The sequence below is a fragment of the Anser brachyrhynchus genome, assembly GCF_964034855.1.
Source record: "Anser brachyrhynchus genome assembly, contig: SCAFFOLD_335, whole genome shotgun sequence".
Taxonomy (NCBI): Eukaryota; Metazoa; Chordata; class Aves; order Anseriformes; family Anatidae; genus Anser; species Anser brachyrhynchus.
The window spans coordinates 9,156-75,904 of NW_027663629.1; the positions used below are offsets into that span (position 1 = coordinate 9,156).

The 66,749-nt window shown below is 61.2% G+C and overlaps 7 protein-coding genes and 1 long non-coding RNA gene across 14 annotated transcripts; 6 read left to right on the forward strand and 2 right to left on the reverse strand.

Moving 5' to 3' along the window:
- Window positions 1-2,359: 2,359 nt before the first annotated feature.
- On the forward strand, window positions 2,360-20,400 carry SYT3 (synaptotagmin 3). 3 transcript variants are annotated; one of them, XM_080609283.1, is made up of 10 exons: window positions 2,360-2,771; window positions 3,591-3,724; window positions 5,450-5,613; window positions 6,820-7,174; window positions 7,900-8,446; window positions 12,329-12,449; window positions 13,916-14,087; window positions 14,794-14,923; window positions 15,610-15,685; window positions 19,990-20,400. In XM_080609283.1, exons 3-9 carry the CDS (start codon window positions 5,460-5,462, stop codon window positions 15,679-15,681), a joined length of 1,551 nt encoding a protein of 516 aa, XP_080465409.1. In that variant the 5' UTR covers window positions 2,360-2,771; window positions 3,591-3,724; window positions 5,450-5,459; the 3' UTR covers window positions 15,682-15,685; window positions 19,990-20,400. The 3 variants fall into 3 exon arrangements, with proteins under 3 accessions (XP_080465409.1, XP_080465407.1, XP_080465408.1); XM_080609281.1 differs by lacking the exon at window positions 19,990-20,400 and adding an exon at window positions 16,359-17,022; XM_080609282.1 differs by lacking the exon at window positions 19,990-20,400 and adding an exon at window positions 16,359-17,022 and having other exon boundaries at window positions 2,360-2,762.
- Window positions 20,401-26,588: 6,188 nt separating this feature from the next.
- On the forward strand, window positions 26,589-31,702 carry LRRC4B (leucine rich repeat containing 4B). The gene is given in 3 exon segments (XM_080609280.1): window positions 26,589-26,685; window positions 29,585-31,379; window positions 31,381-31,702. Coding segments are annotated over 2 exon segments (1,944 nt in total). The 5' UTR covers window positions 26,589-26,685; window positions 29,585-29,624; the 3' UTR covers window positions 31,570-31,702.
- Window positions 31,703-34,286: 2,584 nt separating this feature from the next.
- Window positions 34,287-35,288, reverse strand: LOC308187129. Of its 2 annotated transcripts, none has more exons than XR_013944472.1 (3): window positions 34,640-35,288; window positions 34,538-34,554; window positions 34,287-34,304 (listed from the first exon to the last, which is right to left on the reverse strand). It is a non-coding gene; the product is annotated as an uncharacterized lncRNA (long non-coding RNA). The 2 variants fall into 2 exon arrangements; XR_013944473.1 differs by having other exon boundaries at window positions 34,538-34,571.
- A 1,308-nt stretch (window positions 35,289-36,596) lies between these two features.
- Window positions 36,597-45,524, forward strand: ASPDH (aspartate dehydrogenase domain containing). The gene is made up of 8 exons (XM_080609285.1): window positions 36,597-36,647; window positions 37,322-37,388; window positions 38,681-38,822; window positions 39,765-39,849; window positions 41,437-41,586; window positions 42,888-43,120; window positions 43,670-43,821; window positions 45,429-45,524. Exons 2-8 carry the CDS (start codon window positions 37,325-37,327, stop codon window positions 45,464-45,466), a joined length of 864 nt encoding a protein of 287 aa, XP_080465411.1. The 5' UTR covers window positions 36,597-36,647; window positions 37,322-37,324; the 3' UTR covers window positions 45,467-45,524.
- A 62-nt stretch (window positions 45,525-45,586) lies between these two features.
- Window positions 45,587-50,123, forward strand: JOSD2 (Josephin domain containing 2). The gene is made up of 5 exons (XM_080609286.1): window positions 45,587-45,732; window positions 46,693-46,902; window positions 46,988-47,113; window positions 48,952-49,146; window positions 49,224-50,123. Exons 2-5 carry the CDS (start codon window positions 46,757-46,759, stop codon window positions 49,321-49,323), a joined length of 567 nt encoding a protein of 188 aa, XP_080465412.1. The 5' UTR covers window positions 45,587-45,732; window positions 46,693-46,756; the 3' UTR covers window positions 49,324-50,123.
- Window positions 50,124-56,471: 6,348 nt separating this feature from the next.
- LOC308187117 (histone H2B 5) lies at window positions 56,472-58,014 on the forward strand. The gene has a single exon (XM_080609269.1). The coding sequence runs from the start codon at window positions 56,530-56,532 to the stop codon at window positions 56,908-56,910; it is 381 nt and encodes a 126-aa protein (XP_080465395.1). The 5' UTR covers window positions 56,472-56,529; the 3' UTR covers window positions 56,911-58,014.
- A 946-nt stretch (window positions 58,015-58,960) lies between these two features.
- Window positions 58,961-59,617, reverse strand: LOC308187116 (histone H2A type 2-C-like). Its single transcript, XM_080609268.1, has one exon. It carries the CDS (start codon window positions 59,577-59,579, stop codon window positions 59,190-59,192), a length of 390 nt encoding a protein of 129 aa, XP_080465394.1. The 5' UTR covers window positions 59,580-59,617; the 3' UTR covers window positions 58,961-59,189.
- Window positions 59,618-59,753: 136 nt separating this feature from the next.
- LOC308187115 (uncharacterized protein) lies at window positions 59,754-63,966 on the forward strand. 4 transcript variants are annotated; one of them, XM_080609266.1, is made up of 7 exons: window positions 59,754-61,641; window positions 61,745-61,780; window positions 61,871-62,149; window positions 62,249-62,560; window positions 62,727-62,849; window positions 63,271-63,308; window positions 63,783-63,966. In XM_080609266.1, exons 1-7 carry the CDS (start codon window positions 60,984-60,986, stop codon window positions 63,930-63,932), a joined length of 1,596 nt encoding a protein of 531 aa, XP_080465392.1. In that variant the 5' UTR covers window positions 59,754-60,983; the 3' UTR covers window positions 63,933-63,966. The 4 variants fall into 4 exon arrangements, with proteins under 4 accessions (XP_080465392.1, XP_080465390.1, XP_080465391.1 ...); XM_080609264.1 differs by having other exon boundaries at window positions 61,871-62,560; XM_080609265.1 differs by lacking the exon at window positions 61,745-61,780 and having other exon boundaries at window positions 61,871-62,560.
- Window positions 63,967-66,749: the final 2,783 nt, after the last annotated feature.

Consider the following 66,749-nt stretch of genomic DNA (forward strand, 5'->3'; position numbering starts at 1 on the left):
ACGGTTGTGCAAACGCTCGTGCAAAGGGCTCGGGGGGGGGTTGCAAAGGGGCGTGCAAGCCGGTGCACGAGAGCGTGCAAGGGCCCGCGGGGTGCGAAGGGGGGCGTGCAAGGCACACGAGGACAAGCCCCGCCCCTTCCATAAGGGACCCTCAGTGGCCCTATAGGAGCCCTTCGTGCCGCAGACACCGCCCCCACCCCTATAGGGACCCTTCTATAGGGGCTCCCCCCCCCATAGGCGCCCCCCCCATAGGGGTCGCCCCCCGCCCTATAGGGGCCTCCCCTACAGGGGTGCCCCCTACAGAGACCCCCCATATAGGGGACCCACCCCGTAGGGACCACAAGTGCCCCCCATAGGTGTCCCTTATAGAAGTGCCCCCCCCCCCCCACCGGTGTCCCCTATAGAGCTGCCCCCCCGCTCCAGAATGGCCTCCTATAGGGTCAACCCCTGCCCTATAGGGCTCCCTATATGGGTGACCCCCCCCAGAAACCACCTATAGGGCTGCTGCCCCCCCATAGGGACCCCCTATAGGGGTGTCCCCCTCCCTATAAGCGTCCCCCTATATGGATGTGCCTCATCCCATAGGTGCCCCCTATAGAGGTGCCCCCCCCCCCCCCCAGGTGTTCCCTATAGAAGTGCCCCCCGCTCCAGGTTGGCCTCCTATAGGGTCACCCCCCACCCTATAGGGCTCCCCTATATGGGTGACCCCACCCCAGGAACCCCTCTATAGGGGTGCCCCCCTCCCCATAGGCATCCCCCTATACGGGTGTGCCTCATCCCATAGGGACCCGCCCCCCCCCATAGAGGCGCCCCCCCCAATGGGGTCTCCCTATAGTTTGTTCCACCCCCTATATGTGCATCCCATAGGTGCCCCCCCCATAGGGTCTCCCTATAGTTTTTTCCACCCCCTATATGTGCATCCCATAGGTGCCCCCCCCATAGGGTCTCCCTATAGGCCCAGCCCCCTCCATACCTGCTTCCATATGGAGTGTCCCCATAGGGGTGCCCCCCCCCTCTTTCCATAGGTGACTCCCCTACTCTATAGGGACCCCAATAGACATGTTCCCCTCCCACCATAGATGTCCCCCCCGTTATAGGGGCATTCCCCCTCCCCAGAGTTGCCCACTATAGGTGCCCACTAAACATCCCCCCCAACCCTATAGATTCCACCTCATAGAGGTGCCCTACATCAAGGCCCCCTCCATAGGCATGCCTATAGGTTCCCCCCACCTATAGGCTCCCCTGCATAGACATGCCCCCCCTATAGCTGCCCCCCCCGGAGCTGTCTACCACAGATATCCCCTGTAGGTTCCCCTACACCCTATAGATTACCCTCCATAAAGGTACACCCATATGTGCCCCCTATATGTCCCCCCCGCACCCTATATGTTCCCCTCAATGCTACAGGTCCCCCTATAGGTGCTCCCTATAGGTGCCCTCCCACCTTATACGTTCCTCTGCATCCCATAGCTGCTTCCCCCATAGGTCCCCCCCCCATCGTGCCCACCCGTATAGGTCCCACCACCACCCTATAGGTCCCCTCCTATAGAATTCCCCCCCATAGGGTCCTCTCCTATAGAATATATACGGTGCCCCTATATATAGGGGTACCACCCCTATAGATGCCCCCATATGCCCCCCCCCAATATGATCCCCTCGACCCTATTTAGGTTCCCCCCCACAGGTGACCCCTATAACGTCCCCCCTACCCTATAGGTCCCCCCATACGTATCCCCTGTAGGTATCCTCCCTCCTTATATGTTCCTCTGCATCCCATAGCTGCTTCCCCCATATAGGTCCCACCACCACCCTATAGGTCCCCACCTATAGAATATATAGGGTGCCCTATATGGTAGGAGCACCACCCCCTATAGGTGCCCCCTATATGTCCCCACCACCCCATATGATCCCCTCGACCCCTATATAGCTTTCCCCCCTATAGAGGTGCCCCCTATACATCCCCCCCACCCTATACGTCCCCCGAACCCTATAGATCCCCCCCATACATATCCCCTATAGGTGTCCTCCCACCTTATACGTTCCTCTGCATCCCATAGCTGCTTCCCCCATAGGTTCCCCCCCAGCCTGCCCCCAATATAGGTCCCACCACCACCCTATAGGTCCCCTCCTATAGAATTCCCCCCATAGGGCACTCTCCTATAGAATATATAGGGTGCCCCTATATATAGGGGCACCACCCCATAGGTGCCCCCTATACGTCCCCCCCCCCCATGATCCCCTATATACCCTATATAGGCTCCCCCTCCATAGAGGTGCCCCCTCCCTTGGGGGGGTGTTAATCCTATAGGCCCTATAGGCCCCGCCCCCTCCCCTATAGCCCCGCCCCCCCCATAGGGGTGTCCCTCCCCAGGCAGCCGCTCGGCTCCGCTCGGGCTAGTTCGGGCCGGTTCGGAACCGTTCGGGACCGTTCGGGAGGGTTCGGGGCCGCCACGAGCGGGTTCGGCTCCGATCGGGCGGGTTCGGCTCTGTTCGGAACCATTCGGGAAGGTTCGGGACCTCCAAGGGGCGGGTTCGGCTCCGTTCGGAACCGTTCGGAACCATTCGGGAGGGTTCGGGACCGCCAAGGGGCGGGTTCGGCTCTGTTCGGAGCCGTTCGGAACCGTTCGGAAGGGTTCGGCTCCGTTCGGGCGGGTTCGGCTCCCTCCAGCCGGGTTCGGTTCCCTTCGGCTCCGTTCGGGAGGGTTCGGCTCCTTTCGGCTCCTTTCGGCCGGGTTCGGCTCCGCTCGGCCCGGTTCGGCTCGGTACGGCAGGTGAGCGCGGGCCCGGCCGGGGCTGGGGGGAGCCGGGGGGCGCTGCTGGGGGGGGGGGGGGGGGCAAATTTGGGGGAGGGGGGAGAATTTGGGGGGGGGGTCTCTGTGCATGGCGGGGGGGGAGGCGGGGGGGTAAAGGCGGGGGGGATCCCCTGGGGGGGTCGGGAATTGGGGGGGGGGGGCTGCAGTGGGGAGGGGGGGGGGGCAGGGAAACGGGAGGGGGGGATTTGGGGGGGGGGGGAATAGAAATGGGGGGGCTGCAGGTATGGGGGGGAGGGGGAATTTTGGGGGGTGAGGGGGGATTATCGGGGGGTGGGGGGGAATATGGGGGGGTAAGAGGGGATATGGGGGGCAGGGGGGATTTGGGGGGGGCTGCAACGCTGGGGGGGGGCTGCCTGTGCTGGGTGTAGGGGGGGGCAGATTTGGGGGGGCAGTGGTCAGGCTTTGGGGGGCCAGGGGAGGGTCTGGGGGGGGGCAATAGAGGAGCAAGAGGGGCAGGTGTGGGTTGGGGGGGGCAGGTGTGGGGTTGGGGGGGCAGGTGTGGGGCTGGGGGGGCAATAAGGGAGCAAAGGAGGGGGGCAGTTGTGGGGCTGGGGGGGCAATTGTGGGGCTGGGGGGGGCAGTAGAGGAGAAAGGGGGGGCAATTGTGGGTTTGGGGGGGCAATTAGGGGCCGGGCGGGGGCAATTAGGGGTACACCCCCCCCCAATGATGGCAGTCCAATGCGCAGGAGGGGGAAGGCCCCCCCCCCCTTGCACATAAGGGGGGGGGGGTCCCGATGCCCCCCCCCCCCCCAAATCCCATCTCTCCCCCCCCTGCAGGAGGCCGGTGCGCGGGGGCCCCTCGTGCGACCCCCCCCCCAGACGCTGCATGGCCCGGCCCCGGCCCCGCCAGGCCCCCGCGCCCCCCCCCCGCACCCCGCTGACCCCCCCGGCCCCCCGGAGCCGCCCAGCAGGTGATGGCGTCGCACGGGAGCTTGCACGAGGGGCGGAGGGTGCACGGGGGGGGCGTGCAAGGGGTGTGGGGGGGGTGTAACGGGGTGCAGTCGTGAGCACAGCCCCGTGCACGCGTGCAAGCACAGCCCCGTGCACAAGTGTGCACAGTTGTGAGCGCAGCTGCGTGCACGAGCAGAGCCCCGTGCACACTTGCAAGCACAACCACGTGCACAATCGTTAGCACATCCCCGTGCACACGTGCAAGCACAGCCCCATGCACAAATGCAGCAGTGTGCACCGTCATGAGTGCCGCCGCGTGCACGAGCACAGCCCTGTGTGCACATTTGCAAGCACTACTGCATGCACAATCATTCGCACAACCCCACGCGCACTGGCATGCACAGCCCCATGTGCAAATGTGACTGCGTACGGGATCGTGAGCACCACTGCATGCACGAGCACTCCCCATGCACAAGCATGCCCTGTGCACGCTTGCAAGCACTGACACATGCACAAAGCCATGCACAATCGCAAGCACGGCCCTATGCATGAATGCAATGGCACGTGCAGTTGTGAGCTCCGCTGCATGCACGAGAACAGCCCTGTGCACACTTGCAAGTCCAGCCACGTGCACGTCCCCATGCACACGTGCAAGAACAGCCCCATGCATGAATGTAACGGCATGCACAATCGTGAATGCCACCGTATGCACAAGCACAGCCCCATGCACACTTGCAAGCACTGTCACAAGCACAATTGTTAGCACCTCCCCATGCATGCTTGCAAGCACAGCCCCGTGCACGAGTGCAACTGCATGCACGATCGTGAGCTCCACCGTATGCACAAGCACAGCCCCATGCATGAATGCAATGGCATGCGTGATTGTGAGCACCACGTGCACAAGCACAGCTCCGTGAACACTTACAGGCACTGCCATGTGCACAATCATCAGCACGTCCCCATGCACACTTGCAAGCACAGCCCCATGCACGAATGCAATGGCGTGCACAATCATGAGCACCATCATATGCATGAGCACAGCCCTGTGCACACTTGCAAGCACAACAATGTGCACAGTTATTAGCACGTCCCCTTGCACACGTGCAAGCACAGCCCCCTGCACAAGTACAACCGTATGCATGCACAATCACGAGCTCCACCGCATGCATGAGCACGGTCCCATGCATGAGTGCAACAGCATGCACAATCATGAGTACCACAGCATGCACAAGCACAGCCCTGTGCACACTTGCAAGCACTATCACATGCAAGCATAGCCCTATGCACGAGTGCGACAGCATGCACAATTGTGAGCATGCTCACAAGCACAGCCCCATGCACATTTGCAAGCACTGCTACGTGCACAAACATTAGCACAAACCCATGCACGCTTGCAAGCACAGCCCCCTGCACAAATGCAACAGCACGCATGCTTGCAAGCGCCGCCGCATGCATGAGCACAGCCCTGTGCACACTTGCAAGCACTACCACATGCACAAATGCAATGGCGTGTGTGATTGTGAGCACCACGGCATGGACAAGCACAGCCTTCTGCACACTTGCATGCACAACCACCCACACGAGTGCAGCACCATGCATTGCACAGCCCCACACCCCCTCGCACGCACCCCCTTGCGCACCTCGGGCCCAATCCCGAGGGGTTGGGGATGGGGAGGGGGTGTTGGGGGCGTGCAAAAGCACTGCCCCCCCCCACCCCCACCCCCACGTCCCGGTGCCCCCCGCAGGCGGGCGGCCATGTCGGGGGACTACGAGGAGGACGTGTGCCGCAGCGCCCTGCGCCTGGTGCAGGAGCTCTGCTTCGCCCCCCGTGCCCGTGCCCAGCACCAGCAGTGCCTGGAGTTCACCGACCTCCTGCGGCACCGCGGGCACCCCCGGCCTGCCGACGCTGGTGAGGGGGGGGGCCCTGAGGGGAGGGGCAGGCTCAAGAGGGTGGGGGGGGTCCCAAGGAGGGTGGTGGGAACCCAAAGAGGGTCGGGGGGGTCCTCAAGAGGTTGGTGGGATCTCAGGGAGGGTGGTGGGAACCCAGAGAGGTGGTGGGGTCATCAAGAGGGTGGTGGGACCCTAAGGAGGGTGGTGGGGGTCATCAAGAGGGTGGTGGGACCCTAAGGAGGGTGGTGGGGTCATCAAGAGGGTGGTGGGACCCTAAGGAGGGTGGTGGGGTCATCAAGAGGGTGGTGGGACCCTAAGGAGGGTGGTGGGGTCATTGAGAGGGTGGTGGGACCCCAAGAGGATGATGAGACCCTAAGGAGGGTGGTGGGGTCCTCAAGAAGGTGATGGGACCCCAAAGAAGGTGGTGGGAACCCATTAGGGTGATAGGATCCCAAGAGGGTGATGGGGAGCCCAGGAGAGTGATGGGACCCCAAGAGGGTGGTGGGACCCTAAGGGGATGATGAGACCCCCAAGGAGGGTGGTGGGGTCTTCAAGAGGTTGGTGGGACCCTGAGAGGATGGTGAGACCCTAAGGAGGGTGGCGGGAACCCAAGAGGGTGATGGGATCCCAAGAGGGTGATGGGGAGCCCAGGAGAGGGATGGGATCCCAAGAGGGTGGTGGGACCCTAAGGAGGGTGGTGGGATCCCAAAGAGGGTGGTGGGACCCCAAGAGGGTGGTGGGGTCCTCGAGAGGGTGGTGGGACTCCAAGAGGATGATGAGACCCTAAGGAGGGTGGTGGAGTTCTCAAGAGCGTGGTGGGACCCTAAGGAGGGTGGTGGGAACCCAATAGGGTGATAGGATCCCAAGAGGGTGATGGGGAGCCCAAGAGGGTGGTGAGACCCTAAGGAGGGTGGTGGGATTCTCAAGAGGATGGTGGGGTCCTCAAGAGGTTGGTGGGACCCGAAGGAGGGTTGTGGGCACCCAAGAGGGTGGTGAGACCCTTGGGAGGGTAGTGAGACCCCGTAGAGGGTGGTGGGGTCCTCAAGAGGGTGGTGGGAACCCAAGAGGGTGGTGGGAACCCATTAGGGTGATAGGATCCCAAGAGGGTGATGAGGACCCCAAGAGGGTTTTGAGGACCCCTGGAGGGTGTCAGGGACCCCCAGAGGGTGACGAGGACCCCCGGAGGGTGACGGGGACCCCCCCGGGGCATCCCCCCCACCCCCAGACATCTCGGTGAGCCTGCTGTCGGTGATCGTCACCTTCTGCGGCATTGTGCTGCTGGGCGTCTCGCTCTTCGTCTCCTGGAAGCTCTGCTGGGTGCCCTGGCGCGACAAGGGGGGTGCGGGGGCCGCCCCCCGCAAGGAGCCCCCCCACCCGGCGCCCTTCGGGGAGCCCGAGCGGGGGGAAGCGGGCGCCGAAGCCCCCGAGCGCTCCTACCTGGACATGGGGTCCTGCCCCGAGGCCGCCCTAAAGCTGAGCCAGACGTCGCCCGAGCTGCCCCTGGAGCGCGACGGGGCCGGGGGTGCCCTGCCCAGCGCCACCTCCCAGCAGCAGGTGGCGGCGCTGGGACACGGGGGCAGGTGGGGACGGGGACGGGGGGGCGGGAGGATGGGGGGTGGGGGGCTGGGGTGGGAGGGGATGGGGTGGGGAGGGAGGTGGGGATGGAGTTGGGTTGGATGGGGATGGGGCTGGGATGGGGATGGGGATGGGATGGGATGGGATGGGATGGGATTGGGATTGGGATTGGGATTAGGATGGGGAGTGAGATGGGGATGGGGTTGGGTTGGGTTGGGTTGGGTTGGGTTGGGTTGGGTTGGGTTGGGAGGGGGATGGGATGGGAATTGGGAAGGGATGGGATGGGATGGGGATGGGAATTGGGATGGGATGGGGATGGGGATGGGGATTAGGAAGGGATGGGAATTGGGATGGGTTGGGATTGGGATGACGATGAGCATTGGGATGGGATGGGGATGGGGATGGGAATTGGGATGGGATGGGATTGGGAGGACGATGAGGATTGGGATGGGATGGGATAGGGATGGGATGGGATGGGGATGGGATGTGATGGAATGAGGACTGGGATGGGATGGGGTGGGATGGGGATTGGGGATTGGGGATTGGGGATGGGGAGGGGATGGGAATAGGGTGGGGACTGGGATGGGGACGGGGTGGACATGGAGACGGATGGGGGCTGCATGACATGGGGACAGGGCTGGCACAGGGGTGGGATCCACAAGGACACATAGGGGTGGCTGGGGACCCCACCCCAGCTCCACCACCGGGACCACCCGTTTTCCCCCCCCAGACACCCCCCGGCCCCCCGCCCATCCAGCCCGGACCCCCCGAACCTCTTCGAGGAGAAACCCGAGCAAAGCACCAGCATCGGCCAGATCCAGCCCGAGCTCTACCAGCCCGGCGAGGGCGACGCTCGGCGCGGGGGCGCCGGGGGAGCCGGGGGGGGGACGCCCTGCGGGCGGCTGAGCGTCGCCCTGCGCTACGCCTACGGCACCGAGCAGCTGGTGGTGCGGGTGCTGCGCGCCCGCGACCTCCCCGCCAAGGACGCCAACGGTTTCTCCGACCCCTACGTCAAGATGTACCTGCTGCCCGACCGCAAGAAGAAATTCCAGACCAAGGTGCACCGGCGGACGCTCAACCCCGTCTTCGACGAGACCTTCAGCTTCGGGGTGCCCTTCGCCGAGCTGCCCGCCCGCCGCCTGCACTTCAGCGTCTACGACTTCGACCGCTTCTCGCGGCACGACCTGATCGGGCAGGTGGTGCTGGATAACCTGCTGGAGGCGGCCGAGCGCGACGGCGAGACGCCCATCTGGAGGGACATCCTGGAGGCCACCGCGGTGAGGCGGCCGCCGGGGGGGGGGGGGGAGACGGGGGGACGCTGGCGGGCTCCGGCGCGGGTGTGTTTGCAGCCGCAGGTGCCCGCATGTTTGCGGATGTGTTCACGGGATGCGTTTGCGGCCTCGGTTGAAGATGCATTTGCACCTTTGGTCTCACGTGCATTTGTAGGATGCATTTGCAGATGCGTTTGCAGCCTTGGTTGCAGATGCATTTGCACCTCTGTTCTCACATGCATTTGCAAATGCATTTGCAGAATGTTTGCAGGTGCATTTGCACCTCTATTCTCACATACGTTTGTAGATGCATTTGCAGATGCATTTTCAGGATGTGTTTGCAGCCTCAGTTGCAGGCACATTTGCACTGCTGGTCTCACATGCATCTATAAATGCATTTGTAGGATGCATTTGCAGATGCGTTTCCAGCTTTGATTGCAGATGCGTTTGTACCTCTTGTCTCAAATGCATTTGCAGATACATTTGCAGATGCGTTTTCAGATGTGTTTGCGAGAGATGTTTGCAAGACACCATTTGTAGATGCATTTGCAGATGCATTTGTGGGATGCGTTTGCGGCCTCAGTTGCAGACACATTTATACCTGTGGTCTCACATGCATTTGTAGTGCATTCACTTGCAGGTGCATTTGCAGGATGCCTGTGTAACCTTGGTTGCAGATGCACTTGTACCTTGTCTCACATGCATTTGCAGATATATTTGCAGATGCATTTGCAAGACACGTTTGCAAGACACCAATTGTACATACATTTGCAAATGTGTTTCTAGATGTGTTTGCAGGATGCGTTTGCAGCCTCGATTGCAGATTAATTTTCACCTCTGGTTTCATGTGTATTTGCAGGATGCATTTGCAGATGAATTTGCAAGACATGTTTGCGAGACACCATTTGCAGATGCATTTGCAAATGCATTCATGGGATGCATTTGCAGCCTTGGTTGCAGATGCATTTGTACCTCTTGTCTTGTGTTCATTTGCAAATGCATTTGCAGATGCGTTTGCAAGACATGCTTGCAAGACACCAATTGTACATACATTTGCAGATGTATTTGTAGGATGTTTGCAGGATGTGTTTGCAGATGCGTTTGCAGGATGCATTCGCAAATGCATTCATGGGATGCATTCGCAGCCTCAGTTGCAGATGCATTTGCACCTCTGGTCTCACATGGATTTGTAGGATGCATTTGCAGATGAATTAGCGAGACGTTTGCAAGACACCATTTGCAGATGCATCTGCAGATGCTTTTGCCAAATGCATTTGCATCCTTGATTGCAGGCAGACTCATTTGCACCTTTGGTCTCACTTTCATTTGTAGATGCATTTGCAGGATGTGTTTGAGTGTTCATAGGATGTGTTTGCAGATGCGTTTGCAGCCTTGGTTGCAGGTGCATTTGCACCTCTGGTCTCATGGATCTGTAGATGCCTTTGTGAGATTTGTAGATGCATTTGCAGATGCGTTTGCAGGATGCATTTTCAGAATGTGTTTGGAGCCTCGGTTGGAGATGCATGTGTACCTCTGGTCTCACATGCATTTGGAGATGCTTTTGCAGATGCATTTGAAAAATGCATTTGCAGATGTGTTTGCGGGATGCATTTGCAGATGCATTTGCAGCCTCATTTGCAGATGCATTTGTATCTCTTGTCTCAATTGCATTTTAAGATGCATCTGCAGTATGTGTTTGCAGCCTTGATTGCAGATGCATTTGCACCTCTGGCCTTACATGCATTTCCAGATGTTTTTGCAGATGCAGATCCGTTTGCAAGACATGTTTGCAAGGCATTATTTTTAGATGCATTTGCAGGATGCATTTGCAGGATGCACTTGCAGCCTTGGTTGCAGATGCGTGTGTACCTCTGATCTCACACGCATTTGCAGGTGCATTTGCAGATAAGTTTGTAAGACACCATTTATAGATGCATTTATACCTCTGGTCTCACAAGTATTTGCATACATTTGCAGGATGCGTTTGCAGCCTCAAATACAGATGCATTTGCACTCTGGTCTACCTTTATTTGCAGATGCACTTGCAGGTGCATTTGCAGATGTTTGCAAGACATGTTTGCAAGACACCATTTGTAGACGCATTTGCAGCTCTGGTCTCACATGCATTTGAGGATGCATTTGCAGAATGTGTTTGCAGTCTTGGTTGCAGATGCATTTGCTCCTCTGGTCTCACATGCAGGTGCATTTGGAGATGTGTTTGTGATAAATGTTTGCAAGACATCATTTGTAGGTGCATTTGTAGCTCAGGTTTCATTAGCATTTGTAGATGTATTTGTAGATGCATTTGCAGGTGAATTTGCAAGACATGTTTGCAAGACATCATTTTGTAGATAACATTTGCAGCTCTGGTATTACATGCATTTGAGGATGCATTTACAGAATGTGTTTGCAGGCTCGGTTGCAGATGCTTTTGTACCTCTGGTTTCACATGTGCATTTGCACGATGCATTTGCAGATGTGTTTGCAAGACATGTTTGCAAAACATCATTTATAGATGCATTTTTATCTCTGCTCTCACATGTATTTGCGGACACCCTTGTAGATGCATTTGCAGGATGCATTTGCAGGATGCATTTGCAGCTTCAAATGCAGATGCATTTGTACCTCTGGTCATCCATACATTTGCAGATGTATTTGCAGGATGCGTTTGTAAGATGGGGTTGCAGGATACAATTGCAGCCTCATTTGTAGATGCATTTGCAGCTCTGGTCAGTCTTGCATTTGCAGCTGTGTTTGCAGATGCATTTGCAGGATCTGTTTACAACCTCAGTTGCAGATGCATTTGTCCCTCTGGTCTCACATGCATTTGCAGATGCATTGCAGGATGCATTTGCAAGATACATTTGCCACCTCATTTGCAGATGTATTTGTAGCTCCATTCACACATGCATTTGATGCTCCAGTCACATGTGCATTTGCAGATGCATTTGGGGATGCATTTGCAGATGCGTTTGCAGCTCCAGTCATACATGTATTTGCATATACATTTGCATGCATTTCTTGTCATGGATACATTTGAAAATGTATTTGGAATACACATTTGCAGTCTCACTTGCAGATGCATTTGCAGTCTGCTTTGCAGGTGAATTTGCAGCCGCAGTTGAAGGCGCGTTGGCAGATTCACTGGCAGTCTCATTTGCATTTGCAGTTCCACTTGTAGATGCATTTGCAGAGGTGTTTGCAGCCTCATCTTAGATGCACTTGCTGCTCCAGTTGTGGGTGCATTTGCAGATGCATCACGGCCTCGTTTGCAGATGCATTTGCAGCTCCAGTTGCAGGTGCATTTGCAGCTCCAGCCCTACATGCACTTGCAGATGCCTTTGCAGCTGTGCTCATGGATGCATTTCCGGGTGCATCGGCAGATGCATCGCCAGCCTTATTTGCAGATACATTTTTCCTTCAGCTACAGGTGCGTTCATAGATGCATTTGCAGCGCCACTCGCAGGTGCATTTGCAGATGCGCTTGCAAATGTATCATCAGTCTTGCCCGATGCGTTTGCACCTCTGGCTGCGCTTGCAGCCTGGGTTACAGACGTGCGTGCGCGTTCGCACGTGCATTGGCAGCCTCATTTGGAGGTGTGTGTGCAGTTCCAGTCCCGGAGCGGGAGCTGAACCCCAACCGGAAGCATCCCCTATCTGTGACCTCTGACCCCCCTGTGACCCCTGACCCCATCGACCTCTGACCCCACTGTGACCCCTGATCCCTTTGCTTCCTGTCCCCAAACCTGGTGCCACCCCCAACCTCCCCCGTGCCCTTTGCCCCTTGACCCGTCCCCAAACCCGATGCCCTTTGACCCCACTGATCTTTGACCCCATGACCTTTGACTCCACTGACCTTTGACCCCTGCTGACCTTTGCCCCTGGCAGGAGAAGGCAGACCTGGGGGAGGTGAACTTCTCGCTGTGCTACCTGCCCACGGCCGGGCGCCTCACGGTCACCGTCATCCGCGCCTCCAACCTGCGCGCCATGGACCTGACCGGCTTCTCGGGTGAGAGGGGACACGGGGACCCGTGGGGACACGGCGGGACACGGGGACGCGGAGGGACGTGGGGACAGGTGGGGACATGGGGACAGGTGGGGACACGGGGATGTGGAGGGTTATGGGGATGTGGAAGGACGTGGGGACATGGAGGGATATGGGGACACTGAGGGACATGGGGACCGGTGGGGACATGGGGACTGGTGGGGACATGGGGACACGGTGGGACATGGGGACAGGTAGGGACACAGCGGGACACGAGGACATGGTGGGACACAGGGATGTGGAGGGACACGGGGACAGGTAGGGACGTAGGAACCGGTGGGGACACGGTGGGACATGGGAACATGGCAGGACATGGGGACATGGTGGGACATGGGGACGTGGTGGGACACGGGGACACCAACCTGCCCCTTGGACCTCTGACCAACTTCTTGGGTGACTGGGGACATGGGGACACCTCCTGCCCCAAGGATGTCACCAGCTTCTCCACCAAACGGGGAACAGGAGGACATGGGGGGGGCATCAGGAGGACATGGGGACACGGGGGACATAAGGACGCTGGGGGACATAGGGTCTCCAATTTGCCCCCATGAGATGACCATGGGGTGGCTGCAGGGCACCACGGGATGGCCACGGGGCTCTGTAGGACACTATGGGATGGCCATGGGGCTCTGTAGGACACCATGGGATGGATGTGGGGCTCTGTAGGACACCATGAGATGACTGTAGGGCACAATGGGATGGCCATGGGGCTCTGTAGGACGCTATGGGATGGCCATGGAGCTCTGTAGGACACCATGGGGTGGCCGTGGGGCTCTGTAGGACACCATGAGATGACTGTAGGGCACAATGGGATGGCCATGGGGCTCTGTAGGATGCTATGGGATGGCCATGGAGCTCTGTAGGACACCATGGGGTGGCCGTGGGGCTCTGTAGGACACTATGGGATGGCCATGGGGCTCTGTAGGACACCATGGGATGGCTGTGGGGCTCTGTAGGACACCATGAGATGACTGTAGGGCACAATGGGATGGCCATGGAGCTCTGTAGGACACCACGGGATGACCATGGGACACTATGGGATGACCATGGGGCTCTGTAGGACACCATGGGATGACTGTAGGGCACAATGGGATGGCCATGGAGCTCTGTAGGACACCATGGGATGGCTGTGGGGCACCATGGGATGACTGGGACACCACGGGATGGCCATGGGGCTCTGTAGGACACCATGGGATGGCTGTGGGGCACCATGGGATGACTGGGACACCACGGGATGGCCATGGGGCTCTGTAGGACACCATGGGATGGCTGTGGGGCACCATGGGATGACTGGGACACCATGGGATGGCCGTGGGGCACCATGGGATGGTCGTGGAGCTCTGGGGTGCCATCGAGCGGCCGTGGGGCTCTGCGGGGCACCGTGGGGCGGCCGTGGGGCTTGAGGGGGTGCCGTGGGGCTGCCCCCCCAGACCCCTACGTGAAGGCCTCGCTGATGGCGGAGGGCCGGCGGCTGAAGAAGCGCAAGACGTCCATCAAGAAGAACACCCTGAACCCCAGCTACAACGAGGCGCTGGTGTTCGACGTCCCGCACGAGAGCGTGCACCACGTCAGCCTCACCATCGCCGTGGTCGACTACGACTGGTGAGGGGGTCGGGGCCCTCGCGCGAGGGGTCTTGCCCCATATCGGGGTGATCCCAATCACGTCGGGGTCCCCTTGGTGGGCACGGGGAGTGTTTGGGGTCCCCGGACACTTGGGTCCTCATATTGGGGTGACCCCTTGACATCTTGGTTCCACTGGGGGGCATGGGGAGCTTTTAGGGTCCCCAGGCACCTGGGTCCCTGTACTGGGGTGACCCCTTGATATCTTGGTTCCACTGGGGGGCATGGGGAGCTTTTAGGATCCCCAGGAACCTGGGTCCCCATACTGGGGTGACCTCTAGACATCTGGATCCCCTTGGTGGGCAGAGGGAGTATTTGGGGTCCCTGGGCACTTGGGTCCCCATATTGGGGTGACCCCTGGACATCTGTGTCCCCTTGGTGGGCATGGGGAGAAATTGGGGTCCCTGGGCACAGGGGTCCCCATATTGGGCTGATCCCAATCACATCTGGGTCCCCTTGTTGGGCACAGGGAGCATTTGGGGTTCCTGGGCACTTGGGTCCCCATATTGGGGTGACCCCCGGACATCTGGGTCCCATTGGTGGGCACAGGGAGCTTTTGGGGTCCCAAGGCGCACACGTCCCCACTTTGGGGTTTCCCCTGGACACTTGGGTCCCACCGATGGTCACGGGGGGCTTTTGGGGTCCCGGGGTGTCCCCGGTCCCCTGGGTGCCACCGTGGCTCCCGCAGCATCGGGCACAACGAGGTGATCGGGATGTGCCGGGTGGGCAGCGACGCCGAGGGGCCGGGCCGCGAGCACTGGGCCGAGATGCTGGCCAACCCCCGCAAACCCATCGAGCACTGGCACACCCTGGTTGAGGTGAGACCCCCCCCCGGCACCCATGGGACCCCCCCAGCACCCATAGGACCCCCCTGGCACCCATGGGAACCCCCAGCACCCGTAGGACACTCCCAGTACCCATAGGATAGCCCCAATGTCTATAGGATCGCCTGGCTCCCATGGGACCCCTTAGCACCCATGGGACGCCCCAGCACCCATGGGACTCCCCTGCATCCATAGGACCCCCCTGGCACCCATAGGAACCCTCACCACCCATAGGACCCCGCTCAGTACCCATAGGATATCCCCAATGTCTATAGGATTGCCTGGCTTCCCTGTGACCCCTTGGCACCCACAAGACCCCTCAGCACCCACGGGACCCCCTGGCACCCATAGGACCCCCCAGCACCCATGGGACCCCCTGGTACCCATAGGACCCCCCTGGCACCCATAGGAACCCCCAGCACCCATAGGACACCCCCAGCACCTATAGGATATCCCCAATGCCCATAGGATAGCCTAGCTCCCATGAGACCCCCCCAGCACCCATGGGATCCCCCAGCACCCATGGGACACCCATAAAGTGTCCCCGTCTCTGTGTGAGTGTCCCCTTGGGAGGGTCCCCGTCCCCAGGCAAGGGTCCCTGTCCCTACGCGAGTGTCCCCATCCCGATGTGGGTGTCCCCATGTGAGTGTCCCCGTGCGAGTGTCCCCGTCCCCGTGCAGGAGAAGGCGCTGGGGCTGGCGGCCAAGGGGGCGGCGCGGGACAAACCCAGCATCGTGGTGGAGCCCGACTGAGCCGGTACTGGGAGCACTGGGAGCACTGGGAGCGGCACCGAGGGCACTGGGAGGGAGTGGGGAGGCACCGGGCCATACTGGAGAGCACGGGGCAAACTGGGAGAGGGCACTGGGAGTGCTCTGTACCATACTGGGAGGTTACTGGGGCATGCTTGGGGCCACTGGGCCATACTGGGAGAGCACTGAGCCATACTGGGAAGGTTCTGGGTCATGCTGGGAGGGTACTGGGCCATACTGGGGTGGCACTGGGCCATGCTGGAGGGCACTGGGCCATACTGGAGGGGACACTACTATATGGGGCCATAATGGGAGGGCACTGAAGTGTAAGTGTGGGTCACTGGGCCATACTGGGAGGGCGCTGGAGAGCATGTGGACATACTGGAAGAGAACTGGGCCATACTGGGAGGCTGCTGGGTCATACAGGAAGGGCATTTTACCATACTGGGAAGCACTGGGCCATACTGGGAGGGCCACTGGACTGTACCAGGGGCCGCTGGGCCATACTGAGGGTCATTGGGCCATACTGGAGGGCACTGGGCTATACTGGGGGGCTCTGGGCTGTACCGAGTGGGCACTGGGCCATACTGGGAGGGTGCTTTACCATACTGGGAGGGCACTTTACCATACTGGGGGGCACTGGGCCATACTGGGCAGGTGCTGACCCCTCTCTCCCGCAGGCGGCGGGGCCGGCCCGGCCGGGGGGGCCCCACACCGAAGCCATAGGGGCCCCCCCGGGCCCCCGGCCCCTGCCCTGCACGACAAGGGGGGGCCCGGCCCCCCCCCCACTGTGAACCCCGGCGCCTGGGGGGGGCCTGGAGGGACCCAGGAGCCCCCCCCCCGTGTGTGAATGTGGGGGGGGGGGGCACCCCCCATGTGTTTCTATGCCCCCCCCCCCGAAAAAAACCCATGTGTTTGTATGGGGGGGGCCCTCAAAATCCTCGTGTGTTTTTAGGGGGCCCCCCCCCCGTGTTTGTAGGGGGGGGGGAGGTGTCTGGGAGCCCCCCCCGAGCCCTCCTAATGTCTGTGTATGGGGCCCCCCCTAAATGTCTGTGTATGGGGGTGCCCCAACCCCCCCCACACACCCCAGTGTCTGGGGGGGGCTCCCAGTATCCGTGTATGGGGGTGCCCCCCCGCCCCCCCCCCCCCAGTGTCTCTGTATGCCCCCCCCCCAATGTCTGTGTATGGGGGGGGTCCCCCAATGTCTATGTATGGCCCCCCCAAAACCCCCCTGTCTGTGTATGGCCCCCCCGATGTCTGTGTATGGGGGAGCCCCCCCCGATGTACCCGGGGCCCCCCCAAAGCCCCCCTGTGTCCCCCCCCTCACCCCCCCCCCCCACCGTCTGTGTCTGCGTGCGGGGCCGGGGGGGCCCCAGAAGCCATAGCCCCCCAATAAACCCCAGGAGCCGCCTGCGCCTGCCTGCGCCGGGGACGGGGACACGGGGACACGGGGACACGGGGATATGGGGTTATGGGGACACGGGGATATAGGGATATGGGGATATGGGGACATGGGGATATGGGGTTATGGGGACACTGGGATATAGGGACACGGGGATATGGGGTTATGGGGACACGGGGATATGGGGACACGGGGATATGGGGACACGGGGATATGGGGACACGGGGATATGGGGACATGGGGACACAGGGATATAGGGACGTGGGGACAGGGGGTTATGGGGACACAGGGGTATGGGGACATGGGGACATGGGGATATGGGGACATGGGGATATGGGGACACAAGGATATGGGGACACGAGGATGTGGGGGCATGGGGACATTGGGGCATGGGGACACAGGGATATGGGGACACGGAGACGGGGGCACGGGGTTATGGGGGCATGGGGATATGAGGACATGGGGACACCGGGTCACAGGGATATGGAGTCACGGGGATATGGGGGCACAGGGAGATGGGGACCTGGGGACACGGGGATATGGGGGCACAGGGACACGGGCACGGGGATATGGGGACATGGGGGCACAAGGGCATGGGGCCACAGCGATATGGGGGCACGGGGATATGGGGGCTCATGGACATGGGGATATGGGGACACAGGGACACAGGGACATGGGGGCACAGGGACACGGGGACATGGGGGCACGGGGACACGGGGACATGGGGGCACAGGGATATGGGGACACGGGGACACGGGGACACGGGCACAGGGACATGGGGTCACGGGGATATGGGGACATGGGGATGGCAAGGAAATGGGGACAGAGTGTCATGGGGTTATAGGGGCATGGGGATACATGGACAGAAGGACATCGGGACACGGGGACACGGGAGCGTGGGGATATGGGGACACCGGGATGTGGGGACACTGGGACATGGGGATGTGGGGGCATGGACACGGGGACTCAGGGACAGGGATATGGGGACACGGGGACACAAAGATGGGGGCATGGCAGCATGGGGACACCGGGACAGAGGGACACAGGGTTATGGGGACACGGGAACGTGGGGGGACAAAGGGACATGGGACACGGGGATATAGGGGCACGGGGACATGGGGGTGTCACAGGGACATGGGACACGGGGATATAGGGGCACAGGGACATGGGGGTGTCACAGGGACATGGGCACACGGGTGTGGGGACGAAACACAGGGATTTGGGGACACAACACGATGACACGGGGTCACAACACGGGTGTGGGGACACGGGGCAAGGGGACGTGGGGTAGGGACGGGGACATGGGGACACCGATCTGGGGACACTGCGGGGCACAGGGGTGGGGACACACGTTTATGGGGACGTGGGGGCACGGGGACAAGGGGACAAAGCACTGTGGGGATGGGGGGACGTGGTGACAAGGGGGTGGCAAACGGGGCATGAGGTGGGGACACGGGGCTGCAGGGGTGGGGGGACATCGGGGTGGGGGGAGGTGGGGGACACGGGGACATGGGGGTTTGGGGACATGGGGGGGCACTGAGCTGTGGGGACACGGGGACGTGGGGACACGGGGACGCGTGGTTGTGGGGACACGGGGATATGGGGACATGGGGATATGGGGACGTGGGGATATGGGGACATGGGGATATGGGGACACAGGGATACGGGGACACAGGGATATGGGGACACAGGGATATGGGGACATGGGGATATGGGGACATGGGGACACGGGGATATGGGGTTATGTGGACACGGGGATATGCGGACACGGGGACACGGGGATATGGGGACATGGGATATGGGGACATGGGGATATGGGGACATGGGGACACGGGGATATGGGGTTATGGGGACACGGGGATGTGGGGATATGGGGACGTGGGGACACGGGGATATGGGGACATGGGGATATGGGGACATGGGGACACAGGGATATGGGGATATGGGGACACAGGGATAGGGGGATATGGGGACATGGGGACACATGGTTGTGGGGACATGGGGACATGGGGATATGGGGACACTGGGACATGGGGATATGGGGACATGGGGATATGGGGATATGGGGACACGGGGACATGGGGATATGGGGACATGGGGATATGGGGATATGGGGACACGGGGACACGGGGATATGGGGACACGGGGACATGGGGATATGGGGATATGGGGACACGGGGACATGGGGATATGGGGACATGGGGATATGGGGATATGGGGACACGGGGACACGGGGATATGGGGACACGGGGACATGGGGATATGGGGACATGGGGACACATGGTTATGGGGATATGGGGGCACGGGGGCATGGGGACACAGGGATATGGGGACACAGGGACACATGGCTATGGGGACACGGGGATATGGGGATATGGGGACACTGGGACATGGGGATATGGGGACATGGGGATATGGGGATATGGGGACATGGGGACATGTAGCTATGGGGACACGGGGATATGGGGACACAGAGACACATGGCTATGGGGACACGGGGATATGGGGATATGGGGACATGGGGACGTGGGGACATGGGGACACAGGGACATGGGGGACATGTGGCTATGGGGACACAGGGACACACGGCTATGGGGACATGGGGATATGGGGACACGGGGACACACGGCCGTGGGGACACGGGGATATGGGGACACGGGGACATTGGGACACGGGGCTATGGGGACATGGGGACACCGGGACACGGGGCTATGGGGACACGGGGACACAAGGACACAAGGACACGGGGACACGTGGCTATGGGGACACGGAGATACGGGGACACGGGGGACACCCAACGTGGGGTCGCAGCGCGGGGTCCCACGCTGGGCGTGGCCCCGCCCCCTCCCCGGCCCCGCCCCTTTCCCCCCTCCCCCTCCCCACCTCCCCCCCCCCCCTCCCCGAGGCAGCGCCGCCGCGCTCGGGCTGCTGCTGAGCCCGAGCCGAGCCGAACCCGAGCCGAGCCGAGCCGAAGGCAGCCGAAGGCTCCCGAACCCGGACCCGAAGGCGGCCGAACCCGAACCGAGCCCGAGCGGAGCCGAACCCGAGCCGAACCCGAGCCGAACGGAGCCGAACGGAGCCGAACCCGAGCCGAGCGGAGCCGAACCGAGCCCGAGCGGAGCCGAACCGAGCCCGAGCGGTGCCGAACGGAGCCGAACCCGAGCCGAACCGAGCCGAGCGGCGCCGAAGCCGAGCCCGGACCCCAGCCGGAGCCGGAGCCGAAGCGGAGCCGGAGCGGAACCGGAGCCGAACCGGAGCGGAACCGGAGCGGCCCCGGCGCCCCTGGAGCGCGGCGGGGGCTGAGCGCGATGCTGCGGCCCGGCCCGGTGAGTGCGGCCCCGGGACCCCAGTACAGACCAGTGCCTGCATCCCTCCCAGTATAGACCAGTGCCTGCATCCCCCGCCCAGTACGGACGAGTGCCTGCATCCTCCCAGTACAGACCAGTTTCCCTGCACCCTCCCAGTACAGACCAGTGCTTGCATCTCTCCCAGTATAGACCAGTTTCCCTGCATCCTCCCAGTATAGACCAGTGCCCCTGCATCCCTCCCAGCCCAGCCCAGTGCCCCTCCATCCCTCCCAGTTCCCCTGCAGCCCTCCTGGGAGGGACCAGTTCCCTCCTTTGCGTCCCTCCCAGTACAGACCAGTCCCCCCCGTTGCATCCTCCCTGCCCAGGCCAGTCCCTCATCCACCCTCCCAGTATGTCCCAGTCCCCCCCCGACATCCCCCCAGTATAGACCAGTCCCTGCCCAGCATCCCCCAGTACGGACCACTCCCCATCTTCCTCCCCCCCAGTATAAACCAGTCCCCACCTCCGATTACAGCCCAATCCCCCCAGTACGGCCCAGTCCCCTCCCGGTATAACCCAGTCCCTCCCTCCATCCCCCCCAGTACAAACCAGTTCCCCCCCCCGACCCCTCCCCCGCACTCTGGGGACCCCCCCCTATGAGGGGGGGGGCAATTTGGGGGTCCCCAATTTGGGGGGGGGGGGGGATGTGCAGCGCCATGGCGATGGTTGCCGCGGCGACGGGAGCCCATGGAGATGGGGGGGGGCGACGCGGCAGGGGGATGCGGTGAGGCCTGACCCCCCCCCGAGCCTCTACAGGGGCTTCCCCCCTCCCCCCCCCCCCAGCCCTATAGACGCTATAAGGACCTATAAGGGCCTTGCTGGCGTCTCTGCCAGCCCTATAGGCCCCCCCCCCCCGGTCCTGCTGGCGTCCCCCCCGGCCCTATAGGGGCTGTAGGGCCTCTCCTGCCACCCCTCCCTGGTCCTATAGAAGCTATAGGGGCTGCCGATCCCCTGGCATCCCGCCCATCCTATAGCCCCCCCCCCCCCCCCCAGCTCCATAGGGGCTCTCTGCCCAGCCTCTCTCACCCCATAGGTCCCCCCCCGGCCCTATAGGGGCAGCCCTGGGCCTCCTCTACCCCATAGGGACACCCCCATGTCTGCTACAATCCCCCCTCCCCCCGGCTGTATAGGAGCTATAGGCCCCCTCCCGGGTCCCCCCCCTCCTGCCACAGAGGCTCTAAGGGACCCCCAGCCTCACCTATAGGTGCTGCAGGGCCCCCTCCCCAGCCCTATAGGGACCGTTTGCCCACCCATGGTGGGAACCCCTGACCCTATAGGGACTATAGGCCCCCATCTCGTCAGGTTCCCCACAGGGGCTATAGGGACCCCCCTGTGCCCCCCAGCCCCATAAAAGCTATAGGGGTCCTCCCGTTCATCCCCCCCCCCCCCATAGGGGCTTATAGGGACCCCTGCAGCCTCACCGGGCTATAGCTTCCCCCCGTTCCCCCTGGCCCTATAGGGACTATAGGCCCCCCCACCAGGCCCTCCCCAGCCCTCCCCACCCCATAGGGGCTATAGGCTCCCCCTTGTCCTTATTGCCCCCCCCAACGGCGTGACGGGGCCTCCTCTTGCAGCCCTGGAGGAGCTATAGGGCCTCCTCAACCTATTGCTCCCCCCAGCCCTATAGTAACTATAGCCCCCCCCCCCATGTCCTACCTGCCTTCCCCTACTCCACAGATGGCCCCCACCACCCTATAGGGCTCCCCTGGCTCTACAAAAACCCTATAGGACCCCCCACCCGATAGGGCTCCCCTGGCTCTATAGGACCTCACGCCCTATAGAGCTCCCTTGGGTTTATAGGAGCTATAGGACCCTCCCACACTCTATAGGGCTCCCCTGTATCTATAGTGCCTATAGGGACCCCCCCCACACACACACCCTATAGGGCTCCCCTGGCTGTATAGAGGCTATAGGACCCCCCTCACCCTATAGAGCTCCCCTTGCTGTATAGGGACAATAGGACCCCCCCCCCCGAGGGCTCCCCTGACTCTATAGGGGCTATAGGACCCCCTCACCCTATAGGGCTTCCCTGGCTCTCTAGGGGATATGGGCCCCCCCATCCTACAGGACTCCCCTGTCTCTATAGGCGCTATAGGACCCCCCTCACCCTATAGGGCTCCCCTGGCTGTATAGGGGCTATAGGACACCCCCCCCCCCCCCCCCCCAAAAGGGCTTTCCTGGATTTATAGTGGCTTTAGGACCCCCTCACCCTATAGGGCTTCCCTGGCTCTATAGGGGATATGGGGCCCCCATCCTACAGGACTCCCCTGTCTCTATAGGGGCTATAGGACCCCCCTCACCCTGTAGGGCTCCCCTGGCTGTATAGGGGCTATAGGACACCTCCCCTATAGGGCTCTCCTGGCTTTATAGGGGCTATAGGAACCCCCTAGACCCTATAGGGTTCCCCTGGCTCTATAGGACACCCCCCCCATAGGGCTCCCCTGCCTCTATAGGGGCTACAGGGCCCCCAGCCTCCTTCCAGGGCCATCAAACTGGTCCCAGTTCGCTGGCTCTACTGGGGGTGCCTTGTGGGGGGGTGTGTGTGCACGTGTGTGCGTGTGTGTGCACGTGGGGGGGGGGGGGGTTGCACGTGTGCTTGTGCGTGCATAGGCGTGCAAACGTGAGTGTGCACCCACGTGTGCGCGTGCACGGGCACGGCCCAGCTTTGCACCCTCGTGCCCCCCCCCCCCGTGCACGCCCTCGTGCACGCCCTCGTGCAAAGCCGGCAGCCTCGCACGCCCCTCGTGCACCCCCCGCGGCTGCACCCAGCCTTGCACGCTCCCCGCGCGCGCGCGGCCGGCTCGTTAATTTAACGCTCAATTAACTCATTCCCGGGTGCAGTGCACTGCGCGGGGGGCGGGGGGCGGGGGGGGACACGTGCAGCGCACGGGGGCATTTTGGGGTGCACGGCCCAGCGCTGCTCGGGGGCGCAGTGCACGAGGTGGTGCAAGGTGCAGTGCACGCGGGGCTTGCAGTGCACGAGGGGGGTGCAGTGCACAAGGGGGGTGCAGTGCACGAGGGGGGTGCAGTGCACAAGGGGGTGCAGTGCAATTTTGGGGTGCAGTGCAGCGTGCAGTGCAATTTGGGGATGCAGTGCCATGTGCAATGCCATTTTGGGGTGCAGTGCAGCATGCAGTGAACTTCGGGGGGTGCAGTGCAGTGTGCAATGCGATTTGGGGGCGCAGTGCAGTGTGCAATGCCATTTTGGGGTGCAGTGCAACATGCAGTGAACTTTTTGGGGTGCAGTGCAGTGTGCAATGCGATTTTGGGGATGCAGTGCCACGTGCAATGCCATTTTGGGGTGCAGTGCAACATGCAGTGAACTTCGGGGGGTGCAGTGCAGTGTGCAATGCAATTTTGGGGTGCAGTGCCATGTGCAATGCCATTTTGGGGTGCAGTGCAACATGCAGTGAACTTCGGGGGGTGCAGTGCAGTGTGCAATGCAATTTTGGGGTGCAGTGCCATGTGCAATGCCATTTTGGGGTGCAGTGCAACATGCAATGAACTTCGGGGGGTGCAGTGCAGTGTGCAATGCGATTTGGGGGCGCACTGCAGCGTGCAATGCCATTTTGGGGTGCAGTGCAACATGCAGTGAACTTCAGGGGGTGCAGTGCAGTGTGCAATGCGATTTTGGGGTGCAGTGGCACGTGCAATGCCATTTTGGGGTGCAGTGCAACATGCAGTGAACTTTGGGGGGTGCAGTGCAGTGTGCAATGCAATTTTGGGGTGCAGTGCCACGTGCAATGCCATTTTGGGGTGCAGTGCAGCATGCAGTGAACTTTGGGGGGGTGCAGCGCAGCGTGCAATGCAATTTTGGGGTGCAGCGCAGCGTGCACTGCAATTTGGGGGTGCAGTGCAGTTGGGGGTGCAGTGCACTTTGGGGTGCAGTGCTGTGCAGTGCGTGTGTTGGGGGGGGGTTGGGGGGGGACACGTGCAATGCCAGGGGGCGTGTGCAGTGCCGTGCAGTGCCGGGGGCCTGTGCAGCGCTGGGGGGGGGCCCGTGCAATTCGGGGGGGGGGGCTCTGTGCAGTGCTGGGGGGGTTGTGCAGTGTGTGTGGGGGGTCTGTGCAGTGTGGAGGGGGAGCTGTGCAGCGTGGGGGGGGGCTGTGCAGTGCTGGGGGGGTGTGCAGTGCTGGGGGGGGGGGCATGCAATGCCAGGCGGCGCTGCTTGCAGTGCTGGGGGCTCCGTGCAATGCCCGGGGGCCTTGTGCAATGCCGGGGGGGTCCGTGCAATGCCGGGGGGGGTCCGTGCAATGCCGGGGGGGGTCCATGCAGCGCCGGGGGCCGCGGGCGCTGCTGCTCGGGGCCGCGACAGCCGCGGGGGCCGCTGGGCCGGGGGGGCGGCGGGGGCTGCACCGCCGTGTGCTTGGAAAGACTAATGAGGGGGGGGGCTGGGGGGGGGCAAGGGGGGGAAGTGATGCAAAAACGGGGGGGGTGCAGAAAAGGAGGGGTGCAAGAAGGGGGGGCGAGGAAGAGGCAGAAGATGGGGGCAAGGGGGGGGAGGGGGGGGGCGGGAAATGGGGCGCAAGGAAGTGCAAAGGGGGGTGCAAGGGGGGGGATGCAAGAAAGGGGGGGCAAAAAGGGGTGCAAGAAAGGAGGGTGCAGAGAGAAGGGATGCAACAGAGAGGGGGGTGCAAGTTGGGGTGCAAGCAGGAGGGGTGCAAAAAGCGGTGCAAGAAGGAGCAAAGGAGGAGGAGAGGGTGCAGGAAGACGGGGTGCAAAAAAAGGGGTGCGCAGCGGGTTGCAAGGAGGTGGGGTGCAAGGAGAGAGCATAAAAGCGATGCAAGTCGGGGTGCGAGGCAAAGCAACGCGAGGAGGGGTGCAAGAAGAAGGGGTGCAAGAGAAACGGGTGCAGGGAGGACGAGTGCAGGATGGGGTGCAAGGAAGTGCGATGCAAGGAGAGGGGATGCAAGAAAGGGGTGCAAGAGGGGGGGGGATGCAAAAAGGGGGTGCAAGAAGGAGCGGTGCAAGGGGGATGGCTGCAAGATGGGGTGCACGGAGGGGGGGTGCAAGAGGGGCTCCACGGAAGCGATGCGAGACGGGGTGCAAGAAAAAGCGATTGCAAGAAGGGGTGCGAAGAAGAGGGGTGCAAGAAGGGGGGGTGCAAGAAGGGGGGGTGCAAGGAAGAGCGACGCAAAGAGGGGTGCGAGGAAGAGGGGGGCAAGAAGGGGATGCACGGCCGGGGTGCAGCAAAAAAGGGGGGGGCACGAAAGGGGTGCGAGATGGGGTGCAAGGGAAAGTGATGCGGGAAGGGGTGCGAGAAGGAGGGGTGCAAGAAGGGGTGCAAGGAGGAGGGGTGCAATAAGAAGGGGTGCAAGGAGGAGGGGTGCAAGAAGGAGGGGTGCAAGGAGGGGTGAAAGGAGAAGGGGTGCAAGGAGGAGGGGTGCAAGAAGGGGTGCAAAAAGGAGGGGTGAAAGGAGAAGGGGTGCAAGAAGGGGTGCAAGGAGGAGGGGTGCAAGGAGGGGTGCAAGAAGGAGGAGTGCAAGAAAGAGGGGTACAAGAAGGGGTGCAAGGAGGGGCGCAATAAAAGGGTTCAATAAAAAGGGGTGCAAAAAGGAGGGGTGCAAGAAGGAGGGGTGCAAGAAAGAGGGGTACAAGAAGGGGTGCGAGGAGGGGCGCAAAAAGGGGTGCAATAAAAAGGGGTTCAATAAAAAGGGGTGCAAGGAGGAGGGGTGCAAGGAGGGGTGCAAGAAGGAGGGGTGCAAGGAGGGGTGCAAGAAGGAGGGGTGCAAGGAGGGGTGCAAGAAGGAGGGGTGCAATAAGGAGGGGTGCAAGAAGGGGTCCAGGAAGGGGTGCAAAGAGGGGTGCAAGGAGGAGGAGTGCAAGAAAGAGGGGTGCAAGGAGGAGGGATGCGAGAAAATGATGCAAGCTGCAGGTGCAAGAAGGAGCGGTGCAAGAACGCGATGCGAGCTGGGGGGGCGAGGAGGAGGGGTGCAAGGGGGGGGGTGCAAAAAGGGGTGCAGGAAGGGGGGGAGGGGCAAGAGGGGGGTGCAGGACGGGGGGGTGCAGGGAGCGGGGCCGCAGCGCTGGGCGCAGCCCCCGGTGCAGGCCGGGGCCGCAGCGGCGAAGCCGGGGAGGGGGGGACGCGAAAGGGGGGGGGGGGGCAGGAAGGGGAAGGGGGCGCGGGGGGGGTGGGAGCAGGAAGGGGGGGGGCAGGAAGGGGAAGGGGGGAGGAAGAGGAGGAGGAGGAGGAGGAGGAGGACGAAGGCGGCGCGGCCGAGGGTGCTGGGTGCAGGCGGGGCCCCCCTGGCGGGGACGGTGCGTGCGTGGGCACCCATGGGTGCGGGGAGGGGGGGGGGGGGGCATTGCACACGCGTGTGCATGCACGGGGGGGGGGGGATGCACAAGCACGCGTGCATGGGGAGGGGGAAGGGGGCCGGGCGCGCGCAGGGTGCAGGGATTGGGGGGGGGGGGGGCGCGAGCGTGGGCGTGCACATGGGCGGGGTTTGCACACGCGCGTGCACGCAGGTGGATGTGAGCGTGGAAATCTGGGTTTGGAGGGGCTCGTGTGTGTGCACACACGTGGGTGTGTGCAGGGAGGTGTGTGCACGTGGCTAGGGTGTGAGGAGACGGGGTTGCACGCGCGTGTGCGTGCCTGTGGATGCGTGCACGCGCATGGATGGGTGCAAGGATGCGGCTGCACACGCGTGTGCACGGTGTGGATGTGTGCAGGGGTGGGTTTGCACGTCGATGTGTGAAGGGATGGGGTTGCACACGTGTGTGCTTGCACAGGGGTGCATGCATGCATTTGGGCCGCAGTGAGGTTGCACACTCGTGCATGCACATGAGCACAGGAGTGTGCAAGGATGGGTTTGCACACGTGTGTGGGCATGCACGTGGATCTGTGCGTGGAGGTGTGTGTGCATGGATGAGGTGCACGTGTTTGCGCATGGATGTGTGTGGATATGGTTGCACACGTGTGTTTGCATGCACAGAGGCGTGCATGTTCATTTGTGCAAGGATGGAGTTGCACACGTTTGTGCACAGGGATTTGTGTGGGCATAAGTGTGCAAACACAAGCGTGAGCGTGCAGGGAGGTGTGTGTGCATTTGTTCAGGGGCTGCACAAGTGTGTACGTGCATGTAGATGCATGTGCACGTGGATATATGTAGCAATGGGGTTGCACGTGCGTGTGCACCTGGATGCGTGCAAGGTTTGTGTGTGGCTGTGTGCACACGGATGTGTTCCAGGATGTGAGAGTGTTTGGGGCTGGTGTGGCGTTGCACATGCCTGTGCACATGCACAGATATGTGCAAGGATGAGGAGGAAGTGTACAGGGAGGGGGTTGCACACGTGTGTGCCTGCACATCTGCTTGCACACCCACAGGTATACACCTGGATGCGTGTGCACGTGTGTGCACGCTTGTGCAACGAGTACGGTTGCCCACGTGTGTGCACTTGCACATGGAGGCACATGCACATGTGCTTGTGTCATGACAGGCTGCACACGTATGTGTGTGTGCAACTGCAGGCACTTGGGTCTGTGCAGGGGTGTGCATGCACACACATGTGCAGTGCCGGGAGCCACCCATGGGTGTTCCGTGGTGCTGGGTGCTGCTGGGGGGCACGGGGCTTGCACCAACCGTGCATGCAGGGTGCATTGCACGGCAGCTGAGTGGTCCACATTGCACTGACGTGGCTGTGCAAAGTGCAGTCGCATTGCTTGCACGTGTGTGCGATGCATTGCATGGCCCTTGCACGGTGCATTTTGCACCAAGCTGCTCGTGCATGGTGCATTTCATCGCCTTTGCACAAGCACAATGCAGTGCATGGCCCTTGCACAGCGCATATTGCATCAAGGTGCCTGTGAACATCGCTTTGGATTGTCCATGCCTGTGCACGATGCATTGCATCGCCCGTGCATCGTGCATTTTGCACCAAGCAAATGTGCTTTTTTTGGGGTGTACTTTGCACCAAGGTTCCCATGCATGGCACATTGCATTACGTGTGTATGTGCACAATGTGTTGCATTGCCTGTGTCTGGCGCACTGCTTTTTTGGTGCGCACGTGCTGTGCGTTGCATGGCCTGCACATGGTGCAGATTTGCACTGAGCTACCTGTGCATGATGCATTGCGCTGCTCATGCACATGCATGATGCATTTCGTTGCTTCTTTATGGTGCATATTGCAGCAAGGTGCCCGTGCATGATGCATCGCACTGCCCATGCACGTACAAGACGCATTGAATGGCCTGTGCACAGTGCATCGCATCAGTCGTGCCCATGCACAACACGTTGCATTGCCCTTGCATAATGCACGGGGCTATGCATGCATGATGCATTGCATCGACCATGCCCATGCATGACGTTGCATTGCCTGTGCATGGTGCAAATTGCACCGAGCTGCCTGTGTGTGGTGCACTGCATTGACCATGCCCATGCACAATACATTGCATTGGCCATGCACAATGCATATTGCACTGAGCTGCCCATGCACGGTGCACTGCGTCAATCGTGCCTATGCACAATGCATTGCATTGCCCATGCATTGCATCAACCATGCCCATGCACGACATGTTGCACCACCCATACATGGTGCATATTGCACCAAGCTGCCCGTGCATGGTGCATGGCATCAACCATGCCCATGCACGACATGTTGCATTGCCTGTGTGCAGTGCATATTGCACCGAGCTGCCCATGTATGGTGCGCTGCATCAAGCGTGTCCATGCACAAGACATTGCATTGCTCTTGCATGGTGCATATTGCATGGAACTGCTTATACACGATGCATTGCATCAACTATGCCCATGCACAACGTGTTGCATTGCCTGTGCAAGGTGTATATTGCACTGAGCTGCCCATGCACAGTGCACTGCATCAACCATGCCCATGCACAACACGTTGCATTGCACGCGCACGGTGCGTATTGCATGGAGCTGCCTGTACGTGATGCACTGCACCAACCATGCCCATGCACGACGCGTTGCATCACCCATGCATGGTGTGTATTGCACGGAGCTGCTCATACATGATGCATTGCATCAGCCATGCCCATGCACGACACGTTGCGTCACCCGTGCATGGTGCATATTGCACCGAGCTGCCCACGCATGGCTCGTTGCACCGCTGGAGCACTCCCAATCAGCCCCACGCCTCCCCCTTGGCTCCCCCTCTTGCTGCCCCCCCCGCTAACCCTTCTCCCCTCGCCTTGCAGCACCACCCGGGCCCCTGAAGCCGGAGGATGCCCCTTGGCCATGCCGGCGCCCCTTAGGATGCCGCTGCCGCCGGCGCCGGCGCTGCTGCTGCTGCTGCTGCTGCTGCTGGCCCCGGCGGCGCCGGCGGCCGCCCCCACCTCCTGCCCCGCCGCCTGCTCGTGCAGCAACCAGGCCAGCCGGGTGATCTGCACCCGCCGGGAGCTGCTGGAGGTGCCGGCCAGCATCTCGGTCAACACCCGCTACCTGAACCTGCAGGAGAACCACATCCAGGTGATCCGCACCGACACCTTCAAGCACCTGCGGCACCTGGAGATCCTGCAGCTGAGCCGCAACCTGGTGCGCAAGGTGGAGGTGGGCGCCTTCAACGGCCTGCCCAACCTCAACACGCTGGAGCTCTTCGACAACCGCCTCACCACCGTGCCCACCCAGGCCTTCGAGTACCTCTCCAAGCTGCGGGAGCTGTGGCTGCGCAACAACCCCATCGAGAGCATCCCCTCGTACGCCTTCAACCGCGTCCCCTCCTTGCGCCGCTTGGACCTGGGCGAGCTGAAGCGCTTGGAGTACATCTCGGAGGCGGCGTTCGAGGGCTTGGTCAACCTGCGCTACCTGAACCTGGGCATGTGCAACCTGAAGGAGATCCCCAACCTGACGGCCCTGGTGCGCCTGGAGGAGCTGGAGCTCTCGGGGAACCGCCTGGGCCGCGTCCGGCCGGGCTCCTTCCAGGGGCTGAGCAGCTTGAGGAAGCTGTGGTTGATGCACGCCAGGGTGGCGGCGGTGGAGCGCAACGCCTTCGACGACCTCAAGGCGTTGGAGGAGCTCAACCTGGCGCACAACGAGCTGGCCTCGCTGCCCCACGACCTCTTCGCCCCCTTGCACCGCCTGGAGCGGGTCCACCTGCACCACAACCCCTGGCGCTGCGACTGCGACGTCCTCTGGCTGTCCTGGTGGCTCCGCGAGACCGTCCCCAGCAACACCAGCTGCTGCGCCCGCTGTCACGCCCCGCCGCCCCTGCGGGGACGCTACCTGGGCGAGCTGGAGCCCGGCCACTTCACCTGCTACGCGCCCGTCATCGTGGAGCCGCCCGCCGACCTCAACGTCACCGAGGGGATGGCGGCCGAGCTCAAGTGCCGCACCGGCACCGCCATGACCTCGGTCAACTGGCTGACGCCCAACGGGACGCTGATGACGCACGGCTCCTACCGGGTGCGCATCTCGGTCCTGCACGACGGCACGCTCAACTTCACCAACGTCACCGTGCAGGACACGGGGCAGTACACCTGCATGGTCACCAACGCCGCCGGCAACACCACCGCCTCGGCCACGCTCAACGTCTCGGCCGCCGATGCCGCCGCCGCCGCCGCCGCCGCCGCCGCCGCCACCGGCTACACCTACTTCACCACCGTCACGGTGGAGACCACCGACGCCGGCGGCGAAGAGCCGGCCCCGCAGACGGCCCCGGCGCCCACAGCCGGCTGGGAGGCGGCGGGCGGCTCCACGGCGGCGCCGGCCACCCGCGCCACCGGCAAGCCCTTCACCGTCCCCATCACGGCGGCGGCGGCGGGGGCGGGCGGCGGCTTGCAGGACCTGGACGACGTGCTGAAGACCACCAAGATCATCATCGGCTGCTTCGTGGCCATCACCTTCATGGCGGCCGTCATGCTGGTGGCCTTCTACAAGCTCCGCAAGCAGCACCAGCGCCACAAGCACCGGGGCGGCCCCGCGCGCGCCGTGGAGATCGTCAACGTGGAGGACGAGCTGGCGGGGGCGGCGGGGGGCGCCGGGGGGGGGGCCGGCCGGGGACAGCCGGCTGGCGCTGCCGGCCTTGGAGCGCGACCACCTCGACCGCTACGCCGCCTTCGCCGCCCACTACGGCAACAGCGGGGCGGCGCTGGGCTGCGGCAAGAACCCGCTGCTCAACTCCGTGCACGAACCGCTGCTCTTCAAGAGCCCCTCCAAGGAGAACGTGCAGGAGACGCAGATCTGACCCCCCCCTCCCCCCCCGTACGCACCCCAAAACTCCCCCTCCCGCCCCGTGCCCCCGCCCCGATGCTGCCCCCCCCCCTCTCCCCCCAGGACTGGGGTGGGGGGGCGCGATGGGCGGAGAGGGGGGCGATGGAGGGAGCGGGGGGTGCACGGGGGCGGGCGGTGCATGGGGTCGGGGCCAAGGGCTGCGGTGGGGGTGGGCGACCCGCAGCTTTTTTGCAGCGAAGCGCTTGTGCGGTGCACGGGGGTGGGCGATGCACCGGGGGTCGTAGCGAAGCACTTGTGCGGTGCAGGGGGTTGTGCGATGCACTGACTTTTGCAATGAAGTTCTCATGCAGTGCACGGTGGTGTGCGACGCACAGGCTTTCTGCAGCGAAAAACTTGTGTGATGCACAGCGTTGTGCAATGCACCAGCTTTTGCAGTGAAGGACCTGTGCAATGCATGGCACTGTGCAATGCACTGACTTTTGAAATGAAGTTCTCACGCAGTGCACAGTGTTGTGCAATGCGCCGACTTTTGCAATGAAGTTCTCACGCAGTGCACAGTGTTGTGCAATGCACCGACTTTTGCAGTGAAGCACTTGTGCAATGCATGGTACTGTGCAGTGCGCCGACTTTTGCAATGAAGTACCTGTGCAGTTCACAGTGTTGTGCAATGCACAGGCTTTTCCACTGAAGTACGTGTGCAATGCACAGTGTTGTGCAACGCACTGACATTTTCAATGAGGTATCTGTCCAATGCACAGCACTGTGCAATGCACTGACTTTTGCAACGAAACACTTGTGCAATGCATAGCGTTGTGCAATTGCACAGACTTTTTGCAATGAAATGCTTGGGTGATGCACGGTGTTGTGCAACGTACTGTTTTTTGCAATAAAGCACTTGCGCAATGCACAGTGTTGTGCAATGCACAGGCTTTTGCAAAGAAGCGCTTGTGCAATGCGCAGTGACGTGCAATGCACAGGTTTTTGCAGTGAAGGACCTGTGCGATGAATGGAGTTGTGTGATGTACAACTTTTTGCAATGAAGGAGTTGTGTGATGCATGGCACTGCGCAATACACGGGCTTTTGCAGTGAAGGAGTTGTGCAATGCACATTGTTGTGCAAAGCACAGCCTTCAGTGAAGCCCTTTGTACTGCACAGTGCTGCACGATGTGTAATGCACAGCGTTGCACAATGCACGGGCTTTTGCAGTGAAGTTGTGCAATGTGTTGTGCAAAACACTGGCTTTACAATGAAGGACTTGTGCAATGCACGGGCTTTTCCAATGAAGCACTTGTGCAACTCACAGCATTGTGCAGTGCACAGGCTTTTGCAGTGAAGCAGTTGTGCAATGCACAGCGTTGTGCAAAGCACAGGCTTCTGCAATGAAGGCCTTGTGCAGTGCACAGTGCCATGCAATACACAGTGTTTAGCAATGAAGGAATTGTGCAATGGACATTGTCGTGCAATGCACAGGCTTTTGCAGTGAAGGCCTGGGGCAATGCATGCACTTTTGCAGCGAAAGATTTGTGCCGTGCACAACTGTCGGTAATGAAGGACTTGTGCAATGAACAGTGCCGCACAATGCACAGCCTTCTGCAATGAAAACCGTGTGCAAGGCACAGGTCTTTGCGGTGAAGCAGTCGTGCAATGCACAGCATTGTGCAATGCACGATCTGCAATGAAGTAAGTGCGTAATGCACAGCGTCATGCAGTGCACAGCATTTTGCAGTGAAGACTTCGTGCAACGTGTGGCCTTTTGCAACGAGGGGTTTGTGTGATGCACAGTGCTGTGCAATGCACAATCTTGTGCCAAGAAGGCCTTCTGGGGTGCAGTTTCTTGCAGTGACGGACTTGTGTGATGTGTGGAGTTGCGTGATGCACAGCCTTGTGCCATGAAGCACTCGTGCAGTGCACGGCCTTTTGCAGTGAGATAGCTGTGCAGTGCTCAGCGTTGTGCAATGCACTGTGTTTTGCAATGACTACCTTGTGGAATGCACAGGTTTCTTGCAACGAAGGGCTTGTGCGATGCACAGTGTTATGCAGTGCATGGCCTTTTGCAATGAAAGACTTGTGCAACGCGTGGTGTTGTGCAGCTCATGGCCTTTTGCATCGAAGGACTCGTGCAACGCTCGGGGTTGTGCAGTGCACAGCGTATGGTAATCAAGGACTTGTGCAATGCACAGTGTTCTTCAGTGGTGGCCTCGTGCAATCCACAGGGTTGTGCAATGCGCAGGGTTCAGCAATGGACTGCTTGTGTGGTGCACAACCTTCTGCACTGGAGGTGCAGCGCACAGTGTTGTGCAATGGTAGCCTCGTGCAATGCACGGCCTCGTGCAGTGCACAGCCTCGTGCAATGCACGGCCTCGTGCAATGCGCAGCCTTGTGCAATGCCTTTCGCAATTGACCACTTTCATGATGCACAAAATCGTGCAATGCATGGTGCTGTGCAATGCACGGTGTTCTGCAACAAGGGCATCATGCAGTGCACAACGCTGCGCAGTGCACAGAAGCCTCGTGTGATGCACGGCTCCGTGCAACGCACAACCTTGTGCTGTGGAGCCCTTGTGCAATGCATGACACTGTGCAATGTGTGGCCTCATGCAGCGTGTGGCCTCGTGCGATGCACAACCTCATGCAATACAACCCCCCCCCGTGCCAAGCACAGCCTTGTGCAACACTTGGCCTCGTGCAAAGCACGGCCTTGTGCCACCCAGCCCCTCGTGCAATGCCTGGCCTTGTGCAACGGCAGCCTCATGCAATGCACAGCATTGTGCAATGGCTGCCACAGGCGACGCTCAGCCCTCGTGCAACGTGCGGCCTCGTGCCCCCCCCCCCTCGTGAGCACCTCCAAGGAGGATGTGCAAGGGACGCAGAAGGGAGGGCCCAGATGATGGGGGGGCCTCGTGCAACGCGGGGCCTGGTGCAACGACGACGTCACGTGACAGCAGCCTTGTGCAACACGGAGCCTCGTGCAACATGGAGCCTCGTGCAACGTGGGGCCTCGTGCAACGTGGGGCCTCGTGCAACATGGGGCCTCGTGCAACGTGGGGCCTCGTGCAACGTGGGGCCTCGTGCAACATGGGGCCTCGTGCAACGTGGGGCCTCGTGCAACATGGAGCCTTGTGCAACAGTTGTGCAGCTGCAAACCCCTCCAGAGTGCCCCAAGACCGTGCGAGAGACACAGACGCAGCAGCCTTGTGCAACACGTGGCCTCGTGCGACACGGGCTCTCGTGCAATGGACTTGTGCAACGCGTGGCTGCGTGCAACGGCCTCGTGCAACATGGGGCCTCGTGCAACATGGGGCCTCGTGCAACATGGGGCCTCGTGCAGCGGCCTCCTGCCGTGGACTTGTGCACCGGCCTCGTGCAATGCGGGGCCTCGTGCAACGCAGGGCCTCGTGCAAAGGCCTCGTGCAACGGACTCGTGCAAGGCGAGGCCTCGTGCAAGGGCCTCGTGCGACGCCCCGTGCCACAGGCGACCCCCCCCCCCCCCCCGCCCCGCGCTCTCGCTTGCTTGCGGCCCCCCCATGCTGCCCCCCTCCCCCCTCCTCTCCCCTCCCCCTCCCCCCAAGGGGGCAGAAATAAAAGGGGGGGGGGAGGGGCGCAAAGGGGGGGAGGGGAGGGGCTGGGGGGGGGGGCCAAGGGGGGCTTTTCTAGGCCCGGGGGGGGGGGATTTTTTAATTCGCCGCGGCCAACACTTTCCTATTTTAATAAAATCCATCACGGTGTTTCCAACCGCCGCCGGGAGCCTCTCTGGGGGGGGGGCGGGGGGGGGGGAAGGCGTGTGCTTGGCGTGTCCTTAGCGTGTCCTTAGCGGGGTTTTTGGGGGTGTTTGGGGGGGGGGTTGGGGTGATTTCGGGGGGGGTTGGGGAGATTTGGGGGGGATTTGGGGGGCGTTTTGGGGTTTTGCACGTGCGGGGGGGGGGCCGCACACGCCAAGCACACGCCAAGGGGCGCGCACACGCGTGTGCGAGGCATGAAGGAGGACGTAGGGATGTGGGGGGGGGGGGGGGGCTCCCCCCGTTTCCATAGCAACCAGCGGTGCCCCCCCCCCAAAAAAAAAAATCCCCCTCCCCACCGGCCTGCGGATGCTCGTCGCCATGGCAACGGGCCGGTTGCCGCGGCAGCGCTGGGATGGGGAGGGCACTGCGGCGGTCGCCATGGCAACGCTGCACGGGGGGGGGGCGGGGGGAGCGCTCCCGGTTGCCGTGGTAACGGTGCTGCAGAGCGGTCGCCGTGGCAACCGCGGGGGGGGGGGGGGGGGGCGCGCGCTGCGGAGCCGTTGCCGGGGCGACGGGAGGAGTTGGGGGGGGGGGGGGGATGCGGAGCCGTTGCTGTGGCAACGGGGCCTGGTGATGGGTTTGGGGGGGGGGCACGGGGGGGGGGGAGGGCACGGGGCTTCCGGTGCCCCCCCCCCTCCAACCAAGAGCCCCCCCCAGGTGGGTCCCAGGCATCCGGTGCCCCCCCCCCCCAAAAATGGGAGGACAGGTGCCTGCCCCCCCCCCCATGACCCCCCCAAAATGGGGAGCCAGGTGCCTGCCCCCCCCATGACCCCCCAAAATATAGACTCAGGTGTCTGCCCCCCCCCTCAATGATCCCCAAAAATATGGACCCAGGTGTCTGCCCCCCCCCCCATGCCCCCCCCGAAATAGGGACTCAGCTCTCTGCCCCCCCATGACCCCCCCAAAATCGTGATCCATCTGTCTGCCCCCCCCCGAACCCCCCCCCCCCAAAATGGGGATCAAGGTGTCTGCCCCCCCATGCCCCCCAAAATTAGGCCCAGGTGTCCGCCCCCCATCCCCCCCCCCCCAAATAGGGATCCAGCTGTCTGCCCCCCCCAATTCCCCCCCCCAAATGGGGATCAAGGTGTCTGCCCCCCCCCCGTGCCCCCCCAAAATAAAAACCCAGGTGCCTCCCCCCCAAAATCTCTGCCCCCCCCCCCTTTGCCCCCCCCAAAAAAAGGCCCTGGGGCCCCCTATGCCCCCCCCCCGCGATGGGTCCGGGTGCTCGGGTTGAGCATTAACCACCCCGGGGGGGGGGAAGGGGGGGGACAAAGGTCGAGCCGGGCCCTGGGACTGCGGGACGTGGGGCAGGTGGGGGCTGGGGGGGCAGTTATGGGGTGTGGGGGGGCAGTTGGGGGGCAGTTGGGGGGCAGTTAGAGGTCGGGGGGGGCATTTAGGGGGCAAGGGGGGGGCTGTTGCGGGGGGGCATTAGGGGCTATTGGGGGGCAATCGTGGGGGTAGTGGATGGGGTTGGGGGGAGGTGGGGGGGTAAAAGGGGCAATTATGGGGTGGGGGGGGCAGTTGTTGGGTGGAGGGGGGCAGTAAGGGGTCAGAGGGGGCCGTTAGGGAGTGCTTGGGGGGGGTTATGGGGGTAAGAGGGGTGCTTGTGGGGCTGGGGGGCAGCTAGGGGCCTATGGGGGCAGGTAAGGGGGCAAGGGGGGCAGTTATGGGGTAACGGGGGCAGTTATGGGGTGTTGGGGGGAGTTACGGGGTAATGGGGGCAGTTATGGGGGTGTGGGGTCAGTTATGGGGTAATGGGGGCAGTTATGGGGTATTAGGGGCAGTTATGGGGTAATGGGGGCAGTTATAGGGACATGGGGGCAGTTATGGGGCAGCCAGGACCCATAGCGCCCCCTTGCCCCCGACCCCTGACCCTTGACCCCATTTGACCCCGCCCCCTGGTCCTGACCCCGCCCCCTGACCCTTGACCCCAGTTGGCCCCGCCCCCTGGCCCTGACCCCGCCCCCTGACCCTTGACCCCGCAGGCCATGGCGGAGGACGCGGGGCCCCCCCGGTGCCGCCGTGTGGGGATCCTGGGCTATGGACGGCTGGGTATGGGGGGGGGCAATTAGGGGCGGGGGGGGGCAATTGGGGGTGGGGGGCAATTGGGGAGGATTGGAGGCTATGGGGCAATTGGGGGCTATGGGGCAATTGGGGGCATGGGGGCAATTAGGGGTATGGGAGCAATTAGGGGTAATTGGGGCAATTGGGGATATGGGGGCAATTAGGGGGACTAGGGCAATTGGGGGTAATTGGGGCAATTGGGGGGCTATGGGGCAATTGGGGGTAATTGGGGTAATTGGGGGTAATTGGGGTAATTGGAGCAATTAGGGGGATTGGGGGCTATGGGGTAATTGGGGGTAATTGGGGCAATTAGTGGATATGGAGTAATGGAGGGCTTTGGGGCAATTGGGGGTAATTGGGGTAATTGGGGGAGATTGGGGCAATTGGGGGTATGGGGGCAATCGGGGGGCTATGGGGTAATGGGGTGCTAAGGGGCAATTGGGGGTAATTAGGGCAACTAGGTGTAATTGGGTCAATCGGGGTAATTAGGGGGTGGGGGCAATTGGATGGGGCAACTGGGGGACAATAGGGCAGCATGGGGGCAATTGGGGGCTATAGGGGTAATTGGGGGCTGTGGGGGTAATTGGGGGCTACGGGGGGTAATTGGGGGGCTATGGGGGTAATTGGGGGCTGTGGGGGTAATTGGGGGGGCTACGGGGGGTAATTGGGGGGCTGTGGGGGCAACTGGCGGGGTACTTGGGGTGGTAATTGCAGGTATAGGGGCAATTAAGGGGGTAATTGGGGGTGTGGGGGGCAATGGGGGGGGCAATTGGATGGGGAATGGGGGGCTAAATGGGGGCTATGGGGGCAGTTCTGTGGGGTAATTGTGGGGCATGGGGTAATTGAGGGCTATGGGGCAATTGGAGGGGGTAATTGTGGGGCGGGAGGGCCGTTGGGGGCTATGGGGGCAATTGGATAATTAAGGGTTAATTGGGGGGGGAGTTGGGGGGCTATGGGGGTAAAGGGGGGGGCTTGGGGTAATTGGGGGGCAATGGGGGTAATTGGGGGGATGTGGGGGGTAATTGGAGGCAACTGGGGGGGCTGCGGGGGCAATTAAAGGGCAACCGGGAGCTATAGGGCAAACTGGGGGGGGTGGGGGGCAACTGGGGGGGGCTGGGGGCCAATGGGGGCAATTATGGGGGGCTAGGGGGGGAGTGGGGGCAACGGGGGGGGAATGGGGGCAATTGGGGGTGGGCGACGGGGGGGCAACTGGGGGCAGCTGGGGGGTGACTGGGGGTGACTGGGAGAACTGGGGGCGCCCCCCCGTGTCCCCCCCCCAGGGCAGTTCCTGGCGGGGCAGCTGCTGGCGCGGGGCCCCCCCCTGGGGCTGGCGCTGGCCTTCGTCTGGGCGCGGGACGGGGGGGCCCTGGAGGGGCTGCCCCCCCCCCTGCGCCTGCGGGACCTGAGCCTGCTGCCCCAGATGTGAGTGGGGGACCCCCCCCCGGCACCCCAAACCCCCCCGTCAACCCCTCCCCGTCACCCCCTGTCCCCCCCCGCCACCCCCACACCTCCCTGTCCCCCCCCGTCACCCCCAGACCCTCCCCGTCACCCCCCATGCACCCCAAGACACCCCCCCCCAATGTCACCCCGTGGACCCCAACGTCACCCCCGGGACCCCCAGAGTCACTCCGGGACCCCAAAGCCACCCCGTGTCACCCCCCCCCAGGACCCCAGTGTCACCCTTGGGACCCCCAGTACCACTCTGGGACCCCAGTGTCACCCCATGGACCCCAATGTCACCCCAAGGTCCCTCAGGTCACCTTCGGGACCCCCATGTCCCTCTGGGACCCCAATGTCACCCGTGTCACCCCCCAGGACCCCAGTGTCACCCTTGGGACCTCCAGTGCCACTCTGGGACCCCAGTGTCACCCCACGGACCCCCACGTCCCCAAGGTCCCCCCATGCCCCAGTGCCACCCGATGTCCCCCCACGTCCCAGTGCCACTCGGTGTCCCAGTGCCACCCTGTGTCCCCACCATGTCCCAGTGTCCCCCTGTGTCCCCACCACATCCCAGTGTCACCCTGTGCCCCCCTCATGTCCCTTTGTCCCCCAGTGTCACCCGCCTGTCCCCACCACGTCCCAGTGTCCCCCACTGTCCCCCCGTGCCCCCACCACATCCCGGTGTCCCCCAGTGCCACCCCCTGTCCCCGCCACATCCCAGTGTCCCCACGATGTCCCAGTGTCCCCCAGTGCCACCCCATGTCCCTGCCATGTCCCAGTGTCCCCCGTGTCCCCCGGTGTCACTCCATGTCCCCACCACGTCCTAGTGTCCCCCCGTGTCCCCACCACATCCCGGTGTCCCCCAGTGCCACCCCCTGTCCCCGCCACATCCCAGTGTCCCCCGGTGTCCCCCCGTGTCCCCAGGGCGGTGGACCTGGTGGTGGAGGTGGCACACCCCTGCGTGGCGCAGGAGCACGGCGAGGACATCCTGGCCCACGCTGACTTCATGGTGGGGACACCGGGCACGGGCAGGGGACACCGGGGAGGTTGGGGACAGCGGGGACAGTGGGGGAGGGCGGGGAGGGGACACTGGGGGCAGTTGGGGACAGCAGGGTTGGGGACATTGGGGGTGGGGTGCTGGGGAAGTTGGGGGCATTGGGGTTGAGACGTTGGGGACATTGGGGCTGGGATGTTGGGGACATTGGGGGCATTGGGGACATTGGGGCTGGGCCATTGGGGACACTGGGGTCAGGATGTTGGGGACAATGGGGACATTGGGGACATTGGGGACATTGGGGCTGGGCCATTGGGGACACTGGGGTCAGGATGTTGGGGACAATGGGGACATTGGGGACATTGGGGACATTGGGGCTGGGCCATTGGGGACATTGGGGTCGGGATGTTGGGGACAATGGGGACACTGGGGACATCGGGGCTGGGCCATTGGGGCCGTTGGGGCTGGGACATTGGGGATGTTGGGGACATCAGAGCTGGGACTTTGGGGACATCGGGGCTGGGACGATGGGGACATTGGGGTCGGGATATTGGGGACATTGGGGACATCGGGGCTGGGACATTGGGGACATTGGGGTTGGGATGTTGGGGACACTGGGGTCAGGATGTTGGGGATAATGGGGACATTGGGGACATGGTGGCCGGGACACTGGGGGCAACGGGGACATTGGGGACATTGCGGCTGTGCCGTTGGGGATGTTGGGGCTGGGACATTGGGGACACTGGGGTCAGGATGTTGGGGACAACAGGGACATTGGGGACATCGGGGCCGGGACATTGGGGACGTTGGGGACATTGGGGTTGGGACGTTGGGGCCATTGGGGTCGGGATGTTGGGGACAACGGGGACATCGGGGACATCAGGGCTGGGCCATTGGGGCCGTTGGGGCTGGGACATTGGGGATGTTGGGGACATCAGGGCTGGGACTTTGGCGACATCGGGGCTGGGACGATGGGGACATTGGGGTCGAGATATTGGGGACATTGGGGACATCAGGGCTGGGACATTGGGGACATTGGGGTTGGGATGTTGGGGACAACAGGGACATTGGGGACATCGGGGCCGGGACACTGGGGCCGTTGGGGCTGGGACATTGGGGATGTTGGGGACATCAGGGCTGGGACTTTGGGGACATCGGGGCTGGGACGATGGGGACATTGGGGTCGGGATATTGGGGACATTGGGGACATCGGGGCTGGGACATTGGGGACATTGGGGTTGGGATGTTGGGGACACTGGGGTCAGGATGTTGGGGATAATGGGGACATTGGGGACATGGTGGCCGGGACACTGGGGGCAACGGGGACACTGGGGACATTGCGGCTGTGCCGTTGGGGACGCTGGGGCTGGGACATTGGGGACATTGGGGTCAGGATGTTGGGGACAACGGGGACATTGGGGACATCGGGGCCGGGACATTGGGGACGTTGGGGACATTGGGGTTGGGATGTTGGGGCCATTGGGGTCGGGATGTTGGGGACAACGGGGACATCGGGGACATTGGGGCCGGGACACTGGGGACGTTGGGGACATCGGGGCCGGGCCTTTGGGGACAGGGAGGTGGTGACAAGCGTGTCCCCAGCTGGGGTCCCCCACGGCGCTGGCCGACCCCCTGACGGAGCAGCGGCTGCGGGGGGCGGCGGCGCGGGGGGGCCACACGCTCTACGTCCCCCGCGGCGCCCTGTGGGGCTGCGAGGACATCCGGCGCATGGATGACAGTGGCACGCTGGCTGTGAGCCCCTGGGGACACCGGGGACACCGGGGGCTTGGGGACACCGGGGGGGCAGCGGGGGGTCGGGGAGACTGGGAGGGCACCGGGGGACTGGGGACACTGGGGGGGCACCGGGGGGTTGGGGACACCGTGGGGACACCGGGGTGTTGGGGACACCGGGGGCTTGGGGACACCATGGCGACACTGGGGAGTTGGGGACACCATGGGGCTTGGGGACACCAGGGGGCCAGGGACACCGGGGACTTGGGGACACCATGGGGACACTGGGAGGTTGGGGACACCGGGGGGGGTTGGGGACATGAGGGGCTTGGGGACACTGGGGGGTACTGGGGGGTTGGGGACACCGTGTGGTTGGGGACACTAGGGGGCTGGGGACACCGGGGGCTTGGGGACACCATGGGGCTTGGGGATACCAGGGGGTTGGGGACACCGTGGGGACACCAAGGGGTTGGGGACACCACGGGGACACCAGGGGGTTGGAGGCACCACGGGGCTTGGGGACGACAGGGGGTTGGGGACACCATGGAGCTTGGGGACGCTGTTTGGGGACAGCATCTTAGTTTGGGAGCCACTTCTAGGGTTGGGGACAGTGTCCAGAGCTGGGTCCCTTATTAGGGTTTGGGGACAATGTTCAAGGTTGGGGACCCCATTGGGGTTTGGGGACAATGTCCAAAGTTGGGTCCCTTATTGGGGTTTGGGGACATCCACATTTGGGTTCTATATTAGGGTTTGGGGACAAGGTTCAAGGTTGGGGACCACGTTAGGACTTGGGGACATCCAAATTTGGGTCCCTTAATAGGGTTTGGGGACAATGCCCAAGGTTGGGGACCACGTTAGGGTTTGGGGACATCCAAATTTGGGTCCCTTAATAGGGTTTGGGGACAATGCCCAAGGTTGGGGACCACGTTAGGGTCTGGGGACATCCACATTTGGGTTCTATATTAGGGTTTGGGGACAAGGTTCAAGGTTGGGGACCATGTTAGGGTTTAGGGACATCCGAATTTGGGTCCCTTAATAGGGTTTGGGGACAATGCCCAACCTTGGGGACCCCGTTAGGGTTTGGGGACACCCTGGGCTGTGTCCCCATCAGACTTTGGGGACAATGTTCAACCTTGGGGACCACATTAGGGTCTGGGGACATCCAAATTTGGGTCCCTTAATAGGGTTTGGGGACAACGTTCAAGGTTGGGGACTCCGTTAGGGTTTGGGGACACCCCGGGCTGTGTCCCCGTCGGGCTTTGGGGACACCGGTTGCCAACCCCGGTTGGTGACGGCGTCCCCCCCCCCCCCCCGGCCACCAGGCGCTGAAGGTGACGATGACGAAGGCCCCGCAGAGCTTCCGGCTGCAGGGCTGGCTGCGGGAGCGGCTGGTGGCCGCGGTGGCCGCGGGTGGCCGCGAGGTCCTCTACGAGGGTCCCCTGCGTCCCCTCTGTCCCCTGGCCCCCAACAACGTCAACACGATGGCGGCCGCCGCCGTGGCCGCCCCCAGCCTGGGCTTCGACGGCGTCCGGGCCTGCTTGGTGGCCGACCCCAGGTGGGTGACAGGCGGTGGCACCGCCGGGTGGCACCTCCTGGTGGCACCTCGGGTCCTTGGTGGCACCTGGTGGCACCTCCCCGTGTCCCCAGCCGGGATACGGTGGTGGGGAGCGGGGCTGTGGGACGCTTGTGGTGGCTTTGGGGTGGGTTTGTCCCCGGTGTCCCTTGTCACCTGGTGTCACCTGGTGTCCCCTGGTGCCCCCTGTGCCACCAGTGTCCCCACAGCGTCCCCACCTGAACGGGGTGGCAGCAGCGAGGAACAGGGATGGGGACTCCGTGCCACCAGCGGCTGTCACCATCAGCATGTCCTGTCCCCCGTGCCACCCCCATGTCCCTTGTGCCACCCAATGTCCCTTCTGCCACCCCAATGTCCCTTGTGCCACCCCATGTCCCCCCCAACGTCCCCCATGTCCCCAACCAGCCCCCGGTGGCAGCACTGGGGTGCAGGATCCGGGTCTCGGTGCCGTCGCCGCCCCATCGCCACGCGTCCTGCGTCCCCCGGTGCCACCCCGTTGTCCCCAAAACGTCCCCCACCGCCACCCCGCAGCGTCCCCGACTGGCACGTGGTGGAGGTGGAGGTGACGAGCGTTGGGGACGAGGGACGGGCGCTGAGCGTCACCAGCACCCGCCGCAACCCCGCCGCGCCCGGGGCCGTCACCGGAGCTGCCACCCGCGACGCCTTCTGGAGCAGCCTCCTGGGTGGGTGCCGTGTCCCCTGCTGTCACCCGTGTCCCCTCCTGTCCCCCAGAGTCCCCTCCTGTCCCCATGTCCCCTCCTGTCCCCATGTCCCTTATATTTGCGTCCCATGTCCCCCCCATACGTCCCCATGTCCCTGTGTCCCTCTGTCCCCTGTGTCACCCCAAGTGTCCCCAAGGCCTCCATGTCCCCTTGTCCCACTTGTGCCCATGTCCAGCAATGTCCCCCTTTATGTCCCCAACCCCCCCGTGTCCCAAAATCCCCCACTGTCCTCCTGTCTGGGCCCATGTCCCTAAATCTCCCAGATGTCCCCGTGTCCCCATAGCCCCATGTCACCTAGGTGTCCCCATGTCCCCCAGGTGTGACATTCCCATGCCCCCGGTCCCACCAGATGTCCCCATGTCCCCGTGATCCCCAATGTCCCCATGTCCCCCAGACGTCTTCACGTCCCCAGATGTCCCAATGTCCCCCAATGTCCCCATATCCCCAGATGTCCCCATGTCCCCCAGATGTCCTCGTGTCCCCATTTCCCCCCATATCCCCATGTCCCCCAGATGTCCCCACATCCTCCAATGTCCTCATGTCCCCCAAATGTCCCCATGTCCCCAGATCTTATGTCCCCAGGCCCCCAGATGTCCCCAGTGTCCCTATGACCCCCAATGTCCCCATATCCCCCAGATGTCCCCCAATGTCCCCATGTCCCCAGTGTTCCCATGACCTGCAATGTCCCCATGACCCCCATTGTCCCCATGTACCCCAGATATCCCCCAATGTCCCCATGTCCCCAATGTCTCCCCGAGATGCCCCCATACCCCCCAATGTCCCCAGATGCCACAATGTCTCCATATGTCCCCATGTCCCCAATGTCCCCCAAATGTCCCCATAACCCCCAGTGTCCCCAGATGTCCCCATGACCCCAATGCCACCATGTCCCCCAGATGTCCCCATATCCCCCAATGTCCTCATGTCCCCCAAATGTCCCCATGACCCCAAATGTCCCCATATCCCCCAATGTCCCCAGATGTCCCCATATGCCCCCAACGTCCCCACATGCCCCCAAATGTCCCCATGTCCTCAATGTCCCCATATCCCCCAATGTCCCCATATGCCCCCCAATGCCCCCATCACCCCCAATGTCCCCACGTACCCCAATGTCCCCACATGTCCCCCAATGTCCCCATGCCCCCAGATGTCCCCCTGTCCCCAGATGTCCCCACATCCCCCAGTGTCCCCATATGCCCCCAAATGTCCCCATGTCCTCAATGTCCCCATATCCCCCAATGTCCCCATATGCCCCCCAATGTCCCCATCACCCCCAATGTCCCCATGTACCCCAATGTCCCCACATGTCCCCCAATGTCCCCATGCCCCCAGATGTCCCCCTGTCCCCAGATGTCCCCACATCCCCCAGTGTCCCCATTTGCCCCCAAATGTCCCCATGTCCTCAATGTCCCCATATCCCCCAATGTCCCCAGATGTCCCCATATGTCCCCATATGTCCCCCAATGTCCCCCTGCCCCCAGATGTCCCCACGTCCCCCAATGTCCCCCAATGTCCCCCATTGTCCCCAGTGTCCCCCCCGCCCCCTCTCACCCCCTGTCCCCCCCCAGCCTGCCGCGGACACGGCGGATGCGTCCAGCTCTGCTGAGGGGACCGAAAAGGCCGGGACCGGGCACCGGGGGGGACATTAAAAGCTGTGACACCGCCTCCTAGTGGCTGCGCCGCTTCCGCCGCGGGGCATGCCGGGAGGAAGGTCCGCAAGGGTTTAGCGGGCGGGGCGCAAAGCACGCCGGGAGGAAGGTCCGCGGATGGGCGGGGTGTTTCCGCTGGGAGCCGCGGGGCACGCTGGGAGTTGTAGTTCCGCCCGCCCGCTGTAGGCGATGCGGCCGCCGGAGGCCCGGGAGGAGGCGCGGGGTGCGCTGGGCAGGCCCGGGGGGGTTGGGGGGGGCTCTGGGGGTGGGGGGTCCGAGGGGTTTGGGGGGGCTCGAGGGGCTTGGAGAGGGCTGGGGGGGTCGGGGGGGGCCTGGGAGGCCCGTGGGGCCTTGTCCTGGGTGTCCCCGGGAAGGGGCCTGCAAGGCCCTGAGGGGAGCTGGGGGGGCAAGGGGGGGTCCTGGGGGGGCTGCAGGGGGTTTGGGGGGGGCTGGGGGCGTTTTTTGGGGGGTTGGGGGCGTTTGGGGGGGGATTGGAGGGGTTTTGGGGGTGTTTTGGGGGGATTGGAGGGGTTTTGGGGGGTCAGGGTCTGAGGGGGGGTTGGGGGGGCTGAAGGTTTTGGGGGGGGGTCTGAGGGGGTTTTGGGGGGGGCTGAGGGGTTTTGGGGGGGCTTTGGGTTTGTTGGGGGGGATTTGGGGGCGCACGAGGGGCTGAGGGGGGGTACGGGTGGTGGTTGAGGGGGTTTGGGGGTATTGGGGGGGGCTTGAAGGTTTTTTTGGGGGGGGTCTTGGGGAAGCTGGTGGGTCCAGAAGGTGTCTGGGGGGGCCTGGGGGGGGGGTTGGGGGTGTAGGGGGAATCTGGGGGTGTAGGGGGGGGTCTGGAGGGTTTTGGGGGGTGCAGGAAGGTGTCTGGAAATTTTGGGGGGCTTTGGGAGGGGTGTAGGGGTCCTAGGAGGCCAAGGGGGGGGGGTCGGGTGGGGTGCTTGAGGGTGTCGGGGGGGGGGGCTGGAGGGTCTTTGGGGGTACAGGAAGGTGATGGAAAAATTTGGGGGGGCTTGGAGGGGTCCTAGGGGGCTGGGGGGGGGGGCTGGAAGGTTTGGGGTGGCCCGGGGAGGGGGGAGCTTCCTGAGGGGGGGTTCTTGGGACACCTGGGGTTGGGGGCTGAGATTGGGGGCTACCAGCAGAGCCCCCCCCACCCCCTTATTCCCCCCCACCCCCTTCGCAGCGATTCGGGGGCCACCGCCGCGCACCCCAAACCCCGCCGCCGTCCCCCCCCCGGCACCGGGGTCATGTCGGGGCCCCCCCCGGCCGGGGGGGCCGAGCCGGGGCTGTACCACGAGCGGCAGCGCCTGGAGCTCTGCGCCGTCCACGCGCTCAACAACGTCCTGCAGCGCCCCTGCTTCACCCAGGAGGCTGCCGACGACATCTGCAAGAGGTGCGTTTTGCCCCTTTCCGCCCCTTTTTTTTAGCCCGTTTCCGTAGGTTTTTAACGTTTCTTCGCTTTTTTACACCCCCCCCAGGTTGGCGCCCGACGCCCGCCTCAACCCCCACCGCAGCGTTTTGGGGACGGGCAACTACGACGTGAACGTGATCATGGCCGCGCTGCAGAGCCTGGGGCTGGCGGCCGTCTGGTGGGACAAGCGCCGGTGAGGAGCCCCCAAAACCTTCTTTTTTCATCCCAAAACGACGCTCACAAGCTCCCGGCACGGTCTTCGAGCCCCTCATGCTGGTTTTTGAACCCCGAGGAATTCTTTTAGCCCCTCACCTATTATTTCAGCCCCTAATGTGGGGCTTGAGACCCCAAATTCTGCTCGTGAACCCTTTAACCCCACAACCGAGCCCCCCGCTGCAGGTTTTAAGGTTCCCCCTATAGGGTTTGAGCTCCCAACCCTGCTCTCGAGCCCTTTAACCCCATATTTTTGCCCCTTTTTACCCCCCAAATGCTGTTTTTTACCCCCCAAATGCTGTTTTTTACCCCCAAACACTGCTTTCTAGTCCCACAATACCACGTTTGAGCCCCCTGGCCCTTTTATCAAGCCCTTTCACCCCACTTTTCAGCCCCAAACGCCATTTTTTAGCCCCCGTTCACGTGAGTTTTGAGATCTTAACACTGTTTTTGAGGCCCCAGCCCATTTTTTTTCAGTCCCTAATCCATTTTTGCGCCCCTTAATTTTGGTTTTGAGCCTCTAACGCTGCTCTTGAGCCCCTTAGCCTGCTTTTTACCCCCCAGTGGGGGTTTTGAGGGAATTAACCCTCGTTTTGAGCCCTCCAATGTGGCTTTTGAGCCCCCAGCACTACTTTTGAAGCCCTTAACCCTGCTACTGAGCCCTTTAACCTTTCTTTTAAGCCCCCCATTGTGGTTTTTGAGCCTCCTAACTTTGCTATTGAGCCCCGTAGTCCTATTTTTGAACCTTTTAATGTGGGTTTTGAGCCCATTTAACTCTGCTTTTGAGCCATTTAATCCTACTGCTGAGCCCCCCACGTGTTTTGAGCCCTTTAACCCTGCTGTTGGGCTCTTGAGCCCTGCTTTTGAGCCCCTCACTGGGGGTTTTGAGACCCTGCCTTGGTTTCGAGGCCCTTAATATGGGTTTTGAGCCCTTTAACCCTGCTATTTAACCCCAAAAAGTGCGCTTTAGTCCGTGACGCTGCTTTTGAGCACCTGACCCTGCTATTGAGCCCTTTAACCGCATATTTTTGCCCGCAAACGTGGGTTTTGAGTCTCCAAATGTAGGTTTTAAGCCCCATAACCTCATTTTGAAGCCTCCAACTTGGGCTTCAAGCCCTGAATGCAGGTTTTGAGCCCCTTCACGCCACTTTTTGAGGCTTCAAGCCTCTTCCTAATGCCACTTTTGAGGGGCGTAATGCTGTTTTTGAACCCCTGATGGCATTTTGAGCGCCCCCCTCCCTATATTTGATCCCTCTAATCTCATTTTGTGAGCCCCCCACTGCTGCTCTTAACCCTCAGCACAGCTTTTGAGCTCCTAACGCAACTTCTGCGCCCCTGCTGCTGCTTTTGAGCCCCCCAACCCCATTTTAACCCCCCTTAGCCCCATTTTAAGCCCACTAACATGAGTTTCAGGTCCCCTAATGCTGCTTTGGAGCCCCTTACTACCACTTTTTGAGCCCAACACCATGTTTGAAACCCCTCACTGCTGCTTTGGAGCCCCCTCATCTAGTTTTTTAGCCTCTCAATGCTTTTTAGCCCCTCAATGGGGGTTCAAGCCCCCCAGCCCCTCATTTTTTACCCCCTCACTGCTGCTTTTAACCCTCCTCCCCTGTTCTTTTGGCCCCTAAAGGTGGCTTTTGAACCTCTGCTGCTGCTTTTGATCCCCCAACTCCTATTTTAACCCCCCTCAATCCCATTTTTAAGCCCCTTAACATGGGTTTCAAGCCCCCTAGCTCTGTGCTTGACCCCCCTAACCCCATGTTTGAGCCCCCCAGCCCCCACGTTTGAGCCCCCTAACCCCATTTTCTCCCCCGGCAGGTCGCTGGAGCGGCTGGCGCTGGGACAAATCGTGGGCTTCATCCTCAACGTGCCCTCCCACGTCTCACTGGGCTTCGTGGCGTTGCCGCTGCGCCGCAAGCACTGGCTGGCCGTCCGGCAGCTGGGCGGCACCTACTACAACCTGGACTCCAAGCTCCGCGCTCCCGCCCGCATCGGCGGCGAGGCCGAGCTCAGGTACTGCGGGGGACGCCGAGGGGACACCGAGGGGGACGCCCGGTGCCACCTCCACCTCCCTCCTTTCCATCCGGCAGGGCTTTCCTCCGGGATTTCCTCGCCCAAGGGCTCTGCGAGGTTTTCCTCGTCGTCCCCCGGGCTGTGGAGGAGGCCGGCGCCTGGCTCAGCCCCGAGTGACTCGTCGTGGGGACAAGGACGACGGGTGGCACCGGCTCCCGTTGCTTCGGGATGAAACGGCTCCGTTTTGGGACTTTCCTCAGCTTTTTACCCATCCGGTGCGAACCTGGATGGGTTTAAGGGACTCTGTGGGGGGGCCGGGTGCCCCTTTCACCCCCCGCCCGCCGTCGCGGTGCTTCAGTTTCCTGATTTCACCCTGATTTTGTGCTCTGGGTTTTGCCTCCCTGTGTCACCGGGATTCCTCTGCGGGGCGTGTGACGGGGCACAGGCGGAGGTCGCGGGGCCGACGCGTTGTAACGGGGCGAGAACAGCGCTGGCGTGGGGGGGGCGCACGCTGGTCGTGCGACTCGTGCTTGGGTCGCGCGCTGTCGCGACGTTGCACGCCGCTTGTGTTTGTCACCCACTCGGGGTGATGCCACCTTGCTGCTTGTGCATTCCGGGCGCTGCTTGTGCATACCGGGCACTGCTCACGCATACTGGGCGCTGCTTGTGCGTGCTGCACGCCGGTTGTGCACCTCACGCTCCTTTGCGTGGCGCCGGTTTTGCGTCTCACCCGCCGCTTGTGCATGCCGCCCGTGTCACCCGCTGCCAACGTGTGTCACCCGCCGCTTGCACGCCGTTCCCGGCTCTGCAGGGCTGTGTCACCGGCACCGCGGCTGCCCCCGGAGCCGGGTTACTTCTGGTGGTGGATTTCGGCCCCCGGCGTTGCCTTGTTCCCGGGTTTGGTGGCGTGGCCGTTGCTTGGTGCCCAGAGGGGGGTTAATTACCCTCCAAAAGGTGATTAAAACTGCTGGGTTACAGCTCGGGGGCTCAGCCGCGATCCTTGGCCTTCCACCATCGCCGCGCCTCGGGGGGACGCGGGCCAAGCCCGGCCCTTGGAGGCCGAACCGTGCCCAAAGCCCGGCCTCGGCTCCCCCCTGAACAAGCGCGGCCCTGGCGCCTTCGGTGGCGCCTCCGCTCGCTCCGCCGGGGCGGATCCAAAGTACGCATACTGATTGGTCGGCTGCGGAGCGCGCCCTCCAGCTCAGCCAATCCTCGCACGCCGTTCGCATCCACCCATCTCCCGCCCCCGTGGAGCCGCCCCAGGGCAGCCGCGGCGGGGCCGGGCCAATCAGCGCAGACCGCGGGAAATTCAAAGCCATCCCCCGCCCTCGCCCCGCGCGCAGCCAATGGGAAGCGCTGCACCCTGCGGGCAGCCAATCAGGGTCGCAGCGAGGTTATAAAGGGCGGAGGTTGTGCGGAGGGGCGTGCAGAAGGCGGCGGCGCCGCGAGGCAATTTGCGGGCTCACGGCGGCCCCAAGCGGCCGTTTATGGAATCATAGAATCATAGCTACCTCCCTTCCTCCGTCCCTGTAAGGCCTTTTGTCAGATCTACTCGCCTTCAGCTCCCTACGCAAACACCTCCCCTCCTTTTATTTCTGTTAATTACAATTAACGCCTTATTTAAGCGCCTCGCGCTCTGCTTGAGCTGGCTCCTGCAGTGCCGCGGTTAATCCCGGCGAACCTTTCCGGGGCCGCCGCGGAGCCTGCAGCACGTTTGCGACCGTCAGTATGGGGAAGGAGCGCTGAAAAGATTATTTTAGAAAAAAAAATAAAAATAATTAAAAAAAAAAATAAATCACGTCTCAGATTGGCTTTTCAGAGACGACAGGAGAAGTGTTTTCATCCCTCCCTGGTGGTCTAGTGGTTAGGATTCGGCGCTCTCACCGCCGCGGCCCGGGTTCGATTCCCGGTCAGGGAATAACTTTATTGTTTGAAATTCTTTTTTTCCTTCCCTTTTCTACCCAGTTTCACTTTCACTTTTTCGATCGCTGCGCTCACGCCGTTCCTGGTACAAGGCTCGTTCCCCGTGGGGAGCGGCGGATGGGGGAAAAGCTCCACGAAAGAAGGGGCTGCCTCGACCCTTCCCCTTTCTCAGGGATGCGCGTGCGGCAGGGACAAGATTTTAAAAAGAAATGCGTAAAGGAAATAAGTAAATGGGGTGTGAGAAAATAATCACCGCTCTCTGTCGCGACAGAGGGGAGGCACCGCTGGGATTCGAACCCAGGATCTCCTGTTTACTAGACAGGCGCTTTAACCAACTAAGCCACGGCGCCACCTGCGAAACGCAGCCGCCCTCTCCCGTCATCTGCAGCCGCCGCCGCCGGTTTTCCCCTCCCAGAGCAGCCCGGGGAAGGCGGCACCGAACGGAGCCGCTCCCCGGCGGCGGCTCCCGGTGCTACGCAGCCCCCTGCGGCCGCAGCTCCGGCGAGGGGAACGCGTTCGGCACCGTGTCCGAAAAACCTTCTCCCAGTTCCTTCCTCGTTAGTATAGTGGTAAGTATCCCCGCCTGTCACGCGGGAGACCGGGGTTCGATTCCCCGACGGGGAGGATGCTGTGTTTTCCCTGTTTCTTCCTTTTTTTTTTTTTTTTTTTGCCTTTTTCCACCCCCATAAAATGCTTGGACCTGGATTAGGGATAGGGTAGAACCTCCTGCGCCTTGGCCGCGGGTAAAAACGCGTCGGCATCCCCCCCGCGAGGGGATTCGACGTGGTTTTTTTCACGGTGCTACCCCCCCCACACCTGAACGAGCAGTGTGCTTGGACCCGCTGCAGAGAGCGAGCCCTAGTTGCGGCCACCTGCGTTAGGACAGGCAGCGGGCGTAACGCACAGCACCGCAACGCTCCCCAGAGTTTAACTCAGCAGAAGTGACAAAAAAATTACACTAATATGACGTCACGGTCACGTATCCCCTAGGTATCAAACACCAGCCCCACTAACACCCACGTTCCCCTCCGCTCCCCGTCCCATGAAGTGCCAGCGGTTGGTGCCCCCCAAGGTATTTATAAAGCAGAATCGGACCTGAGTGGGAACTGCGAGCGGAGCGCGGGCGCCGCCCCGCCCCCTCTCTCAGCAACCAATCGCGCCGCGGCCCCGCCCGCCAATCAGCCGGCGGCCTTCAAGTCGAAAGCTTCAGGTTTGGCGCCAAAGCCAGAGCTGGCACGCAGAGCTGCTTCTCGGTGGTTTATTTATGATTTATTTATGTATCATTTATTTTTCCTTCTTTATCTTCCTCTTCCGGAAATATGATCGTCCTAGGCAGCGTCCTTCCTCTGGTGCAGGTCTGGGAGCAGCTTTCTCGTTCCTGTTCTGAGCTGTTGTTAGTTATAAGAGCACGCAGCGTGGTCACGCAGAGAAGAGTCATTGCACGGGGGTGACTCTGTGCTCTTCCTCTTTGCGTTTTCTCTGGATGAAGCCCGGAGCGATCCAGTTTTAACACCTAAGTCTGTGTCTAAGTCAAGTGGAGATGGGTTCCTCAAAGTTTGCTCCGAAGTTGATGCGTCCTGTGAAAATCCCAGGGCAGCTGCCGTGCAGTGATGTTTTGTTGTGCAAAAAAATCATGAGACTAGCAGGAGAAAATCAGTGGATGGTAGTAAGGAGTTTATCCTTAGCAGAAGGAATTAAAATTATAGAATTTAAATATCCTAAGTTGGAAGGGACACACAATGTTCACTGAGTCCAGCTTCTTATGACTATATAGAAATCATTGTACTCTGTCCCAAAGGTTAATTTGGGGATAGCACCCAGAGGGGACACCGTTTCTTATTTTTATATTTTGTTCCAAAAAGGCGATATCATAATGGATAACTACACACACAACAATGCTTTTGCTATTACAACAGCAATCTGTGGAAGAGACAAATAGAAACAACGTCTGCGTGTTCAGACTGGATCCTTCAGAACGGTTGAAAGCAGTGAGTGGCAGCACCTGAGGGTGCACTTTTTCTCCTCTTCCAGGTCATGGGTAAAAGGTATTAAAGAGAGGCACTTTTATAAAACTAGAACTGTTAACACCAGCCCCAGAGCCTGATGAACCAGTCAGTTATTCACAAATCAAGTAACCCACCCATACAGACTACCTGGACTTTCTGAATTCAAGTCGTATCAGAAAACACACGCAAATAAGGAGACTTCTGAAGCAACAAAAAAGCCATGTTTATTAAGTGTGTGGATTAATATTAAGGATCGGAATTGAACGGAAAACAGCTCCTAACTCCCATTAAGAGGTAGGCCCTTGCCTTCGTTATTCTTGCAGTTCAGCAGCTTTGAGTGAAGTTTGCAAAGAAATTGTGTATATATATTGCAAAGAAATATGTGTATATATATTACATGTAAAGGAGACTTTATATAACTATATATGCGTCTTTCATTCACTTCCAAAGCTTGGCTTTGATCTCGCTCCTATCAGAAATCCCCTTTCCTCAAGTTTTTCCCTCTGATCCCAAGCTCTGGCTTGGCAGCCTCTCCCTTCTCTTTCCCCCAGGTGTACCCAGAGAGGTATTAATAACCCCTGTTCTGCAACAATTATTCAAAACTGATCACTATTAAATATTTTTTACAAAACGTTACCATCACTAATATGCTATAATTATTACTAATAAATTATCATTAACTATGATTAATAACACCATTAATAAAATTACCTTCAATAATCATCACTACTAAAATTACCATTATTATCAAGAAAATTATCGTTAATTATGATTAATAAAATCAGTAATAAAATTATCAGTAATAATTATCGCTACTAAATTTATCATCATCCATTAGTAATAAAATTGTCGTTAATTATGATTAATAGTATTTGCAATAACTAACTATTTAGCAGCTTTTCATAAAAATCTCCGAAAAAAATATCGCAGAGTCCCCCGCGTAAGGCCTGCGATGAGCCGCAGAGCCTATTTTGAGCAGAGAAAGAAAGAAATTAGGTAGGTTTTTAAGGATGGGAGGAAAAAGACAGCTAGCAGAGGATGGTTTCGATCCATCGACCTCTGGGTTATGGGCCCAGCACGCTTCCGCTGCGCCACTCTGCTGGTCGTTACATTACTGTATAGTTTAGGCTGATAAGCCATAAATGGAGGAATTCTGCAATTACAACGAAGTTCTAGGGGAAAAAAAAAGACAAGGAATCACCGGAGCCTTTCACCGTGCGGATAAAAAAAAATAGTAATAAAAAATAGAATAAAAACGCAGTCCGCTGCTGGTGGAGATGCCGGGGATTGAACCCGGGACCTCATACATGCGAAGCATGCGCTCTACCGCTGAGCTACATCCCCTGCGCGCGCCTCCCGCCCGCCGCCGCCCTTGGCTCCGCCTCCTCCCCCCCGGCGGCGGCCGCGGGCCCGGCGCGCCCCATGGCGCCGCGGCGGCGGGCGGGAGCCGCGGGACGAGGTGGCCGAGTGGTTAAGGCGATGGACTGCTAATCCATTGTGCTCTGCACGCGTGGGTTCGAATCCCATCCTCGTCGGCGGGCGAACCTTTTGGTTTGTTTCTCCTTATTTTTCCTCCCATTATATGGAATGCGTCTCCCGTTTATCGAGGGCGTTTTCTCCGCTCAGCCTCCCCCTTTTGTTTTGCAAACGTCGCCCCACCGCCAAGCGGGGGTTCCCCCCCGTTTTGGTTTTTTTTTTGTTTTTTTTTTTTTTTTTGCATAAATGCGCAGCTTTCACGCTCTGCTGTTTGCGAGAGTTCTTTCGGGATCCCCGAGCAGTTCTGTAGATAGGGGGGGATTCCCCTGGGAAATCGTGGGGGTCCCTCTAACCGAGCCCCCACTACTCCTGAAGGCGTGCCAGGGGCTCCCCCCGCCTTTTATTTACTTTACATCTACAAAACCTCCCTCACGCGCAACTTCCCGTGCCCCCCATTTTTTTCAAGTGCAGGTGAGGATGCTGCTGCAGCTCCCGAGAGGGGGACCCCTTTGCTCTTTCCCACTGCCCCCCTTTCTTTTGCACCCCTCCCCCGTGCAATTTTCCCAGCCCTCAGCATCCTTCGCCCAGCGGAGCAGCAGCGATCGAAACCGCCACCGCGGGTCTCTGTGGCGCAATCGGTTAGCGCGTTCGGCTGTTAACCGAAAGGTTGGTGGTTCGAGCCCACCCAGGGACGCGGACATTCCTGTTTTTTCCACCCCCCTTTTTTTTGCTATTTCACGCTTTTGACTCTTCCCCATTTAAATCCGCTTCCTCTCCGCTTTCCATTCGGCTAAAAAAATAATATGAAAATATAACTTTGGTAAACGGGGATGAGGCGCGAGCGGCTCCTGGGAGCGCTGCCTGCGGTGAGGCTCAGGGCTGATAAGGAAAGGAGAAAAAGAGCACTTTGCATTGGCCGGGAATCGAACCCGGGCCTCCCGCGTGGCAGGCGAGAATTCTACCACTGAACCACCAATGCCCTTGTTGGAACAGCTTTTAAACTAAGAAAAAAGAAGCTAAATAATCTTAAATAAAGGACCTTAAAGTAACTTTATAGTAGTATTATATGGTAGATTCCCTCACAACAGCGCACTGCTGCTCGTAACGGAAGCGACGCCCCCACCCCACAGCCACGCGACCCCAGCCCCCATCTGAGCAGCATCGCCCCGCAGCCTCCCTTTATAGCCCCGCCTCGATCCTGATTGGCTGCGCGCAGCACCCGCTGGTGTGGCGGGAGAGCGCCGCGCTCCCCTATTGGCCGCCCAGCCGCGAGCGTGCAGCCCGGAGAGGGGAGCCGGTTTGAATTCCGCGCGCTCGGCGCTGATTGGGTGTCTCGTGCGGGAGGGGCGGAGCCCCGCAGGGGATGGCGCCAGTGGCTCCGGGGAACGGCCAGGAGCGCTCCCGGCCCCGCGGGGCCCCGCTCCGAGCGGCTCCGGCGCCGTTTACCCTGCCCCGCTCCTCCGGAACGCCCCGCCGGGGCTGCTCCACCACCCAGCCCAAGGGAGCCGGGCGGCCCCGGGATAAACCGCGCCGGAGCAGTTTCAGCGCCGTGTCCCCGTCCCTAAGGAACGATCGCTCCGGTAGCCTCCGGTAGTGTCTGCCCTCGGGGAACCGGCGGAGCGCCGCCCTCGGTGCTTGCCGCATCCCCAAGCGGCGGCTGTGCCCCGGCACTGAGCGTGCAGCACGGTCCCCTCTTTTCCCGTGCAACTGATGGGCGCTGAGGGATTCAAAAGACGCGAGCCGATTGGCCGGCAAGCAAACCCTTATTATCCAATCAGAGCCTGCATTCTGGAGCCGCTGTATTTGCATGCAGGGTATCCCTTTCCGCGGGGCCGGCTGCTCCGTCTCAGCCAATGGGAACGCGCAGAGCTGGAGCCGCTCATTTGCATAAGGCCGCTATAAAAGCGGCCCCGCCGGCTCCGTACGTTCACTCGTTCTTTGCTGTCCTAGTGGTGGAGGTGAACGCAGCGAAAGCACGATGCCTGAGCCCGCTAAGTCAGCGCCCGCCCCTAAGAAGGGCTCCAAGAAGGCGGTGACCAAGACGCAGAAGAAGGGTGACAAGAAGCGGCGGCGCAGCCGCAAGGAGAGCTATTCCATCTACGTGTACAAGGTGCTGAAGCAGGTACACCCAGACACGGGCATCTCCTCTAAGGCTATGGGGATCATGAATTCCTTCGTCAATGACATCTTCGAGCGCATCGCGGGTGAGGCTTCGCGCCTGGCGCATTACAACAAGCGCTCCACCATCACCTCCCGGGAGATCCAGACTGCCGTGCGGCTGTTGCTGCCTGGTGAGCTGGCCAAGCACGCTGTCTCCGAAGGCACCAAGGCGGTCACCAAATACACCAGCTCCAAGTAAAGCGCCTGGACCCACCTGCAGGACCTGTTTGGCTCAACTCAAAACCCAACGGCTCTTTTCAGAGCCACCCACCTTCTTCCAAAAGAGCTGCTATTGCTTCTGAGCAGTATTGCTTCTGAGATACCCACGATATTTTTCTGTGGATTATGGTAGCTTGCGTTATTGCGTGTAAGGTTTGGAGATAGCTTTAAAAAAGCAACACTTTTCAAGTTATTTTCGAAATACGTTGCTTCCTATTTGCTAGTAGAATCTGCTCTAAGGGCTGCAGTTACCGGGTTGCTGCCTGTTTATAGGAAGCTGATAAACGCCAGGCTGGGGGGGTTTCTGCTGAGCCCAAGGTGCTGGGATCCAACCGAGCCTGCGCGCGAACATCGCATTCAAACCGCTGCTCTGCTCTGATTGGTCCGCGTGGGAGCAAACGTCACTGCGGGGTGGGGGGAGCAAAGGGAGCTGCGGTGCGGGTTTCAATCAGGTCCGACCCCAGCCTTCAAAAGGCTGGGGGCGGGGATACGGAGCTCAGTGGGGGCGGTGCCGGTGAGGTAGGTGTGTGTGAAGCGGGTTTTGTCCTGTATCCTATAGCCCTTTGTACGCGGAGAACAACTTTCCGTTTCTATAGAGGGCTTTATTTTTACTTAATGCTAGATGCATATAGGTAGACCGTGTGCGGTGGGAGTTTTGCCTTTAGCTGCCTTTAAGGCTTTATGGAGACCTCTCTGTAAGGCAACCAGTCAGAATTACTTAAGGTCAGAATTTAATTAAGCTTCTCTGAGGCACTAAAATAAAGCCTTACTTACAGAAGAGTATTTTTTTTAAGGATGTGCAATAGATCAATCTAAAAAACATTATTAATGAATAATCTAGTGGTTTGCTGGGGAATGAAATTGTCATGCTGCTGTTTGCACCCCTTGTTTTTTACCTGGAAAACATGAGAATTCTTCCTGCATCCTGATCAGTGTAATTCTGAGCTGCTGTGCTTCGACTGTGTTTATTCCTTGCTTACAGTCACTACTGTTGTGTGGCAATGAGCTGGGGGTCCAGAGTGGCCCATAGCGACCTTGCATGTGTGCAGTGCAGGTAATAAAACAAAAAAAAGTAGAATATGAAGAGGTGAACTGGGATGTGGTTTGGGGGGGGTTGTATAAGTGCAGTTATACTTCTATTCCCTGCTCTAGCCTTTTGGTAACTCGCCACAGGCTGTAAATGCGGTGCCCCAAAGAAATAGGCCTTGGGGAAAGCTTTCGGGTAGATCTCAGCCGCGCGGCGGGATGCAAACAACACACGGCCATTGGTCGCATGGATTACGTAGCGGACCAATCAGCATGCGCGTTTTGGAGCCGGCTCAGTGGTGTGGTCGGCTACGCTCCTCCGCGATGAACTGCTCCGCGTGGTGCACTTTCAGCCAATGAGAGCGCGTTAAATGGAGCCGTCATTTGCATAACGTCTCTGTGCGAGCGGCGCCCGCGCATCCCCCGGGTCCCGGCGCCCGTCCCTAAGCAGGCGGGGACGGCGAGAGAGAAGAAGGGAGACGAGAAGCGGCGGCGCAGCCGCAAGCCGAGCTGCTCCATCTTAAGTGTACGGGGGGCTGGAGCAGGTGCACCCGAGCAGAGCCATTACAAAGCCCCGCAGTGACCGCTGCACCAGCCCTAAATGAGGGGGGCTGGCCCCAATTTCACCCCAACGGCCACCCCCTTTGGGGCCACCCACGTGTTCGGGCCTTTATTTATGGGAGGTGCTCCCCTGGGGGTCCTTAATAAGGGCTTCTGGTAATGCTTTGCAGTGGTAATGATTTATTCACCAGGGGTTGAGATTTCTTTCTCCGCCTGACTCCCCTGCTGTGGGTAGCAGAACAGGGGAAGACTCTACCTGACAGAGGATTAAGATAACAGCCCTGAGATGCTCATTGTAAATCAATTTAAAGCTAATTTAAAAGGGTGCAGTATAGAGGAACAGTGGCCATGCCTGAGAAGCATGGGGTATTTTCCCCAGGACCCCATTCACCCTTTATTATGAAAGTCTAGGCATCACCTGCATCCCAGCAGGGTCTAAATCCTTTAATCCTAAAGCAATTTATTTCCCCCTAATACAAACAGTGAGTGTTATTTCAGAACCTGCTAAATAAAATATGCGCCTAGTCCTCAGCACATCACCCCTGGCCCCAAACACAGCTCACCCTGATCTTCCAGCTCTTTTTCTGACATGGTGGGTGGCTCTTAAAAGAGCCTTTGGGTTTGAAGAGAGAAAAATCTCAGGGTTCCTTCACAAATCCACTCACTGCTGCTTCACTTGCCCTTGGCCTTGTGGCTCTCTGTTTTCTTGGGCAGCAAAACAGCCTGGATATTGGGCAGGACACCACCCTGGGCGATGGTGACACCCCCCAGCAGCTTGTTGAGCTCCTCGTCGTTGCGCACAGCGAGCTGGAGGTGCCGGGGGATGATGCGTGTCTTCTTGTTGTCCCGAGCAGCGTTACCTGCCAGCTCCAGGATCTCAGCTGTCAAATACTCCATGACAGCAGCCAAATAAACGGGGGCACCGGCCCCCACGCGCTCAGCGTAGTTCCCCTTGCGCAGCAGGCGATGCACGCGGCCCACGGGGAACTGGAGACCGGCGCGGGACGATCGCGACTTGGCCTTAGCCCGGGCCTTGCCCCCCTGCTTCCCGCGCCCCGACATCTCCTGCGCCCCACTCACACCGCGACTAAGCGCACCGCGCCCCGGCCCTGTCTTTTTATACCCTGCAGCGGATCGAAACGGCGCTCTCCTATTGGTCATGATGCCTCTCCCTCGGAGGACCAATAGGAGAGCAGCGCCGCAGACGGGACTGCAGGCGGAGCTTCGGCGCGGCTTTTCTTCATGGTGGGCGGGGCGGCGGGGCGTTGGCCAATGAGCGAGCGAGATGAGCGGCGACCGGAGGTTATAAAGGGGGGTGGGTGGCGCGGTGGGGGCCAGTGTGCGGGACTCGGCGGTGGGGCGAGGGGAGCGCTTGAGTGCAAAGCGTCACGGCGAGGCGGCGATGGCTGCTGCGCGGGCTGCCGGCTGCACTCCTCGCTTCTTCCCTCGCGTTGCATACAGAAATTTAAGTTGTATAAGCGAGTGTTTTTTAACTCGTTAAAGCTGTTTCTCGATAAAAACATACCGTGCGGTTAAGCAGAGGCAGCCGGTTCGCCTTTCCGTCTTTTTTTTTTTTAAATAAACCTAAAAATTGAAGACTTAAAGTTTCTTCGGTCGTTATTTAGCGGGCAGAAGCATGCTGAGCTGCCCGAGGGCCGGGCTCCGGCCGCGGCTCGCGGTCCGAAAGGCAGCCTCACCGCCCAACGCTTGGTGCTGGGCTGTGATTGGCCGCGCCGCAAGCTGGCGGCCTTCCCATTGGTTCGGAGAGAGGCCGGGAGGCGGGAGCTGGAGCATGGGAAGGGGCGGTTCTCACTCAGGTCCGCCCCCGGCCTATATAAGGAAGCTCCGCCCAGCGCCCCCCCGGCAGCGCGGCCCGGTGCGGTCGCGGGGTCGGTTTCCCGTCGGTTTTCCCCACCCCGCTCGCCAACCGCGGAACCTTTTTCCCCTTCAAATCTTTCAGCGCCGTCCCCCCTTCCCTCCGAACAGAGAGAAGTTCTTTTTGCCCTTTCCCCTCGCTAAACGCCGGGGCGCACTCGTGCCCCGCCCGAGCGTTCCCATCGCTTTCCCTCCAAGCATCCCGTGCCGCCGCCAACCTCCCCGCCCCGTGCTTCACATTTCCAGAGAATCACCAAAACAGCCTGAACCGAAACGCTCAAAGTTACAACCAGAACTCTCTAAAACCCATGAGGAGGCGGTAGGAGAACACAACCAAGAGCCCGGATAGCTCAGTCGGCAGAGCATCAGACTTTTAATCTGAGGGTCCAGGGTTCAAGTCCCTGTTCGGGCGACCATAATTATTTTGCCGGTGGCCTCGCCGGCTCCCTGCCCTCGTCTCTCCTCGCCCCAACCCAGCTCCCGCGGTCCCCGCAGCCCCGGGCCGGGTTCTTTTAGCGGCGGAGGCGCCGCGGGCGGTGGAGCCGTGAGGGGCCTGGCGGGGCTGCCCGCGCGGGCCGGTCCCATGGTGTAATGGTTAGCACTCTGGACTCTGAATCCAGCGATCCGAGTTCAAATCTCGGTGGGACCTTGCAGCTTTCATTTTTTTGTGAGCGGCGCCGTTTTTGGTGTTGGGTGTCCCCGAGGGCAACGAGTCCCCCGCTCCCGGCCCTTGGGGACAGCAGAGGAAAGCCGCCGGGGGACTGCGCGTGGTGGCACAACGCGCTGGGGGCAGAGCCTGGATGCCAGCACCTTTTGGGGACTGCAGGTGACGTCCCCTGTAGGGCGCCCCGGTGGGGTCCTGGGTTTGGCAACGCCATGGGACACCCACGATGGGACACCCAGCACGGGACACCCAGCACGGGACACCCGGCGTGCGGGGACAACGCTGCGCTGCCCTTAGGGACGGCGTGTGACACCCCATCGCGGACCACGTGCGGCACCCAGAGGGTGACGGCGTGCCACCCCGTCGAGTCACCCCCGTCCCAGGGACTACGGGCGCGACATTTTCCTGTCCCCAAGGGGAACCGAGAGTGGCTCTGCGGCCACTCCCTGTCGCGCTCGCTCTTCTGCTCACGGTGGCGGTGGGACGACCGGGTGCAGCCTCCCAGTGCCTCCCAGTGCCTCCCAGTGCCGCCATCCCCAAGCTGCTCCCGCCTCATGGCACCAACGGCGGTGGCTTTCATCCTCAGTGAGTAACGTGGGGACGTGGTGCTGGGATGGGGGGGGGGGGGCGGTTTGGTGGCCCCGCGTGGGGCCAGGACCCCCGGCAGCGGCCCCCGTGTCCCTTGCAGGTTGGTGGCTGGCGGCACGCGGCAGGGCGCAGCGCCGTGAGTACGGGGACGGGGGGGACGGGGACAGCGACGGGGACACGGGGCAAGGGACAGGGGAGGGGTCTCACCGCCGTGTCCCTGTCCCAGCACGCCAACCCTTCCTCTCGCTGCACCCCAGCAAGGGGGTGGCCCTGGGGGACAGCGTCACCCTGCGGTGCCACCTGCCCCGGCCGGCTCTCTGGGTCCTGCTCTATCGGAACGAAGGCCGGATTCTGCACCAGTACAGCACCGGGGAGCAGAATAGGACCGAGTTCTTCTTTGGGGACGTACAGCGGGAACACGCGGCGACGTACCGGTGCCAGTACGAGGACAAGGAGACAACGGAGCTGTCGGCGCTGAGCGACCCCGTGGAGCTAGCGGTGACGGGTGAGGGGGACGAGGGGGCGTCCCCGGGGGCTCCCCCGACGCCCAGGGGTGTCCCCCTGTCCCCACGGGGGGTCCCATCGCTGTCCCTTCCCTGCGCAGACGCCAGCTTCCCCCTTCCCGGGACGATGCTGAGCCCTAGCGGGCGCATGGAGACGGGGACCGACGTCACCGTCCGGTGCTGGGCACCCCACGGGGCCACCTTCCTCCTGCATAAGGACGGGTGCCCCCCCCCCAGCCAGCGCCAGGACCCCCAAGGGGGGGACACGGCCACCTTCACCCTCCCCGGGGTGACCCCGGCCGATGCCGGCACCTATAGGTGCTCGTACATCCCCCGCGGATACCCCTTTCTGTCCTCGCCCCTCGGGGACAAGGTGACGCTGGAGGTGACACCGGCTTCGGGAGCACCCCAAGGTGAGCCCCCCCACCCCCCCTTCCCCCTCCCCATTTAGGTGCTGAGTTCCACCCCCCCCACCCCACCCCAGTGTCACCCATGGGTGGCTGTGTCACCACTTCCCATCTCCGGGGACGGCTGGGGATGAGGACACGGCAGCATCCGCCCCCCCCCCCCCCCCCGCAGGCACCGAGGGGGGGCCCCGGAGGACCCTGCTTGTCGCCGTGGGGGGGGGCTGCGCCGCCACTGCCACCCTCGTCTTCAGCCTCGGCCTCTTCTTCCTCCTCACCGCCCGGAGACACCGGAGAGGTGAGAGCCGTGGCGGGGAAGGGGTTAAATGGCTTGGGGACCCCCCCCCCCCAATGTGTCACCTGTGTTCCTGGGGTCCCCCATAGCCCCCCCCCCCAATCCCCAAGCACCCCCCTGGGGCTCCCTATGGACCCCCCCCCCCGCTGTGGCCAAGGGGATGAGTGGAGGGGGGGGTCCCTTGGGGGTCCCCGCTGTCCCCTGGGGGTGTCCCCAAATTCTGGGGGCTCCCCAATGTCCCCGAGGGCTGGGGGGGGGGGGGCACTGTGTCCCCACGGGATGGGGGGGGGATGTTCCCCCCCCCAGCCCCACTCCTGGGGGTCTCTGGCTCTGCACACGTAAAGGTGGGACCCCGGCCCCCCCATGCAGGGAGGAGACCCCCCAAGGCCCCCCCATAATCTCCTGCCCCCCCCCCCCCTTTTAGGTGCCTCCCCCCAAGGGCTGGGGGCCACGGAGCTCCAGGTGAGTGCCTGGGTCAGGCCCCCCCCCAGGAGACCCCAAATCCCGACCTACCCCATGGGACCCCCCCCCCCCCCCAGACACCCCCAGGGAACCCCAAACCCTGCCCAAGGGGACCCCGAGGCGCCCCAAACCTTACCCGCCCCCCCCAACTCCATGGGCACCCCCAAATCCCACCCGTGGGGACCCCCAGATCTGCACCACCGCCACCCCCAGACCCCAAACTGAGCCCCCCCAAGCCCCAAAACCCCCCCAGGCCCCATGGGCACCCCCAAACCCCGACCCACGGGGACCCCAGAGCACACAGAGCCCCCCCCTGACCCAAGGGAACCCCCCTGGAGAGCCCCCAGACCCCACGAGCGCCCCCAAATCGAGTAGCGGGACCCCCAAGCACCACCCGTGGGGACCCCCGGGATGCCCCCCCCCGGGATTTCGGGACCCCCCCGTGTCACCCTGCCTGTCCCCGTGTGTCCCCAGGTGCCCCCCCGTGACCCGTGGCCCCAGGAGGACAGCGAGCGCCTGACCTACGCGGAGCTGCGCCCCCCGGCCCCCGGCCCCCCCCGAATGCTCGCCGCCCCCCAGCCCCCCATTATCTACGCCCAGGTGGGTGCTGGGGGACCCCACTGATGCCCCCCCCCCCCAGTGCCCCCCACTCCAATAAAGGCCCAGTCCCAGTTGGGGATCCCCGCCTTGTTCATGGGGGGGGGGGGAGCAGACCCCAAATTCCCCCTCTATGGGTCCCCCTCTTCCCCCCCCCCCAGACCTCATGTTCCCTAACACCCCCCCCCCAAGCACCCCCAAATCCTCTTGGTGCCCCCCCAAAACACAAAACCACCCCCCTGGGACTCCCCAGTCCTTCAGGGAGCCCCCCCCCCCCCAGTCCTTCTTGGGACCCCCTAAACCCTCCTCAATCCCCCATGTCCCCTCATCTCCCCCCCCAAAAAAAAATATCTACACTCTGGGACCCCCAAATCCTCCTTGGCGCCCCCCCAAATCCCTACCCAGAGCCCCCCCCAACCCCCAAATCCTCCTGGGGTGCGTTGTTGCATGCACAGCCACCCTATTGGGGACCCTATCGAGCCCCCCCCCCCGCCCCGTGCCACCCCCCCAGTTTGGGGACCACAAGTTTTGGGGGTGCCTGGGGGGTCTGGGGGCTCTCCAGGGGGGTTCCCTTGGGTCGGGGGGGGGGGCTCTGTGTGCTCTGGGGTCCCCATGGGTCGGGGTTTGGGGGTGCCCATGGGGTCTGGGGGGGTTTTGGGGCTTGGGGGGGCTCAGTTTGGGGTCTGGGGGTGGCGGTGACGCAGATCTGGGGGTCCCCACGGGTGGGATTTGGGGGTGCCCATGGAGTTGGGGGGGGCGGGTAAGGCTTGGGGCGCCTCGGGGTCCCCTCGGGCAGGGTTTGGGGTTCCCTGGGGGCGTCCTGGGGGGGGGGTCCAAGCTAGGGAGGGAGATTGGGGGGCAGTGGGGTCCCTCCTGGGGACACGGGGGAGGGGGGGGGCAATTCTCAGGGATATTGGGGAGCCCCCAAGAATTTGGGGACACCCCCAGGGGACAGCGGGGACCCCCGAGGGACCCCCACTCATCCCCTCGGCCACAGCGGGGGGGGGGGCCATAGGGAGCCCCAGGGGGTGCTCAGGGTTTGGGGGGGGCCATGGGGGACCCCAGAAATACAGGTGACAATTTGGGGGGGGGGGGGTCCCCAAGCCATTTAACCCCTTCCCTGCCACGGCTCTCACCGCTCTGCATCCGGCGTCTCCGGGCGATGAGGAGGAAGAAGAGGCTGAGGCTGAAGGAGAGGGTGGGGGAGGTTTGGTCCTGCCTTTTGGGGAAGGATTCCTAATTTTGGAGTTTTTTTTTATCTTTCCTTTTGGGGAAGGATTCTCAATTTCAGACCATTTTGTCCTGTGTTTTGGGAAGGGTTCCCAATTCCGAACGGTTTGATCCTGCCTTTTTGGGGAAGAACTCCCAGTTCTGGAGGTTTTTATCCTGCCTTTTGGGGAAGGATTCCCAATTCCAGCCCGTTTCATCTTGTGTTTTGGGAAGGATTCCCAATTCCAGATGGTTTTATCCTACTATTTTGGGGAAGGATTCCCAATTCTGGATGGTTTTATCCTGCCTTTTTGGGAAGAACTCCCAGTTCTGGATGTTTTTAATCCTGCCTTTTGGGGAAGGATCCCCACTTCCAGACCATTTCATCCTTTTTTTTTTAAGGGTTCCCAGTTCCAGATGGTTTATCCTACCTTTTGGGGAAGGATTCCCAATTCTGGAGGTTTTTTATTCCACTTATGGGGGAAGGATTTCCAATTCTGGACCATTTTATCATTTTTTTTTAAAGGATTTCCAATTCCAGACCATATTATCTTGTGTTTTGGGAAGGATTCCCAATTCCAGATGGTTTTATCCTACCTTTTTGGGAAGGATTCCCAATTCTGGACCATTTTATCCTTTTTTTTTTAAGGATTCCCAGTTCCAGATGGTTTTATCCTACCTTTTGGGGAAGGATTCCCAATTCTGGAGGTTTTTTATTCCACTTTTGGGGGAAGGATTTCCAATTCTGGACCATTTTATCATTTTTTTTTTAAAGGATTTCCAATTCCAGACCATTTTATCTTGTGTTTTGGGAAGGATTCCCAATTCCAGATGGTTTTATCCTACCTTTTGGGGAAGGATTCCCAATTCTGTAGGTATTTTTATCCCCGTTTTGGGGGAAAGACTTCCAACTCCGGACCATTTTATCCCACCTCTTGAGGAAGGATTCCCAGTTCTGGAGGGTTTTATCCTGCCTTTGGGGGAAGGATTCCCAATTCCGGGTGGTTTTATCCTGCTTTTTGGGAAAATATTCCCCTTTCTGGAAGCTTCCTCCACCCGAACCCGACAGAACCAACCCCAGGGGACCGGGGCTCGCCGCCGGTGGCGGATCCGGAGCCGTGTAGGCGACGGCCCCGGGTTGCAAAACCTCGAGCACCGCCCGGCACGTTTCACCTGCGTTGCCAAAAACCCTTCGACCCCGTAACAATTTTACTGCGAGCGAGGAGCCGGGGTTGCAAATCGGGGCCGAAGGTGACTGACACAGCGGTGAGGTTGCGTCGAACCCGTTTGCCGGTTGCCTTTTTTTTATTATTACTAATTAGCAGAGAGGTTAAATAACCCTTCAAGATACAGCTTGCCGGGCGCCCACACCCCGTTTAAAAATTTAAATGGGATTTAAATGGCAGAGCCTGGGGCGTTTTTTGTTGTTGTTGTTGTCGGGTTTTTATTTTTTATTTTTTTCCTGGTCTGGTGATGAAAGAAAAACGCGTTTTTATCTCCGTTCGGACGGGGGGTTGTGGGGTGGTGAAATGGGGCCGGTCCCGCCTGGCCAGGGCTGAAAATGCAGCCGGGTTCGCAAGAAATTGGGGGGAAAAAAACGAGGAGATTTTGGGGCGGGAGGGTTCTGCGTGGGAA

Excerpts from the sequence above, each read along its gene's own strand:
- SYT3 (XM_080609283.1), top strand. The coding sequence starts at position 5,460 with ATGTCGGGGGACTACGAGGAGGACGTGTGCCGCAGCGCCCTGCGCCTG. Across the intron at positions 7,175-7,899 it reads GCGCTGGGACACGGGGGCAG|ACACCCCCCGGCCCCCCGCC; the intron begins GTGGGGACGGGG and ends TTCCCCCCCCAG. Across the intron at positions 14,924-15,609 it reads ACTGGCACACCCTGGTTGAG|GAGAAGGCGCTGGGGCTGGC; the intron begins GTGAGACCCCCC and ends GTCCCCGTGCAG.
- ASPDH (XM_080609285.1), top strand. The coding sequence starts at position 37,325 with ATGGCGGAGGACGCGGGGCCCCCCCGGTGCCGCCGTGTGGGGATCCTG. Across the intron at positions 38,823-39,764 it reads CTGAGCCTGCTGCCCCAGAT|GGCGGTGGACCTGGTGGTGG; the intron begins GTGAGTGGGGGA and ends CCGTGTCCCCAG. Across the intron at positions 43,121-43,669 it reads TGCTTGGTGGCCGACCCCAG|CGTCCCCGACTGGCACGTGG; the intron begins GTGGGTGACAGG and ends GCCACCCCGCAG.
- JOSD2 (XM_080609286.1), top strand. The coding sequence starts at position 46,757 with ATGTCGGGGCCCCCCCCGGCCGGGGGGGCCGAGCCGGGGCTGTACCAC. Across the intron at positions 46,903-46,987 it reads GCCGACGACATCTGCAAGAG|GTTGGCGCCCGACGCCCGCC; the intron begins GTGCGTTTTGCC and ends CACCCCCCCCAG. Across the intron at positions 49,147-49,223 it reads GGCGGCGAGGCCGAGCTCAG|GGCTTTCCTCCGGGATTTCC; the intron begins GTACTGCGGGGG and ends TCCATCCGGCAG.
- LOC308187117 (XM_080609269.1), top strand. The coding sequence starts at position 56,530 with ATGCCTGAGCCCGCTAAGTCAGCGCCCGCCCCTAAGAAGGGCTCCAAG.
- LOC308187116 (XM_080609268.1), bottom strand. The coding sequence starts at position 59,579 with ATGTCGGGGCGCGGGAAGCAGGGGGGCAAGGCCCGGGCTAAGGCCAAG.
- LOC308187115 (XM_080609264.1), top strand. The coding sequence starts at position 60,984 with ATGGTTAGCACTCTGGACTCTGAATCCAGCGATCCGAGTTCAAATCTC. Across the intron at positions 62,561-62,726 it reads GGCTTCGGGAGCACCCCAAG|GCACCGAGGGGGGGCCCCGG; the intron begins GTGAGCCCCCCC and ends CCCCCCCCGCAG. Across the intron at positions 63,309-63,782 it reads TGGGGGCCACGGAGCTCCAG|GTGCCCCCCCGTGACCCGTG; the intron begins GTGAGTGCCTGG and ends GTGTGTCCCCAG.